Source organism: Indicator indicator, chromosome 8 (genome assembly GCF_027791375.1).
Source record: "Indicator indicator isolate 239-I01 chromosome 8, UM_Iind_1.1, whole genome shotgun sequence".
NCBI lineage: Eukaryota > Metazoa > Chordata > Aves > Piciformes > Indicatoridae > Indicator > Indicator indicator.
The window spans coordinates 36,142,462-36,214,550 of NC_072017.1; the positions used below are offsets into that span (position 1 = coordinate 36,142,462).

Consider the following 72,089-nt stretch of genomic DNA (forward strand, 5'->3'; position numbering starts at 1 on the left):
GTTCTTTTATTCTCAAACAGATGTATATTCCCCCCAAAATATTAACCAAATGGCTTCTAAAAGAATCAAACTTCAGTGTTGCAAAACTGCTTGCATGCTATTCAGTTCAGCTATGCTGCTCAGTGTTTGTGGTGTGCAATGGACCCCGCCTGTGCCTATTGTTTTTGCTCCCAGATTCAATCTCTGACAGCTTTGGCAGTCTCAAGCTCTACTGCTGTCCTTGGGCTCTGAAGATGCTCGCAACTTTATTATGTTTTTATGTTGTGTTACTATGGTTTGAAGGCCTATCCACCAAATATTGCAAGTAACAGTAGCAAAACCTTTTCCTTTCTGTACAAAAGCTAGTGCGACTTGGAGACTGTTCCATCCTGCAACTGCACATCTGTTTGAGCAAAGGGCTACCAGAAACAAGCAACAAGGATATTGAGACCATTGCTCAATAACCACAGCCATTCTTTTGCAATATTTATTGAGCTCTGTGGGGGTTTTCCTGGGATCAGAACTTGGCAGCCAGTAGTAGCAATATTTTCAGCTGTGCCATATGGAGTGCTTCATGTTATTAGAGCTCATGCTGGTATCTGCTAGTTGGAGACCTTGCACAAGTGTGTTTCTGTGCTGCAACTTTAGGCAAAATGCTGTGTGATCTCCACACCAGCTTTACTCACCCTGAGCCTCTATGGTACGTATCACTGTCCCGGGAGCGTGTGTCTGGCCACCTCTTCTGTTTAACCTGGTTGGTTGAACAGTATGCATCCAGCTGCATTGTTTTCAAAACTTACTCTTTAATTTTTATGGGTAAATTGTCCCAAGAGAAGCTCTTTAAACTAGTAGAAGTGAAACATGGGGATTTTAAGATGACCTTTATATGTTTTACCAAAACTCAGCTTACGTAGTACCTTGAGACACAAGTACAGTCCAATCAGATCTTTTTTCTTGTACAGCTAAAATATGTAGTTGTTTTTTCAATAGATTGTTTCCAGAAAGAACTACTCTTCTTAAGCAGCAGGTAAGGAAAAGAATATAGGTAAAATACTGGGGAGGAATAGGAAAGGATATTTAATATATTTAATCTTATAATACATTTTTCTACATTAAAGTCAACAGGCTGCAAATATATTCTGCTACAAAGCTTTTTGTAAGAAATATCTCTATAAGAAAATAATCTCATTAAACATTTCCTGTAAATAAATTATCCCAAATAACTATGTTCTGTAAGAGGAAAAAGGATGACAGGCCAACAATAGAATTGTTGAGAGCCCATTCCTGCAGCCCCCCTTCCTCACACTGGGTATCATTTTCTTTTACCTGTAGCCACAATAGAGTTCTTTGGCTGAGTATGTGCTGTGTCATGGTAAATAACACCTGCAACTTTGGTTTCTGTACTTTTTTAATATCTTGAAATTATGCTATTTCTGAGCCTTATTCCTGTTTCAGTTGTGCTGGAAGAACTCTGAAAGACAGCATTGCAATTATAGGACTGCAAGATAAAACTCTGAGACTATTAGAAGACTCTGTGAGCAGTCCTTCAAGGTTAGTAAAAACTAGCCCCAGTAGGGAAAGAGGCATGTGAAATGCTCTTCCTATTTAGACTCTCATTTAGACCTAGCTGAGGTCTGCGTTCTAGTTAGTAAGTCTGATTCAGGCGGTGTAGTTAAGCTATAGCATTAAATAAACCATCGGTCAAAAAAGTGTCAGGTATGGGTGACATGGCCTTCAGCATTTCAATTTACCAGCATACATACTGTTCTACCTGTGTTGCTAAGGATGGATTAAACATAAAAGTCCCTTGTGTTACAAAACATGAAAATGGGTAATTATTTATGGGCAGTTACAATTTAGCAGTAGATCAGTTCTAGAATCAAACTTCCGGTCTCTTAATCAAATTCTATACAAAGGAATATTTGCAAATAAGTAAAATGGAAAAAGTTTGAAAAGACCTGGGAGACAAGTAAAGCTGTAGAGAGTGTCCTTTTTTAACCAGTAAGCAAACAATGTAGACATGTCAGCTGTTTCCACAGTCCATGTACTTCCATCATTCCTGGCAGGACAGTCCAGACTGAGGACATAAAGTTCAGGATGAATACCTGCTGGAGGCTGGTATGCTGTGACATCACAAGAACTTTAATGAGTCATTGCAGTTATGCCATCTTCTAACATCCTTTTCTTTTCACAAGAGCCAACTCCTTTTTCTGTGCTGCCTATAAGAAATAAATCTGTTGTACTTCTCCAGAGTGCCATCAATAGCCTGTTGGTACTAATGAAATGTAAAAAAAATGTTTGTGGCAGTATGCTCTAAACGCTTCAACAACCATCTACATCTACATCATCTGTTATAGCAGAAAAAGTAAAACAACTTCATGGCTCTTTGAGTTTAGGCACTTCCAGACTGATATTTCTTTTGGAAACGTCTATAATGCAAGTATGTGTAGGCAAGGAAAGTATATTTAAGACTAATGAGCAACTGTCTGTATATAATTCTGGATTCAGCATGCATGTATTTGCTTCATCTGTTCAACCCAATGTATACTAGCAGTAAACTGAGGCAAACACAAGCTCTTAAGTGCCATACTATGACATTGAACTACATAAAGCATTTCAATTTACCAGCGTACAGGAAACAAACCCCTGTTTAAATGCCTCTTCTTAGACAAACTGCTGTGAGAGGGCGAGTTTTTGCCTCTTTCATTTGGGTCTCCAAAACAGAGCACTCTTGTCCTGCAGGAGTGCTTGCTTTGCTGAATGACAAGGTTGTGTAGACATTCACAGTAACTTTATTTCCATTTTGCACAGCTGCAATGAGGCAAATAACTTGCTGACAGATGAGTCTTCTTGGAGTGCACTGCTTCCTATGTACAATGTATACAATTTCCTTAGCAGTCATTACCAGGCTGGAAACCCACAAACAGCCCTGAAACATCAAGGAACACAGCAAGGTAAGTGACCTTCATGCCCGCTGTACTGGTTTGCAGACTTGCATTTCCCACAAAATGTAGAAGTTATTTACAGGAGAGATGACCAGTAGGAGAACTCCAGCTGCACCTTGTGTTTATCACCAGCTCAAAAAGAAATGCATTTGGTATGACTTCTACTCCTACCCTAACTGTTACTTTAGCCATTTTGCTTTCATTTGCAGTCCTTGTTTATCGCTGTAATGCATTAAATACACAAAGCCACAGTCACTCAATACTGCCTTCTCAATTCTCATTCAGATCTTCTGGCACACATGAAGTCTTGATTTAGAGGAGGAGGTTGCATCTTTCCATACTTTGCAAGATAACCCCTTGGCACAGTCACATCGTTGGAAAATCTCCAGTCCATGGGAGCCTTTCTTGCGCTGTTTGGTGCACACCTCCCCCTGATGCAAAACAGGCTTGCAAATTTTGGTCCAGAAATGGCGAGCGCAGCAGTGCCCCTCGATACAGTCTGATGACCGTAGGCAGGGATCGCCTTCATGCCCTAAAAAGAACAAACAAACTATTTTACCTCATGGGAAAATGTGATAGTAGAGAGTCAGTCCTGAGTCAAATGAAGCTCAGGAAAAGCAGAGATGATATTTCCAGCTGTAGCTATTTGAAAGGTGTAAATACAAAGGAAGATATGAATTAGGAAGGTTCAAGGGGGTAACTGATGGTACCTGCCACAGGACTTAGGAAAAATTCAGCTCCAGCATTGTAAGTAGAACTGCAAGTGCTTAATTACATGACATTACAGGAGGAGGATGGGTGCAGTCTTGCACACCTGAAAATGGATTGTCAGCCTGCCTCTGACAGAGAAGAAAGTAGCTGTTATTTCAATGGTAAGAACTGTTGCTTGATGTTACATCACTTTCTGAGTTATGCTGTGAGTTCTCACAATAGAGGTTCAGCCCCTGTGAAATTACTGCCTGTTTCTGGTTACAGCACTAACATGCTTTGTAACCTGAAGGAGCAAAGCTGTGTAGTACAAATGTGATCTTACCTTTTATATGTGACAGCTTGGAGCGTGGCCTCCCTAGGTTTTGCCATCCCAAATCCTTGCTGGCATAGTGACCATTCTTCTTGCTGCGTGGCCCTTCCAGAGCAGGGATGTGAGGTGTAAGGATGCTTTCAGTGACTGGTATGCAAATCCCTGTGAGGAAAAACAGTAGGTCAAAGATTTGAACAAGAGACACATAGAGGCCAGGAACAGGAAGGGGCTAGGGCTTGGTCTCAGTGACACTCAGTTCTAAGTCACACCTCTATCCCTGATACCTGGAACTTAACCTTCTAGCAGCTCTGCTTCACACACTGTCAGACAGTCTCACTGTCATTCTGACTTATGGTCTGAGCACTTGGGGAATGCCTTAAGGATGTCTCTCTCCAGTCTTCAGAGGAGAGTAGGGGAATGCAAACAGTACAGTTATCCTTCTCAGGGATGGTAGATCAAGGATTCATTAAGTTTCTTTTCCTTCCTTTAAAATATGGTTTCTGTGTAGTCTTCCAGTGAATCAAACCACATTGAATATAGTGCAGTGATTTCAGTCAGCAGCAGCAGCATTTTGGGTTTCCCCACCCCAAAATAGGAAAATATCTGGTAGTACACATGCCCTAAAAATAGAAATTCTATAAAAGAAAATGGAGTGGAAAGAAGTAGAAAATTAAATTTTCTTGGTTTAGAAAAAGAAGCACAGTCACTTGGAAAAAATTACTCTTGCTGGAAAGGCTTGGAGAAATAGATGCTATGGAACTGCTGCTGCTCTGGAGGAGAATGAAGGAATGAGCAAGGTACCGTTGTTGCAGCGGTTCCCAGGGCAGCACATGCCGTCTCTGTGGCAACGCTTCTTCTTCCTCCGGCACACCATGCACGCAGAGGTGGCTTGATGAGGACTGTGACAGTACCGCCCAACCTCGCATTCCTTATCGTTGGTGCAGGGATAGGCCTGGGAGGGGGAAAGAAAGGTTTACACTGACACACTCCTTTGTGCAAGGCCTGGGTGCAGCCCACTTAAAACAAACCAACAAACCCACCCCCTAACAAAGAGAGACAGCTGAGATGCAGGTAGGGGTGCTTCACTGCAGCCATCTAGCAGTCTTGAAAGTCATGCCACTGGTGAGGAAGTATGGACTTAAAGGATCAGGGAGATACAACCAGGTCCCTTGTGATTTCATCTTTTGTTGCCTCAAACATGTCTGCACAACAGAACTCGTGGTTTTGTGGGTTCAGGTCTCATGTTCATAAATGAGAGCTTAAAACACCACAGTAAAGGGTAAACAGAGCCACAAATATCCTCTCAGTCAGTAAAAAGTCCTGAAACAGACCCTCCAACAGGTAACACTGAAATTTCAACTCCAAGGAGGCATTTTCCTTTGATAGGAATACCCACTAATGGATAATGAGTTAACTGTTCTCACAGCAAACACGTATACCACATTGGTACAAGCTCCTTTGCAATTGCAGCTCTCCCCACTAGTCCACACCAGTTGGACTTCTTAGAAGACAACAACCATCACTGGTCAGCATTTCATTTAGATGATAAACTTCACCTCAGTTATGGGCTTAGTATATTCCTGAAACCTGTCACCTGCTAAACAACATCCCAGCATGGAATACATTACAGAGCACAAACTGTCTCGCACATGTAATTACCTGCAAGCAGAGACACACAAATACAATTCAATTCTCCTATGTTCATCAAAACTAGCATTATCTTAAAGGAAAAATGCCAGGGGTTTGTTTTGTTTGCTTAAAAAAAAAAATAAAAAGCTTGAAAGCTTTTTATGCTCCTGTAAATAGAAAGAAGTTCATTCCTACAAAAGCAAAAGGCATGAAGCTTTAAGGAGACACAACAACACACACTGCCACATTCCACTATCTTTTCTGTTGACTCCCACACAACTACAACCGTGTTGTCTGTCTGCATCTAATTCTACTGCATATTAATCATAGATTTATTAATTTCTTTTTCATTCCTCAAAGTCATGCTTGAGAAATTTTTTTAGATAAAAAATATGAGAATAAATTTGGGGCAGTTTATGGAAAATTATTTTCTCCATCATTTTAAATAGATCAAAGTATTGCTTTTACTGTTTTCAAAATGACTCTTTCAATTAACTATTTTCCACAAACAAAAAGGTCAGTTAACTGATTTTCAGTGTAGGCTGATTACTGTCTTAATGGCATTTTTAATCAATGCTTGATTATATTGTTCACAAGAAATGAAAACCTGAGGGCCATTGAGAATTTGCTCTGAAAATTGATTTTTAAGATGGGCAGCTTCTTGTTTTTCTGTCTTTATGCCATTCTGTTGAGAATAGCAGAAGAAAAATGAAGTCCAATGCTAAAACCAGGCAAGTTTCTCTAGCACCATTAATGGCAGGAGGACCATGCCATTTCCCATATGATTTCATTCCTTGTTGCTTCTGTCAAAATATACTTTACATTACCAAAAGTGCTGTCTGGATATTTCCCAAGTGCTGCTGCCCCATTATTTCTGCCCTCTGAATATGCGTCTTTGAAGATAATTCCGGAGCGCAGCTGTTGGAGTAACCTGGCGTATGTGTCTTTCTCCCCTAAGAATAAACATTTCCTCTTGAGTTCTTCCTCCAGAAGATGAACATCAAAGAAGGCCATATCTTTTAGATAGGAGAAGCAGTAAGAGACAAATGCAATCCCTTGCCTGTTTGGTACTCTTAAAGCATAAGTGGGTTCTACCAATTCCAGCAAAGCAGAACTAAAGTGCTCTCCCCTCAATCCCATTACTCCTTTCCTCATTTTTCCAGGAAGAACTCAGTAACCTTGATGTACCATGTATGAAACAGTTACTACAAAATTAAAGCTTCCCTGACTTAAATGAGACCTTACAAAACTAAGGGTCTTACAATGCAGAAAAATTATTTTATACAGACCTGTGAATGGTTATACTGTGTGGAAAATACTCATACTGACGGATGGGGGAAATGCAAATAAAAAGCAGATGAACTAGCCAAAACCTGGAGATGAAGGCATTTTAGACCCTTGTCTGTCATCAAGACCTTCATAACCGCATCTTTTTTCCAATATGGGCATGTGGTATACACCTGCAACTTGTCAGCAAGAAGCCTACTTGCAGTTTTCTTTTGGTTCCTCAAATAGCTTTTAAAATAAAAGAGTTCCCTGATGCTCAGCAGTGCTAATGAACACTCTCGCATACCATATCTGGGGACTGTTTCACTTTTGGCTTTTAGGCTGAGTGACATGTAAAAGATACTTTAAGGTATGCATCTAACTGCCAACTCTGAGCTCTGTCTTTCAGAATGCTAAAAGTAACAGAAGACCATTCTAACAAAAAATCGCCAAGGCAAATGAAATAACTTAAGCATCAGTTTCACTCTCGAGCCCATCCTAAATAAAGATGCCAGTTTTGAAATGAAAAAAACAAGCCAAAATATTGACCTACCTAAGGTAAGTGGACTGCAGCACACATCAAAAAATAATTGTTACATATAGCTCAGACAACAATTGGCAAATCCATTCAAAAGACCCAAAGACCAGCTGCCAGCCACCTATATGAAAAACCCTCTTGCAAATGCCTGATGCCATCTACCGACTTGATGTTTCTTCCAAAACCACCATTAATTTGGTATCCTAGCTATCAGTCACGAGGAGCTTGAAACAAAAGTGCCTACACAGCCTTACAACTGTCTCGTAGTCACTAGATATTCATTGTATTAACTCCTGATCCCAGAAAAGTAATTTCTACCACTGTGCAGCATTCAGTATTGACACAAACACACACAAAAACACCAACTAAATAATGCTTTGTGTAGATTACCTTGGCTAACAGGAGGGGAAACGTACTCCCAATTGTCCTATTGTTGGCAGTATCAGAGCCAATCTAGGTATAAATAAGTATTATTTTTAAAAAAACCCAACCCCAAAAAAGCATAGGATAAAGAAAACACACTTGTAAAAATGTACATGCTAGCAATTGTCTTTGCATCAGTCAAGGTTTTCAAAATCTACACCACAGAGCTTGAAACAGTCTTTATGTTTAAAGAATTGCAGAGAACATTTCCTATACACAACACAAAGACACAGATCAGTCCCAGATGGAGAGAGGAAAAGCAAGCCATAAACCAGATCTGCTTCCCCAGCACTGATCACTAACTCTACAAGGCACATCATCTCTTCACATTCTTCAGTTATACATATAATTTTCTGGTCGTAAATCTCCATCCCCTAAACACAGCTTTGATATTATGGGAAACCAGATGAAACAGAGATAAAATATGTAGCACTCCCTGAAGCTGCATTTAAACAATCTAATTTAATTTTTTTTAGCCCAGATTACAGGCGATCAAGTCACCCATAGCACAACATAACCAAGATTTGCCTGTGATAATGAGTCACATTTTCAGAATATGTTGTCTGATTAAGAACGTTCCTTGCTGGGATGTTTTCTCCCCCATTGTTCCAATTACTTTTGCATCCTTGTGTGAAAGACAGATACTGTGGAATGTGCGTCCAAGAAAGCACAGCAAAGATGTGCTGGATTTTTTGCAATGCTGGAAGATTTGGCCTAGATAAATAAATAGGTGCTGCTCATGCTGTGCCAGGATGTCCCCTGCATCAGTACACAAAGACTAACCTTTGCCAGCCAGGTCATAGCAACATGTAAATATTAACCTTTTGGGGAAAGAGAATATGAATTTTCATTCCCATCCTTCCTGAACTTACATTCAAAATGCCAAGAATGCATAATAGAAGTATTCAAGGAAAGCAATGCAGATGATAAAGGAGAAAAGGGGGTTGGGGGGAGTTTATAGCTGAGTAAGTCCTCCCAGGAGTTCCACCAAGTCCCTTTCCTTTGTATTAACTTTACAGCAAGGCTGAGGAAAGGACTGGCTATCTAATTTCTGTGACTAAGTGGCTGGTGTTATTCCCTTGATCTGAGGAACATGTAGGAGTGAGGTTTATTTCTACCTTTATCTTTCCCTTTTGGCAGAGGAGATCTAGCTCAGCCTCTTTTTTCAGTGCAATGATTTTTTTCTTGATAATTTTGCTGGAACCATTTACTACCCTGCACTTTTTATTTGGCCATTCTAAACCACAGAGTTTCACTGCAGGCTGGAGCAATACTAAGTGGTGGGACTGTTGTTCTATGGAGTCAGTCAGTCCAAGTGTCTCTGTCTGGCACTATAAAACACAATGGACAAGCACTCCAGGGGAGAGTAAGACAGATGCTGCAATGTGCTGAAGAGTGGCGAGTAGACTGATAGCAGACACGCTTCCTTGAGCTTTGGGAGATAAGGGCTTGCATTTCATCATGGCCTTCAAATATTTGAAGACAGTATTTCCAGCCAGTGGCTTAGTCACCAGGCTCTCATTGCTCAGATTATGGTATCTTTGTTTCTATGCTGAAGCTACTCCATGCTGTACTATCTGTGTCACAGAAAGGCAGGAAGAGCCACTGGCATTGGTACCTAGGCTGTGCCATCACTTACCCAATACAAGGAGTTCTAGACACTGCTAGCTTCAAACTTTCCTTCAACACTGAGAGGAGCTATGCCCTAAACAAGTGATTTTGCAGAATAGATATCAGTAGTGATTCTCCCCAGAAGTAGTTAGTTAGTTAATTTTTTAAAAACTAATTATAAAGTTCATGTGCAATCTGTGTTGATGGGACGTCATAGTTACTACCACTCCAAACAGAAGAAACAGCATGGAGATTATTCATTACTGTGGACACTGAGCAGCACTCAAGAACTAAAGTTTCACGTACCACATAATTGACAATATTACTGCACTTGCTGTACTGGACACTTGGCCAGCTTCTGTCCTATACGGTTATCTTGGGATGGTAGTGGGGACTGAGCTGGGGAACAGGAGGAAAGCACAGCTAGTAAGAACACTGTACAACTACCAGGGCTATCCTTCATCGCTCTCTCCCACCTGGCAAAGAGGCAGTAGCTACCGCCAAGGTGAGACAGAGGCTCAAGAAAATGGACACATACATTATCCTAGGACAGATCTTGCCCCCTAGGTGCCAATGTGTTAGAAATCAAATTTAGGATGCTACTCAGTCTTGTACATGCAGAATCCCTAATTATGAATACATTATGCAAATACCTGTGCAACTAGATTATGCCATCACATCTAGCAGAAATGCCTTTTTCTGCTGTCAAAACACATCTTCTTTTATCACACCAACATAACCATTTGTATTTATACCATGCCTATGAGCCAGCTTACCACAAATAAACTGGGACTGCAACTAGGTCTATTACTTAAGGGAAAAATGGTTATTTTCTCTATTCGCATTGATTATACCTATATAAGTTTTAAAATAATATCTGTAAAGGAGGTGGAAGCTGACCTCTCTCCAACCAGTGTGCTTACTAGGTTTTTAAACTAGCCTCAACTATAGGCAAGAGGACAGAGTTTCCAGCCTCCACATAAGAGATGAACAATAGAGCTTGTTTGCTCTTTGGTCCTGGGTCTGTGCCTATTGCTTAATATTCCACAGCCATCAGGCACGATGAAGCAACTAACTGGCCCAATCATGGTGAGAGCCTCTCCTTCCTGTCCTGCTTTGGGACAGGGCAAAACTATCTTTCTGAGCAAGGACTTTGTCCCCATAGAGCAAACATACGAAATAGCCACAGGGGTGCAGGTCTGGTTTTGCTTTTCTCTCTCTGAGACATTAGTTGATCTCAAGTAAAAGCAGGCTAATAAATGAGGAAATGCAAACATGTGCCTCGACCGAAGCGCCTGCTGTCACGTCTGATTACAGAGAGTGTGCGTCACTGAGCAGCTCCTTGCCTGGGCCTGATTCTGAGACAGGATCTCACATTTGATTTGGCTGTTAGCAGATCAACATTGGTGGGACAGTTGCACGTGACATGTGGCCTATAGAGCTAGATGAATACATCACACATGGAATTTGTCCTACTCACCTCTTCAGAGAGAGAATGAAGATCCTCTCTATGAAAGTCAAGAAGACCTAACACAATCTCACAGGATACAAACCTTCACAACAGTGGAAATATGATAAAGCAAAAACAGGGGGAAAGGAATAGGTCAAAGGTTTTTAACAAACAAACTCCCAACTCTTCGTGAGCTGTTTTTCTCCCTGCAAGGCAATTAAACTGCTTTCTGATACCTTCTCAAGTGCATTCAGACAAATCCATGTCTAAAGGACAAACTTCAGCCTAGCTTTCTCTTAGCTGCTAAGCAAATATATACATTAAGATGAGGATGGGAAATGAGCATCATTTACTACTATTTTGGTTTTAATCCCAAATGAGAAAAGAGTTTATCAGCAGCCATCTGGAGCAATGGAGTTTTCCCACAGCAGTGCTGATGTTGCTTTTTTCTATTCTTAGCTCAACACAAGCATAGATGATAGCGAGGGACCTCACTGTGCACAAGTAGAAAGCCATGGTTAATTTATCCCATAGAGGAAATCATGCTGTGCTCTCAGACAGTTCCAGACATGGATCCTGTCTCAGACTGATCTCACCAAAAACTCTCAACTGTCAGTGACTGCTGTGGCACAGACCATTCCTGAAAGCAAAACTCACAATAGTTGCAATAAAACTATTTCAGTTGCCATTATGAGTTCAACAATTCACTTTTTCTCATCGAACCTTCTTCTTGATAAAATAACACAACTCTGAGCCACTTTGTTGCCAGACCCAGAGAAAAGCACCATCTTCTGCCCTTTATAGCAACAACTTACTTTTAACTCTTCAACTTCAAACACCACAGACCCAGAGAAAAGCACCATCCTCTGCCCTTTATAGCAACAACATATTTTTAACTCTTCAACCTCAAACAACACTACTGTTCAGGAGGTCTGATTCACAGAGTGGTACCTTGTAGATACATACACTGCAGCCTCCAAAGATTGTTCCCTCAAACTGTGTGGCTAATGGTCCCAGAAGCCTGTGCTATTAATGCAATAAATATTCATGTTTCAAAGTAATAATCCACTCCTAGACCACCAGGGGAAGAACATTTCTAAAGCATGCAGTAGTCCAGCTCTCATGATTTGCTAGAGCCAAAGAAAACTCATATCTTAACAACCAAAAAAAAAACCTCACTGAGGTCCCTCTGAACCAACAAGGCTGCAGGACACACGTGAGCCCTGACTCAGGCTTTCCTCGTCCCAGCAAAAATGTCATGAGAAACAATTTCCCACTCTTCGAGCAGTTGTGTGGGGAGCTGTGGCTTGGGGGGAGGGCATAGCTGTTCCTGGTGGAAAGAGAGTCAAACCCCTCAAAACAAACACAGGAGCTGTGTTGCCCTGTTGCATGCAGAGCCAGCCGGTGCTGATGGTACCTCTTGTACTGCAGACAGAAAACCAATTTTCCCTTCAGAAACCTCATTCACACTCTGACCCTATGTGACCTCCTGACCCACTTGGTTGATTTCAGCAAGCATTTTAGGACTACAGCAGAACATCTTATTCAACACCTTAAAATGCAACACCTTTTCTTACAGAACTACCTACATTTTGTGTCCTGCTGGGAAGAGGCAGTGTCTCCTTAAAGCTCTCCTTGGCACCAGGAAGACACACAGAAAATGTCATCTGAAAGACTGCAAGTGGATCAATTACATTCCTGAGTAGTTACTATTTCTGAACCACATTGGCTTTAATTAGTACATTTTACATGTGTTATGAAAGTATAAACCCAAAGATTAAAGGAACTTAAAGTGATCTACTTTACAAGTTTGTTCAACTTGATCCACCTTCCATTCCTCATATAGGTAAGTTATACGAAATAAGTTATATTCCCAAATGACTCAAAGGGCAGCACAAAAATGCCCAAAATACGCATAGATGTGTGTTGTTTATATTACGGAACAACAAAGAACTACCCCCAGGACACAGCATGTACATTGTAGTTCCCAAGGCTGCACAGCTATGAGTCTTCCTGTTCTACCACATCCTTAAGGCAAACTATCAGCCTTAGATCCACCTTGGTGTTTGTCTGCTGACTCCTGCCATTTCAGGGGAAGTGTATTATGTTTCCTGCTCCACACAGAGTGTGCATATACACAGGGCCTCACGTTTTCCCTCCCTATCTCATATCACTACCATGGAATTATATAGCAGTGTTTCCTTCTAAACATTTGGAGATAGCATGAAAATGCCATACCCTGCTTTATTTTGAAGGAGGCTTCCTGATCCATAGAACTGGTACCTTACAAAAGACATGATTAAAGAAGGTTCAGAATCACAGAATTATTGAGGCTGGAATAGACCTCTAAGATCATCAAGTCCAGCATATGACCTAATACCACCACACTGACCAGACCATGTTACTAAGTGCCACATCCAATCTTTCCTTAAACACCTCCAGGGACAGTGACTTCACCTCCCTGGGCAGTCCATTCCAGTGTCTAATTACCCTTTCTGTGAGGAAGTGCTTCCTAACATCCAACCTAAACCTCCTCTGGAGCAGCTTCAGGCCGCGCCCTCTCGTCTTGTCACGACTAGTTGGGGAACAGTCAGTTTAACCTCACATTGTATGGATTTTGTCTCAGTGCTGTATGACTGATATTGTCTGGTGAACTACCAGTAGCAGGAATACAAAAGAGAGCATCAAAACAACGTCAGGTAATCTTTGAGGTCAGCAAAGCAGCACTAAATCAATGTGACAGGAAGCCTCCAGGCCTTGATTTTGTGTAATTTGAATGCAGCGCCAAAGACTGCTTGAAGAATAAAGATTTGTTAACACATACTTTGTTCTATGTCCAGCCTTTTCAGCAGACTGTTCTGTTCTTGCCCTTTTATCTCTGCCTTTTCCCCACCCCTTTTCTGATGGTTTTGCTTTTTAGTTTTATGTCTAATTGGCTATTTAACATCTGTTCCAGAGTGAGATTCTTCTGGCTTTTTGATCAATATGTTTACTGTGATGGATGAACAGCGGGTTGCCAAACCAGTTTTCCCTTTGGATCTATTAACTCTATCAGTATGGAGGGTTTTTTGTTAATTTAAGAATACTATCCAGCTGGAAAGAGCTGGCAGTTCCTGTGGTTCACAAAGCATTAAACTACAGGTAGGTACTCAGATTAGTGTCTGGGAGTAGAATAACTCTGCTGGGAACAGAAAGTAAATTACTGTTGTGAACACCGTCAAATCACAATACACTTTCAAGGTGGATCTTTTATTGGGAACCATCTCTGCAAACACATTCACAGCAAGAAAAGTGAGTTCATAGCTCTACCTTCTATAGGATAAGGAAATATACTTCCTTTGCTTTTAAATAATCATGAAAACTAGACAAAGCAAGGGGAAAACCCTGTCTGACTGAAGTCAGTGCAAAAGCTCCCTTAGTCTGGAGAGAAAACGCTTCAAGGTTATAAATAATTGTGCAGCGTTTGCGGTCCTCACCCTGGCAATGACTCTTAGGTATTCCTTGCAGAATATGGTTTGCGCTGCAGAATACAAAGCATTTTAGGCACCAGTGTTCAAAATGAAGTTTCTCTGGCCCTTTTCTTTAAAAGGACAGCTATGAAAACCTGAGTTCGTGTCATCTGGAGAGACAGTCAGCTGCCATATGCCTGAGAAGGAGGAAGTGCAGTCTCCACCTCAGCAGGCTACTGACTGCATCTAACATTGTTACTAAATGTCAGCATTATTGTCTCCCTCCCTGATGGTCGTTTGTGTGAGATCACCTGGCTCATATGACTCTCTCAGTCCTCGGTTATTTCTCTATGCATCAGAAACCACCACTGTCTTCTGAGATGCAAAGTGCCTTCCCTCTTTTTCATGCACTGCACAAGTCACGCTAAAACATGATGGCTGTGACTCCATTATGAGGGGAACTGAGAGTGACCAAGTTCTTTGAATTCCACCTACAGAGAATTGAAATCATACACCAAAAATCAGTCAGCCTAACTTCAATATCCAAGCAAAGAAAAAATGCTGGGGCACCTACACCAGCTCCTACTCTCCAGTCTCATCCACCACAGAGAATTCAGAGATTTGTTTACAGAAGTTCATGAGTTTTAAGGGCAAGGAAAGAACTGGGGAGGAAAAAAAAAAAAAGGAGGTATTTCTTCAAGTCTTATATTTGGTCTGCATGAGTGAGTCTGAGAAACGGGACAAGTCAACAATGCACCTTGGGGCTTTCCCCTTCATAACAGAAAGAATTCCAATACAAGAACATGGATCCTCATCCTGACTCATTCTAGCAGCAGTTATGCTTGTACAAGTGGTCAGCAGTGCTCATCCAGTCAAACTACCTGCAAAAGCGTAGCCGCCCTGGGAACGGGCTTGGTCATAGTCCCCTGAGGGTTCAGGTGAAGTGGTTAGACTCATACTGCAGTTCAGCTGACCCCTCAGTAAAAGCAAAAATTATTATACCAGGCTATTAAGGCAAATAATTACACTTCACTCAAAGGAGGCCAAAGACGACAGAAAAGGAAAGGACCCCTAACAACATTATTAATAGAATCACTGTACTCATATGATTGACTTAGAGCTGCCTATTCAGTTTTAGCCTGTGGTGAATAATGTACCAATCAAGGTTTCAACACTATTTACCCTTTTTTCTCTTTGCTTTTAAAGTGCTCCTGGTTAATTTTGCACAAACAAGAAAACAGGAACAACACAGCAAGGCAAGAATAACTTGTGAGTAAAACCAGATGAACACTAACATATTTACATAGTGTAATGACTTCACTATTAATTCAAACAAACCCGGGCCCCAATTCTCAGAGGAGACTGCTGAGCACATGCAGTCCAAGAAGCAAGAACAGGGTGGCTTGAGACTACATTTATGTCTGCAGCCCCCGAGTTAGTAGGGGCTGCTCATAGTTTCAGCCTGCAATAGCCACAGAGGGATCATCTTTCATTCCAGACATTGTACTCTGACTACACCCTCTTCTCAATCTTATGACCCCTTTCCATTTTCTAGCAAGACTTGCTTCAGTGCTAGGGGTCATAATACAGAAAAGGCAGAATAATAGAATTTAAAAGACTACCTAATTCATTTAAAAAAAAAAAAAAGCATCAAGAGGCAGAATAAAAAAAAAAAATCCATACTCAGGCCCACTACCTACAGGGAAGAATAATTTCTTGATAAAGGAACACACCTCCCTTCCTCTTCCCTCCCCAGAAAAAAGGTCCAGAGAAATATGAATAATCCTATGCGATTTCTAAATCACGCCAAAACGGACGTTGTCCTATTCTAGTCGTTGTCAGCATGCAATTACCTAGGATTCTGGCATTTAACAACGAAATAGCTATAAATCTGTTCTCCACCCTCAAAATAAGATGTTATGCAGCTGAGACTTGTATTCATCTTCTTCCCTGCTATGTTTTACTGTATCTTCTGAACTTATGTTTTCAAGTACTCTCTTATCTGAAACTAATATTCTTTATGTGGAGTTATGGAATCTCTTCATTGTTCCTAGATGTCTTGGAAGTTGATAACAAACAGTCATTAAAATTTTAATCCTCTGTGCTTGGCACTACATCAGACTGAGAGCAGTTTCTTTGTAACAGTCTGTGGAATAAATATCCAATAAAGGGTTTTTTTTTCCTTATACTGGTCAGCCACACTGTACAGTGGGTGGCCCTCTCGTTTATCCTGTTGCTATATTTCCATTTCTAAAGCCAAGCCAGATGCAGCAACCTGATACTACTTTTCAGTCCACACACCTTCCACCTGTATCCAATACTTGTTAGAATAGCCAAAGAAACAGGAACCATTGCACCACCTTCTTGACAACTTTTATTCTGCATGAGTTGGATTCTCCAGGGTGCTGCATGCCTCATTAGCAAGCATTTTTCACATTTAGATGCCCCAGAGTGCCAACACAGAGTCAACCTTTATCTGACCTCTTCCTGCTGTTATTCGCATTGGACGCATGACCAGAGGCAGCATCCATGCGTTCTTATAATTCTATATGATCAGTTCTGTAACTGCTAGGTAGCCTACAGAAGCAAGACGAAACGAGGGCAGAAAAGATTTTTGAAGGGTTGGCTGGTTCTATTTACCTTTTTTTATTATTATTTTTTGCTTTATCCTTGTAAACACATCGACCTAAGGTAGTGTAGATTAAATGGCTTGGCTGTGCCAAGGCCACGTACGTCAAGTCCACAGTACGCAAGTAGTTTTCTTCAACCCTCATCCATATAATTGTATGATTCTTTCCTCCTTCTGAACTTGTGCCCTTCCTTTCAGTTGTGCTAAATAGAAGTGGCTGTGTCTTTACAGAGGTACAAACACAAATGAGGGTGGCTGCATTTAGCAGCCAAGTATGAAAACATGGCCTACTTTTTAGTGATTCCCATGGAATACATTGATTGTCTGAAGGATATCTTACAGATGAACTTACTCAGACTGTTTAACCACTGCCAGACATTTTTTTTTGAGCATGTATATGTACAGAGATCTCCTTAAACTCCATGCTGAAACCAACCATTGACCATAGCTATGTGACTATAGCAAAGGAAGATATCCTTCCTTTTTGCTAGAGAGTTGCTGGAAGATGTAAAGGAAATGTGATTTCTTGTTTTCCCTGTGCATCCAGGGGGAAAAAAAAACCCAAACAAAAACAGACAAATAAAACAGCAACAACATAAACCACAAAATAAAAGGATGTTTTGATTAGACAGATAAAAATATTTCAAGATAATTCTTGGGTATTTCAGCTAGCAGCAGTGCAATTATTCAAGTGTTTGATGTTATTATATGTTTATACTTGTGAGAACATAAGCATATTTGTAATACTTTACACAAAGTATGATTCACCTCTTAGGCAACAAATTTTCCCAATCACATAGCAAGGAGGCAGAAAAGCAGACTAGACTGACATGAATGAAAAGAGCTTCATCAAAGAAAAGTAATAAAGTAACACTAGATGGGTTTCCTCAGTCATGTGAAGGCTATTTCCCAGATCAGCCAATTCCCTTTCATTCTCCTGCTCTTCTAGTTTTCCAGGAGACAGGACGACTGCACAGGATATTTCACACTCAAAGCAAATGAGACAGGCACGTTTGCCTGCTGAAGTGCCCTTTCAATCGTATCTTTAGCACTGGATTCTGACCAGCAATCAGGCTTGAGGATTTCTCTCTGCCTGCTCTGAACCAAGTCTCACATCAGTGGTGGTTACAGACCTAACCTGCTAAAAGAGCTACAAAAGCCACTCTTGCGCAACAGCAATTTGCGTATCCAAGTGTCTAACTTCAGCTGATGTTTGCATGTAATTGTGAAAACATACAGAAAATAAAGCAGAAAAATATGCCCTTTCCCACAGACCACTTGGTCCCAAAATAAGCAAAGCTCCCACTGCCTTCAGAAGTTTGTCCCAAGTAGGAAAATCAGTTCATGAAGTAACAAAGTATCAGTGTCTCCCAAATTTGGTGCATTTTCCTCCAAGACAGTTCAAGACTCATGTGGAGTAGAAGCAAACTGCACGTTGTCTACTAGGAGGATCTCTCAAAACTGAGGCAGTGGGATACAGTCTTGCAGCTTACTGCCTCAGTAAGTCAGGAATTTAGCTCCCTGTGAGCCATGCAAAATGTTCACCAGAACACAGCAGAGAAGGGCTAAACACCAGGTTTTGCAAAGACCTCTGTAGTGCTTTGCTGCTACAGCTTTGCATTTTGACCCTTGTCCAGACATGAATGAGTAGAAATGCCCCTTCCTGGAAATGAAGAAATGCCATTTTCCCTGCTATCCCTTTTCCCTGGTATCAGTGGCACAGAAAACCATCAGCTTCTACTGCAGCCTGCTTTATTGGTGCTAATGCTTTCACATACTGAATGCAAATGCAAAGACTAAAAAAAGGAGGAATAACTCCAACCACCCGTAATACCTGCAGGTGAAGGAAGAGCTCTACAGAGTCCCAGTTCCTGCTGAGGGAAGTTGCTGCTCAAAACACTTCAATAAAGCCTGGACTCTCTGAGACCATGTTGGAGTTATGCTGTTACAATTTTTTTTTTTTTTTTTTTTTTTTTTTTACCTATGTAGATGCATAGCAAACACTAGGTTTATTCCTGAAAACCCATACTTGGTTCCTTCAGTGCACACTTCTCATTTTAATTAGCAGAACCTCATTTAAACATGACACTTCTCGGCCTGGCCCAAAGACAAGACAGTGCTCTACCCCAAAGAGTTACCAGTTAGGATACATACTGTAGCAAGGTAAGCTTTGTCACTGAAGCAAAACCACACATTTTCACCAGTATAATTAAGCAATCAGAATTCTTGATTTGAGGGCATCAAGCCGTCTTGAGCTGCCACGGTTTGGCATATCAATTACTTAATACTCATCTTAAGTTTTAGATAACATATAGCGTAATTACAAAGATTTAATCTGATCTGAATACCCTTTTCCAAGTTTATTCAATAGAGGAGAGCTTTTTTTTCCTCAGTTCAACTGATGCTACCATGCTGAAGCCTACAGGTTGAATGCATAAAAGGGCATTGGGATCACTGACATCAGTGTAGATCATACTCAGTAAGATGTATCCTACAAGTACTGCTCATCAGTTATGCCTCTCATTACTCCAGATTATTACTTCAAAATGCCAATACAGCTGCACCATTACTTTGACGTTTTCCTAGAACACTGAGACCACATTCTGTTCCAAAACATCCCTCTCCAAATCTTCTCTCATTTTTCCTCATCTTCCATTAACAAAACTTACCACATTTGATCACAATAGCTGTGAAAAATAAAAGCAGCAGCACATACTAATCCCATATTTCTTTAGAGGACAAAGTCTGTCTACACACACACCCCCCACCCTCCCACTCCCTTTATAATTCATTTACTTCCCTACTTCTCTCCTGTATTTTGAAGTCCTCATTATAAAACTCACTGAAGGAAACCTCTTCCAGCTACTTATACAAACCTTTTCCAACCTTCTTTGCTCATTTCTTTACAGTATCAGCTTCTTTCTACTCATGCCTAAGCCACAGTTGTTTACCATATTAAAAAAACCCAAAACTATTCAAGTAAATTACCTTGAAGTCTTTAAGTCAAAGTACATCTGGAAATAAGACTGTGTCTTAGGCCTGCCTTTCATGTAAATACACCACACATCTGAATGGAAGAAAGCCTGCGTGTTACAGATTTGCTGGGGAACCTTCAGTAGGACCCTTATCATCCCTATCGGGTGTAACTCAAGAATGACTTTTGGAAAGTTCAAAAGCAAAGCATAAAATTGTTGCTTTAATGAGACTCCATTAGGCAGAGCTCTGTTCATGACTTTCCCAGATCACTGTTTTCATTAGCAAGCTACATGAGTAACAGCAAAGCTATTTGTAAGGGCGCTCGCTGCTCGCGTGCAGGCTCCCACTCTGCCAGAGTGCTGGTTGTTAGATGTTCAGTCCAGCACTGCTCTTATCTGCTCTTTGAGAAAATAAACTGATGCAAACTAATGGAAACGTTGTGGCTGGCTAGCAAAGGGGCTTTCCCAGCCAAAATCAGAACAGAAGTTTTAATTTATTTAGGAAATCAAGAGGTTAAAAAGGCATCATCTGGTAACCTCTCCCTAATGTGAGTAGTCCTTGCTGTGATCTACAGTCCGATAGTTTCACTGGGCATCGCAAGGGATTTACTCATTGAAGACTTAGGCCATCAATATGAAGAGCAACTGAAGAGCAGGCCATCAATATATGGCAGCTGTGTGGCAATTTTTCTGAAACACCACATCCACTTACCTATGCACACAGTCATATCAGGACCTGACAATGTCCTCAAAAATCCATTTTGTACATCTGAAAGTAAACTCTTTCAAAGCTGAAACAATCTGATATTGTGGGCTAACCGAGTCTATAAATATTTAAGTCATTAGACACATTTGCAAATCGAAACAGACTTTAAAAACTATTACTGCATTTGGAAAAGGCAGCTGTAGAGCACTCCATAAATCTACTTTTTCTGTTTCCTCTGAACAAAATGCATTCCAATTTCAGAGTTTAAGACTCCAGCTGAGTACTACAGAACAAACATTTGAGAGAGACCAGATTACCTTTTGATCCCAAGTCTTTCTCCACTGTCAATTATGGTTAAGACAGCACTTACATTTAAGGCTAGTCCATGCAGTCACCAAACCTATGCTAGAAAATGACCCAAGTACCTAAAATGTGTCCATGGCCCCATTGATTCTCATGGGGTTACTGACCGAAGGTTTTGCCCTGAATGAGAGAATACAGGCAGCTCTGTATTGCTGCTTGTGGCAAAAATAGGAAAGACCTGTGAGTTTAGAGTCAAGCATCAGCTGAGAAGGGTGGTGGATCTCTACCATCAACTGTCAGCTGTAACTTCAGTGCATTGCTCCTTCACAGGTCACTGCTGGATGCCTTCCTATGGATCACACAGGAAATGTAGAACACAAACCTTTTAGTTCCCCAAATTCTGTCTGACTTTTGTCCAAAGAAAGGGACCTAAAATATCTGTCTTCGACCATTGTGTGATGAGAGTTAAACCTATCCTTGTCTCTTAGCAGTGTGCCTGCCACCAAGAAGTGGACACCAAGGCTACAGACATAGGGCTTGCACTGGCAGGTGGCACCTCCAGAGCACACACAGAGCAAACACACACCTCCTCTCCTCAGAAGCATGAAACTGTGGGTAAAGTACTTAATTTGCTGCCTTTCAATCAACTGCTAACTCTCATTTTCAAAATGCAAGAACTATCAATTCAGAAAATAAATGTTATTTCAGAAAACCCCTCCACTTTTTACTGAAGAGTTTGCAGAAGCAGTACTACTGAGAGGCTACCAACAGTCTGATGGACCACAAGCAGGAAAAACTTTCTTAAAAAAATCCAAACCAAACAAAACCCCTAAAAATCTGGTTTTTTTCTATGACAGCCTTGGAAATAGTATGTTGGCAAAAACGAAAAACAGCAACAAAAAGAGCTAAGAAGCAGATCTGGGTACCATTCAGAGACTGGTCTGTATCTATGACCAGGACTCGTGACTGCCATAAGCCAGGCTTTCACAGGTTCCATATGAATGTTATCATGCTCAGGATTTCAAGGGAAGGAAATCTGTATACCTGAGAAATGTACCACATGCACATAGTACAATCTAAACAGAAATGCACCGATGACCTCATTTTTAAAATTCCCTCACTTCTCCAGATAAATCTACAGCAGAGATACAATGTGGCACCATGCTGGCTATGGCAAACGTTAAGAGAGTCTAACAATCAACTGCAGAGTTGGCAAGTATCATTATAACGATGCTATATATGCTTATAATTTTTTTTTTCCTACTGAGAGGCAGCAAAGGAACCTGAACTGAGACAAGACCTGTGTTGTAAGCAAAGTAGAAAGAGGAATTCCAGTGTAAACGCTGAAAGGATTCAAATCGAGTTCTGTAGTGGATTTACAAAATGCTGAATGAGGTCCAAAGTATTTCAGGATATGTCAACAAATCCGATGGAAAATACAGCTATTTGAAGAAGGGATCTGTATGTACTTACACACTGCATGTTAGTATATCTGCCATATAAGAACTGGGTTTAGTTAACGTGGTTAGGAAACTCTTCATTTATGTTACATTTGCTTCTCTCTTTTGAAAACAGTTTACTGTTTTCTTTTTGTCTTTTATGGGCCACCAAATTACATGTGACCAAATGTACCTATTTAGTGAAAATGGGTTCCATTAGTATGTAATCTTATACTGGCATTGTTTTCTTCTGAAGGAAAATAATGGAGAACAGGTGGTGATGCTTAGTATCAGGCTCCCGTTTCTAGAATTACAATCTACTGGGAGCCACCAGCAACCTCTGAAAGCTGTCCTAAGTGCTCAGAAACCAGCCCGATCCAGAGCACACTCAATACATAAAAGCATCTTTTTGAACGTTTAAGTAGGTGTGACAGGAGAAAACTGGCTGAATTGTGTAGGGATTCTATTGTGTCCCTGCAAAGGGTCGTGATTTCCTTCTGCATCCCACAATAAATAACTCAAGCTGCTCTCCAATTCCACAGCAGAAATTAGACATTTAAAAAATTCAAATAGGTACCATATGCACTATAAACCTTTTTGGTTTAGCATTCAAATGCAGCCACATTCACATTGGTGGAAAACATGGGATTTACATTCTCCTAGAAGAACCTTAAAAAGCTGTTCCTTTTACACTCACTTGTTATTTCCTCAGTACCACAAAACCAGCAGGGCTGATAAATATCTCCTTTGAAAACTCACTGATGTCACACCACACAAATAATTTTACCCAGTGAGTCACAATGCTGCGTGTCAAACGGACATTGCTTCATTTTATCAATCCCATCCTTACCTTGCTGGGTAGGAAGTTGTTTAGAAATCATTACACATACAACTGACAGCTGCATCTCCTGACGTTCTCATGATGAACATGAGACAGAAACACCACCAGCTAATAGATCTGTGCAAGTAAACAGCCATTCTAGCCACATTTTAAAGTCTGGCTCTGAAGCAAAGGAGTAGAACAAAGCACACATTTGCAGAGCAACCTCAGATGACACACAGTTTTACAGAATCAGACTCAGAAAGCTGGCTAACGCCTGTACTGGGTCAGATGTGCCAAGATACACACTTACACGAGGGAAATGTTAATGCAGGGTTGGTTTGTGGCATTGTACTTTGGGTACTATAAGAACTAAAGGAAGATAAATTTACTTTCAAGGCCTGATTTTTCTGCTGGTAGAAATTGGCAGTCTCCCACTGATTTCCACAGGAGTGTGTCAAGTTGCACCAAGTAGTTACATTGTACTTCATCTTCTACATTTCTCGCACAGCTATAGAAGATCAATGTTTTATTTATAATAACTGTAGTTATTTCTTTTGGGAGACCTTAGTCAAAGTGGTCCTACAAGCTGAAATCAGTTGCCACTGGGCTAACTTTAATAAGCTTTGAGGCAGAGTGTGCGTGTGTATATATATATATACACATATGTATAAGAATATATATACATATACACATGTATATATATATATATACATACACATATATCAGCCATTTCAGTCTCACCTGTGTTAGGTTTCCTGTAAAATAGGAGGCAGTGTGATGATCTGCAGTTCTACAGAAATCATATTCTGATTCAACAGCACTCAGGAAATTCTTTCCTGTTTCTCCTTTTCCTCAAAGTCTTAACGCAAAGAGAATGCCCTGATCTCCAATGAGTCCTGTCTGAGTGTTCCTTCATTTGAAGCCCGATGGTTATGACAGCAGAAAATTAGAAGGTGTCCAACTGCTTTGAAGACACTACAGAAGGAACTCCATCTTACAGAAACAAGACAATTTTAGCCCACAAAACTGGGAGAGGTGCCGAAAAACAAAAGTATTAGGAGAAAGTGTATGGTAAATATTACTTTTTCTTCTTGCCATTGTGGTAACACCACAGGGTTTTTTCCTTTTAAACTTTGTTTTTCAAAACACAACCGTTGCCACAGTTTGGTTTATTTTTTTTTTTTTAACCAAAGAAACACTATTTTTTGCACTACAAAAATTCTTAATTAGCCTTTCCATCTGAAATCAGGTTGCCGAATAAGGGATTGTGTTAAATTGTCCCATCAGATCTGTATAGAATCCGATTATTTCTATAATAATTGGGATTTATTCTAGAGGTTGCATCACCACCAAAATTCTCGACCAAAAGGCAATCGCAGAATTATTATTACTGGTGATGAGTGAACCAGAAAGAGGAAAGGTTTAATAACCAACAGATAAAACCAGCCTCATCCTGTGTGTGAACTGACTGAATTTAAACACTGGAAAACAATACACATGGAAGTGCATCATGCTGTTTTAAAAGAAATCTGTTTTGGAACGATTGTACTTTAATTCTAAGCTTTGAATATCTTTAAAAGCTGTTTAGAAAATGAAATTTGCTGTGCTTACAGCAGTGAATAAACCTGAAAAATTAAATTTATGATCACAAATACTTTACTTTTGGAGACCTAATTTCTAGAAGGTTTTTTTACCCCTAACAAGACCTGAAGATTTTGTGTATTTATCAAAGCTTTTCAACAAAATATTCTCTTACGACTTTTTTTTTTTCTTTTATTGTTACTAGATATTGCAAAAGGAGTTCTAATAACATCAGAGTAATGGTCAAAAACAGTAAATAAATTATAACTTTCCTGCTTAATCTCCACACCATAAACATCCTCTGTGTGTGTGTGTGTGTATCTGTGTGCACATGCATATTTGAATAAGATATAACATAAAAATAACATACAAGTCAAGCTTGGATATGCTGTTAGAGTGGGAAACCCAGAGGCATTCTTCTTACAATACCATCCATAAAATTACATCCTTGGCTAAAATTCTAAAAGATAGGAATGCTTCAGTTACCTTCTGAAAATCTGTTTTTCCTTACCATTAATGATCACTTGCTCAGTCAATTGCAGCACAACTTCACGTTAGCCAGGGACGTAAAATTCATCTCTTACAAATATCGCAAACTTAAAAGTATTAGATTGCTGAAATTTCAATTCAGAGAACTTGCAGATGGGAAAAAAAGAAAATCAGTACAATTCAGGAAGATGTTCCACATTATAATAGCTTGCAGTAACTTATCTTTTCGGGGAGAAAAAAAAAAAAAGACCACTGGATTTCAAATTGAAAAAGCAGCAAAGCTCTGATGCTGCATTTTAATAGGAGAACTGACTATTAAGTCCCTACATTTCTTTCCTGTCCTCCATCCTTGATAAGACAACTCCTCAAGTCAGCTCCATGGGAGAAGCTTATTCTTTTCCTCACGAAAGGGGAATATAAAGTCAATAATCATGAATTTAACCCAGGAACATTAGAGGGAAAGATACACAGGGAATGACATGCTTGATTTCCCCAAAAGTCCCAATTTGTGCTCTATTTTGTTGTCATTTTGTTGCAGACATCATGATTTACTGTCCTTCAAAGAACATAAATCTTCATTTTCAAAAGACATGTTGCCAGATGAACCTGCCCTGAATTGTATCATTCTGAATTCGGTGGTAGATGGTACATATGCCTGAATTGTATAATTCATGAAGGATAGTGTTCATAGTACCATGATTTCCAAAACTTGTTGACAAACAAACTGTTTACACTTGTTGCCCAGATCCCCCTTCTTCACAAGCAGAACATTAGTATCTCATGGCAACATGCTGAGCAGACAAACTGCGTTGCCCTCTAGTTGTTCACCCTTCTCAGTTTGTACAATCTGGATCCAATTTTCAAATGAAAGATTCCTTTGCTGAACATTTATTTTTCTGGTGGAATTACTTGACCAATGCTTGGTGAATAAACTCTTTTCAGCCTTGGGAGTTATTTATTTAGATTTTTATTCTCTTTAAAATGTTGGTGGAAAATGTTTGTCTGCTGGAAGGGGCACTACATGCCTCTGATCTGAAGACTGGCTGACTTCTACTGACTAAAAGTCAGCAGCTACAAACTCAGAGGTTAAAGGATTGTTAATATCTAAATGAACTGGGAATTATAGCCCCAGTTTCAAAAGTCATATGAATTGAGTTCCAGTCTAATTCAGAGTCCTGGGAATGTGGATTTCTACACACTCAAGAGTTTGCTTAACTGAACAGTATAATGTGGGGAAGAGATGGATGAGTGAGCATGACAGCCAAGAAGGATGGAAAATGAATGCAGTAGTAACCTGCTGTTTCAAGAGCAAATGCAGGTTCCCAAAGCAAATACTTTCCCTATATGCAATAAGTTGTGATATTCTTCTGCTTAGAATCTGTACAAATTGTGAAAATTGCACTTTTTTTTTTCATTAGATGACTAAACCAAAACAAGCAGCTTTTTATTCCAAGAATTTTTAGGAGAAAATGGAGCAGTCCCACTGAAGTTTTGCAGTTTCCATTACATTTCTTTTTTTCCTCTTTCCTCTAAAGTACTAAAAGCACTCACTAAGTTTGGAAGTTTCCAGGAATTCTGGAACCAGATTATTTTTTCAAAAAATTGAGTTCCAAGAGTAGAAAATGTTAGGTACTGCATCTTTTAAAAGCAAACATTTCCAAGGCAAGTCTAGAAAAACCTCTGTTTAAAGGAATACTGATTTAGACAGTATCACTTTCAACCTGGGTGCTTCCTATTAAACTTTATGACATTTAACACCATTCTTCACTGATTTCATCTTTCTTCTCTGAAAATACTCTGCTTCCCATTGAATAAATGTTTGGAATGGTCATCTCAATTATCATCCTCCAAGTGTTTGGAGTTCCTTAAGGTAAATATCTGTTTCAAAGAGCAGCACTTTTGCATACTGGAGAAGCTCAGACGGCATATAATGACAAGCTTTTGGAATCAATGCCATACAAGTTTAGCATAACTGATGACTGAGTTGACCAAATATTGTGTTTAAAATCATAGGCTTCCTCTCAAGGGTGGTTGCTTTATGCTTTTGAATAAGATGGTCTGTTGAATACAGCTCTTAGAGCAAATCCTGCTGCATTCAATTTAATTAGCACTGACAGAATAGTGGACCACCTTGGGAAGGTAATTCCTTAGTGCACTTGGAGCTGTTTGAATGACTCAATTGCTCTGTTCCACAGACTCACAGAATGCCAGGTTAGAAGCAACTTCAAGGATCACCTGGTCCAACCTTCCTACGTGATAGTGCAGTTGAAATGAGATGCACCCTGTCAACCTGAGTCTTAAAACTGTCCAATGTGGGGGAAATCCACTACTTCCCTTGGGAGATTATTCCAATGTCTACCCGTTCTCATGGTGATTTTTTTTCTTCTGGAGTCCAATCAGAATCTCCCCAGGAGCAACTTGTGCCTGTTACCCCTTGTCTTTTCCACAGGGGTCCTCCATCCTCCTGGGTAGCCATTGTTTATGGGTGCTAATGCACCCTTTAATACTACTAATAAAATGCTTTGAAGGTATTACAACATTGATGTTAAAACTTCTTTTAGTAGAAAGTCTTGCTAAATCACAGAAGAGACTTAAGTTTGGATAGATGTCTTTGGGAAAAGGAGAGGTGAGACTCTGTTCCAAATTCAGGGAATTTTAGTGCCTGCTTATTTCATATTCTGTGTCATAAAAACGATCTCTAAATTATCTCCTTTGCTTAAGCACATCTATCAAAACCCATGTATAGCATTATAGAATCACAGAACAGTAGGGGGTCGGAAGGGACCTCTGAAGATCATCTCATCCAATCCTCCTGCTAGAGCAAGATCTGAATGTGATGTCATTCAGCTAGTCACAAGACATCACGTCTAGCTCTCAAGTGAAGTGGAGAGGCAGCAGCTCTACCAAGCACTTCACTGAATCTGGGTGGTTAGAATCCAGGTTTGAAAGCCAAATATTTTAAATATGTTAACCATGGCTCTTGAATGGTTAGGAGTTTGCAGGTGGAAGAAGGGATCAAAAGAGGGACTTAAAGTTATTTTTTAACAGTATCAATATTCATTAAGTCAGAGGACATAACCAGAGGCTGCAACTCAGCCACAGGTTCCAGTGGAGGTGAACACCATTTCTTTCAGACTGTACAAATTCCCACTTTTGCCTGATGCACAGGGAGATCTGCTGAAAGCAGGGAAAGACACCCCGCCAAGTCCTCCCTGCCAGCACTTTTAACACTGTGACTTTTAAAAATTTAGGCTCCCTAAAATCTCTGGTCAAATAGATCTGAAAGACAAAATAGGAGATTCTTCAGTAGATTGACTGAAATCCTGAGTTGTTTTTTGTCCTCAGTCGTCTGTATCTATTTGGAGATGGAGCCAACTAACCTTATACCTTCCTCGCACAAGAGTAGTTTTCATCAAAACTATCAACTTTGGAAACGTTAGACTTCTCAAAAAGCTTTAAGGTTGTTCTAACAACAGAAGTGATAAATACAATTCACACTAGTAAACTGTTCTATGAATACATCTCAGTTTTGTCTTCCAGAGTTACATATTTTCATCACCTTAGAATATACTTCACCAAGAGGCAGGAAAAAGTATTGACTGCTCCTGCCACATTGGGACCTATGGTGAATTCTGCCTTCAAAGACAACTGCACATACAGGAGAACTGAGCTCCTGATTTTCTGAAGGTAAATCTAAGTCAATTCACTGAGTTATACAGGGTTTACCATAGAAGCTCATGACAAAATTATAGGATTTATTTATTAAGTTCCTACGAAGTATGAAGATACTCAGTCCTATCTATAATGATAATGTGTGGAAAAAGAATCTACTTGTGAGTGAAAAAAGCTTGAAGAAGTAACAAAGGAAAGCAAAACTACCTCCAAAACCCAAAAAAACCCATCATTCTGAGTGATGAACTACTTGAAAATCTGATCCCTTTTTTAAGTATTTACTTCCATAGCTGACTAAATGATAGTAAAATTCTTTGCAATGTCTTCCCCAACTTGTGCATGCTACATACCTTGTAAATCTGTTCTAAGCCTCTCGGTCCTGTTCATCGTGTTTCCATTTCCTTTTCATTGTAGTCATGTTTTCCATTCACTGCAGCATTCTCCTTGGAATATTTAACATTTTGCCTAAAATCTCTCTGGATAACAAACCCACACTGATTTTTGTGGGAGTATTCACACTACTGCCCATGGGCACTGAAGAGGACATGAAAATCAGCACTCACTGTCACAGACCCAAAGATCAATTCCAGTAAAGCAGTTAAATATTTGCCTGATGATTATTTATATACACACATCCTGAGGTAAATACAACAACACAAATGCTTATACTGAACTACATATGCTTAAGCTTCCTGAAAAACTGGGGTAATGAGATGGGTTATTTATGATATTGATAAAATATAAATGGATACTGATATACTGACAAAAATAAATTATTGATAGACTCCATCAGTACATAGAGGTTGCTGCAACATATCAAAGTGGTCAGGCCAGTATCCTGCTAGCTGCAAATGCTCCAAGGAATAAGAACACAGGCAAGTATAAAAGGATTTCTCCCAGATGCACTCTCCTAGCTTCATCCAACAGCAACTTAGACACAGCTGAGGATAGAAGTTGAGCTACACAATATGAAAAAGTAGCTCCTGGCTGCCTGATAATTTCACACTGTCTGCTCTTGGCTCTTCTTTCAGAGCAAATACTGAGTGATGCTCCTCACTCTTCATTATTTCATACCTTTCTGTCCTATTCTGCCTTTTCCAAACTTTGGCATTGTGTCCCATTTAATTTCTCCTGTGTTAAAGCAGTTCTGTTGCTCTGATCATTCCTGCTGTCCTCCTCTTCACATCTAATCCTGACTGCTTTTAGCAGTTATTCAGCACCACAAACTTAGAAGAAGTATAAAATTGCCCTCTGTTTTATTCTCAGTTCCTGATATTCTGCTTGGCTTTTTTAGGTTTTTGGTTTTGTTGTCATTGTTGTTTGGGTTTCTTAATAACATATTTAATTTTTTCTCTCTCTCTGCTGCTTCATCATTAACTGATAGCTAAAGTTACTCTGATTTAAAAGCTATCACTGTATGTGCCTAACTGCGGTCGCATTATGCCACATGCATTGCTTGACACTTAGTGGAATTTTATCTATGGAGTTTATTGTTCAGAAACTCAGTATAGTGGCACTTACTGCAACTCTGTGGTCCATGTGAGTTTTTAATGAGATATATTCAAAACAGTAAGAACTTCTGTGTCTCATTTATCCCCTTTTTGCCAGACAAATTACCTATAAGTTGAACAGTCTCTGAAAGGGTTGTGTGAAGCTCTGCTTATGACTGCCCTGCATTGTGAAAGCTCCCCAGTTAGTCCTGCTTATTTTTTTCCTGTTTACTGCTCAGTTATTAGTTATCCTAACATGGGTTATCCCTGACAACTTAAGGTTTTAAAGGTTTTACTTGAGCTGTATCTCCCTTCACACAAGTATTAGAAGAGCTATGGTAAATTATTGGCCAGAAATGGCGTCCTTTGATTTAGATCTGTCATCAGCCTGGTAAGAGAGTGCTGTTTTGAGACATTAACCTTGATATTATCTTTATAAATACAATTAAAGCTGAGTAGTGAGAAAGTCTTTCATAAGGTAGGCTGGAAGCAAGAGGCAAGAGAATGTTTTATAAGGCAAGCTAGAAAGAAGAGGCAAGCCTCAGCCTCACACGTGTTATCAGGACAGTTTGTTCTGGAAAATATTCTAGTGAAACATACTGTGAAAATAAACTTTAGAAGAAGCAAATGTTCACAAATTAAAGCTACTGTTTAAATTAATTTCCTGCCAACAGGGGCATTTAGGACAGAAAGGATCGAAAGAGAAAGCAGCTTGGTACTACACTAACGAGTGGTCAAAGCAGACAAGCACAAAGAGTTGCAGTGACGTCAAGAGTACCAGGAGCAGCCGAGCCCCCTGCCCTGCAGTAAGTCAGACGCGCTGTACGATCAACACTGCACGAGCTGCACTCCTGGCTGGTCTTGTCTGCTCATGCCACTTCAGCAGCATCCATCGATTCAACCCTGCTCTACAGAAACAGCCTTTCAAGTCCTTCTGCTTGTATCTCACAGAAACTGCTCTGCCCTTTGGTCAAGGAATACAACTCTAATTTAAGGGCTACATCACAGAAGTTTTGCACTTGAAAAAATACAATGCCAAAATCACCACAAAACCCAACAATCCCCAAAAATCCAAACAAAAATCCCAGACACATGCAAACTCTACAACTGGAGACCTGAATACTGACCAACAGCCAGAAAGAGCACCGGAGGTCAAACCAGGGAAGGAGAGAAAATCAAATCCAGAAACTAAGTGTCAGTCTCTGTTGTGCAATCTCTTTTCACAGAATCAGCTAAATCTGAATTAGTGAATTCCACTGCAGCTCTCGCTCCTACCACTGCTGTATCCATGGTATCTGGGAAATGACTGAGACACATCTCTGGAGAACAGCATGGGTCTGGTGCTTCCAAGAGGCCAAAGTCAAGACATTCATGTGTCAGATATGTGCCAGTGTAGCTGTCACAGCTGCACAACACATGACCTGTCAACTCCTTTACATAGGGTGGGTCAGGAAAAGGCTCATTAAAGAGAAAAGCTACAGCTCTGCTTGCAACATCTCTGCATCCTTGTCCAGTTTTAAAAACGAAACAACTAAACACCACAAAGAAAACCCCACAAGGGCATTGCTTTAAGAAAAAGGTTACTTTAGGTGGGGATTGAAACCCACACAGAAAGGCCAGAGGAACTGTCTGGTACATTAGATATGGATCCGTCACTGACGTTTCATGTAATTCTTTCATCATCCAGGGAACAGGGTAAATTATTCTGTTTGATTTTTTTCTATAATAATAACTAATTATTCTGACTATTCTAATTATTTTATTTTTTTCTGTAATAATAGCTAATTATTCTGACTATTTTATATATAAGATATATATATATAATCAGATTATTTTATGTAAGTGATGAAAGACACCTACATCCTTGAGCATGGTTTGCAGTGAGGGAGTCTGAGCCAGATGGTCTCCTCTGTGCCAAGTTCCTCTCCTGCGTGGGAAGGGCCACCATCCCACTTCCTAAAGGTATGCAAAAGTTAATTGCAGTTGAAAGCATTCAGGGAGTCAGGTACATATACACCCTTCAGATTCACCCTATCTTTCAAAAGGGCCTAACCTTTCAGATGGCCTTCTTGTGGCACCTCTTGGATAAGGCAGGCAGTGAGACAGCACATTTTGCAGAGTAAGGAGTTGAAGTGTGGCATTTCCAAACAGCATGAACTTTGGTCTGTGGTCACATTTTTTTGGTGCATCTGCTGGGAAACAGTGCTGAAGGGGAGTGAGTTACATCACTTCTTTGGGTACTGAATTATTGCCACCCTTATGGATGCTCCCATGAGCGGACCTGAAAGCTGTTCCTGAGCAAGTGAAGATATCATCATGTGGCTGTTACACAAGGTAGGGGCTTTTCTCTTATTATGACCCTTCCATTCTGGCTCTTTAGCTACAAAAGAGACTTCAGACCCAGCAACTTTAACTGATAACTGCATCCCAGACCTGGAACTCATACATCACCATTGTATCTGTTTGCACAATGTATGCACTGGCTTCTATTCACCTAAACCCTCTAAAACAGAGTCAAGATGCTGCTATCCTACTCCACATCTGCTTGTTCCTATTAGAGGGGGATTTTGTGAGTAACTCACTGAGACAAGAGCCTGAAAGTGGATACCCTCTCCAGTGTCGAGTGCTGTCTCAGCTGTCCAAAGCCTGTCTGTGGTAGATGCCTGTTCAGAAAAATGAAGAAATTTCCCAGTGCTAATCCCCATTACACAGACAATCTGCAGCCCATTTGCTATTCTTTTTTGGCTTTATTTTTAACAGGGCCTTAAAACATATTTTTGCTTAAAACGACAACATTCTTTTCTGCCGTCTTTGTTCATGGGGCTTTGTGTGCTCATAAACAGTTTAAGAGTTCCCTTCACACCTGCGGAGCACATGTGTGCCTGTAATAAAGACCCTCTTATCTGTCCCTCACTGATAACTTAAGAGGGTAGCGTTTAAGAAAAGACACCTTCCTTGCTACTGTAATGAACAAAAGCAAACCCAAATCCCAAAACTACAGCAGTGACAGTAAGGCCAGCACGCCTGGGAAAAGAGGGAACCTGACCCACAAAGGTCATTCAAAATCTGCTTTCCAGGGACCAAGAAGTGTCTCTAGTTTTGCTGTCTGGTATTTAAATCCTCCATAACCTGAGTTCATTGAAGGGCACCAGCAACAGACATTGCATTTCAAGACAACGTCTTCTACCTGTGAGGCAACTCCATGCATAAAGGTCTTTAAACAGTTTACAAAGATTTTTTTAATAAAGACAACCAAAATCCCTGTCAAGCACTGGGTCAAATTTGTTCTTCCTTATTTGGCAAATCAGGAAAGCAAGTGAGGAAAAGCTAAACCTGAAACTCTGACTTTCTAATTATTCTTCCAATCACCCAAAAAACATCTCCCTTCAGTGCCAGCTGCTGCTTCTACACTTCCAGTGAAAAAAGCTAATTCATTTTCAATTGTAATTATAATTAATGCATTTTAATTTATTTATCTCTACCACAGTTGTTTAACTAATATTTAAACCAAGACTTATATATGTTTACAAAGACATAGGCTAAGAAAGCCTAAGTTCCTACTTCTGAAACCCTTAGAAAATTCTGCTCTCTCCAGTACATTTCACATATCTGTGCAATAATAAATTGTAGGGCCTCCTGTTTCTCATCTAATGAAAGATACAACTTCTTTCTCATTCTAGTCACTCCTCTAGAGAAACGGACAGTCTTCCTTTTCCTCCCTGCTGGCCCCAAAGCTGGAGCAGAGAGGCTGGGAGGAAGACAAGCAGACCTGCATCTCCTTTCCAGCTAATAAACCTTGCTCAAAGACACAAGGAAGCAGTCTGTAACATCGTACAGTTTTGGTCCGTCCTTCCTTGACCTCCCTGGACTCTGTGTTGCTCATTTAGGAAATCATTCCAAAAATGCTTCCCAATTACCATACTCTGAGCTATGCTAAAGCTATGCCGCTGCTCAAAAACAATGCGCTCAGAAAATGCCCCCTAGAGACTTGTTTACACAGCAGGGAGTGGATCAGCAGGCATGAGACTGCAGTGCTGTGACTTGACTTCTCAGCTGCCTTGTGCTGGTTACACTCCACTTGCTCTGACATCACTGGCCAGGCCCCAGCGCCAAGGTCTCGGTGGAAGGAAAACCCTAAGTCGGCCTAACCACAGGACACTGAGATCAGCAAGCACTGGTACAAAGTCTGAAAGAAATTTCCCTCTGCAGAGAAAACCTTAATCTTCTGGTTAGACAACACCACACATGACAATTTGATACTTAATAAATTGTCACAAAGCTCTAATACAAGTATTCATTTGGTCACTTATCCTTTTAGCAATAAAACGCAATTGGGATTGAAGTACAGTTGCAATTTGTTGCAGCTGCTGTGGCAGGGACCCCCTCAGAAAGCAATTTTCAGAGGATTCTTCTTGTTAAAAAGCCATTTCCCTGACAAGGAGTGGGATGTCTGGAAGATAACAACAGGAACAAAACCAAGCATAGAAGTTTACAAGCATTCCTGAAGAGAATTTTAAACCCCCTATACTTATTCAATCAGTTACAACATTTTATGTAACTAAGCAGTTTAGCCCCTCCACCAAAACATGAAATAGACTTTCAAACCTAACTTTGGATAGGCAGTTTTCCTCGTTACCCCTAAGATGACATACAAGGCAGCATCAACATTTGGCTCCGCCTTGGATAAGATATGCGGAGAGGATGGCAACCTGCTGGTTCCCCAGTCCTTCCATGGCTACCAGGGCTTCCATTCTTCAGTTCTGATCCCCTCTCTCTCCCTACCATAGGAACTGGTTGAACTGTTTAGTTATGAATTATACATTGCAAATTTAGCTTTGTGGGGAATAAAAAAAAAAAACTGAGGGGGTCTGAGAGAACAACTTCTTGCTGGGCAACCTCACAATGTCCATTTCACACATTACAGCATGTAGTTGGAATTTCAGAGAGACAGGTCTGTAAAACTTTCAGACTATGCTAAATACATCAAGCAATCTTGACACATTAGCTTGGTGGCTCCCATCATCCCAAGGATAATTCACCTGCAAAGACTGTTGATGCCAGGCTGTTTATCACAGAAGGCTCATTAATGTATCATCAGATACCACACCAGCCACACCATATTCTCTGCCAAATGATCACCCTGTTCCTTGGTGCAGACACAGGACAGTATTCAGCTTTTTCTTCCCTTCTACCTCTTCCATTACTACTATCCCTTCATGTTACTCACCAGATGGTCTCTCAATGTGAAAGCTATGTGTCAGCAATGTAATCACAATTTGCAGCTCTTTGGTAAGGATGCCATTATCCTGTCTACCTTTAAAAGAGGGAATGGTCATTTGACACCTCCTCTCCTTTCCTCCTGCCTGTAGGATGAAGTATCCACCCAGTATTCCTCCTACCAAAGAGAAGTAGGAAACTCACAACTCAGTCTCTGTGTCATGAACATTGTAATGGCCCACAAGACAGAGAGAAATACAAGCTTTTTTTTTTTTTTTTATGCTAAGAAACAGGATCCTGAGTCTCCCAGAAAATTCACAGTGAACTGGAGGTAGAAAAAAGCAAAGAAATATGGCAAGTTACGCAATCTGTACTTGCCTTGCCAGGTCAGGCCAAGAGAAGCTTCATTTGGCTATTTTTCACTTGACTGCTACTGAAGACACACTGCAAAGACAAGCTGTCTGCCAAGCCTTATAACACCATCTCTTGCTTGCAGCTCTGTCATGCTGGACAGAGATTTTTCTCCTTTTAAACCCATGCTCTATAAAACTTCACCATGAACAAACCCACAGCAAGCACAGGGCAAGCACTTGGGCACACCAGCAAATCTGGTCTGGGAGTGAGTGGCAGGTGAAGTCCTCCTTAGAACTTGCAGCATTAAGAAGCTCAAAAACTATTTTCAGTGATGAGATGGAAAACAACCAAAGCTATCCAAGATGGGACCCAAGCCCCAGTTAAACACAGGACCTAGATTTCCATGGCTGCTTCTGAGGTGACATGAGTACCTGACACTGGCCATCCAGAGTACTGTGGCTGTACTTCATGAAAGACAACGGTTTTGCTGAAAGAAAAACAAACAAACAAACAAAATATTCTCTTCTGGAAATGAATTGACAAAGTTAACACCAGCTAGATTAGTTCATCTTAGTATTTCACATTTCTGTTAGTGGCTTTACATGCAGTTCCCTCCCCCAGTTCCAAAGATGACGTTTTATGGCAAAATGATCAGGTTTTGAACCTTTGCAGGTTTGTTGGTTTGTGTCTGGAAGGGTTTTGGTCGTGAGAGAAGGGGCTTCTTGCTGGGGCTTCTCTAAGAAGCTCCTCTGGCTCCACATCAGACCCAGCTCCAGCCAAGCCAGAGCCTCTGCAATAATTTATTCAAGCAGGGGAAAAACTACCAGGCAAGCTCGTCTTGTCTGGGGCTTCTTTTGTTTAGCAGAGGAGTAGGATCTGAGAGAGACAACCGTGTGGACACTAAGGTCAGTAAGGAAGGTGCAGGGGAGACATCAGAACAGACATTCCCCATGGTCCTGTGGTGAGATGTATTAATTTCTCCAATGCTGGTCTAGTTAAGAATGAGATTCCAAAAACAAAAGTTTCCTCTGGCAACAGAGATATTTGTTTCCAGTTCCCTGTAAGAAGTCCCCGTGTTAGGCATTTCAGACTTTCAGGGAAAAGATTACACTGACAGCAAGTCTCTGCTTCACTCAGTGCAAGCTGCCAAAATGAGTAGAACTGAACCCTGATCTCTCATTCACAGGGCTGATAAATACGCTTTTAAAAGCATGCACAGCCTGGTTCACACTTACATGATGCAGAGAGAATGAGGCAGAGGGCTTGCAGAGTGAAGCAACACCTCATTGCTGAGCATGTGCAGAACAGCCCACCTTGGCTTGCTGCTGCAAACGCTACACCAGTGCCATTTGCACTGCATATGTAGGACACGCATGTCTCCGAGATTCATTACTGCACAGATGAAAATTCAATCATATCAAAGCTTAGCTTTAAGAAAGTCCCAAGTGGCTAAACCATGCACTTTTGCACTTTGAGGAGGGGAAAAAAAACCCCAACTATTTATTTTTTCCTTTTTTTGTAGTATTGCCCTGGTCTCTCCTTTGGTAAGAATAAAATAGCTGCTAAATGAGTGAACTCCACATTCCCACTATGTTTATGTCCATTCCTTTTCATAACTCAAGTTCTGGTTGTGTGAGCACAAACGTCTAAGGCACAGAGGGATTTAGGGCTGACCCCAAGAAAACTGTAACTAAGATGAACAGAACTCATTATTTTATTTGAAAACTGCCGTGCTTTCATCCTTTAGTGTGACCATATGGATCCTCTTGTGCCATCTCTCTAAAGTTACTTTCTGTAGCTCATTCTAGAGCACAGGATTCTGCAAAACGCCTGGAAGTATCATAAATTCACCCATTCACATTTCATTGCAGCTTGAAAATTGCTTTGTGTTCATGATATTTTCCATCAAAACCTGAGCTTCAGTCAAAAAGGGAAGAAATATACTGAGGGAAAGTGATGGCTCAGGGACACATATAGTCATTGCACATCCTGTACTTGATCAAAAAGCAAAGATGGAATGTTCATGGGCTGTGATGAAAAATAAAGACTTTTGCAGGAATAACTAATTTTCGAAAGTAGTGAAGCCAACCTTGTGATCTTCTTGGTCTTTGCATGGGCCTTTCACATCTATGGATATGAAGCTCATAGAAACTACCTTCAAACTGAAAGTACCAGAAATACAGCCTAGAACATTGCACTTAAAGACAAGTATTTCCAAAGAATTAGTCTCAGTTCTAAAAAGCAAATAAAATACACACTAAACCAAAACAAGACCACCAGGAAAACAAACATACATGCAAACAAACAAAAACCTTACAAAAATCCCCAAACAAACAAACAAGAAAACCCCCACAAACAAGAACAACAAAATATGTAAATAAACTTAGACCTTTACCAATGCAGGAAAAGCAGAGAGGTAGCTTTTGGGTTTCTTCCCCATAGAAACTTCAGCTCCTCAAATCTCCCATAAGTGTCTAATGACTGCAGTGCTGACCCTGACACAAAGCTCCCAAGCAACCTTCCAGGACATGGTTGCAAGCCACAAGCCGGGGTAGGGCCAGGGGGCTGCTGGCTCCATTGCACCCTGCCCTTTGCTGGCCACAACCAACATATGGTTATGGGGATAGCATGAACTTCACAGGGACTTTGACAAGGTCAAGCAGGAAGGGAAGGTCTTTGCTTTAAAGATGTTCTCCACATTAATATTTTTGTATGTATATATAAAACTTGGATATACATAAAAAAAGATACACAAAATCCAGAGGAAAGCAATGCTTGAGAAACAAACAAAAGCAGCAGCTTCATGGGACTCCTCCTTCACAGAGTTAAATTCCTCCTAAATGACTTTTTCAGGGTGAGGCATTTGTAAGTACAACTGTAAAAAGCCCAAAGGCCCAAGAGACAAACTGTAAGATATGAAGTGCTTGCAAGATACATATGTTGCTGAGATAATTAAAATCAAAATTAAACCTGTGCTGTATCTGCAGAGCATCACTTAATCAAACATAATGAGTTAATCGGATTCATTTTTCTGAGGGCAAAATGGAATCATGCTTCATCATCTTTTTTGGCATCTTTAGACTCTGACAGACTCTCCAGACAGAAGCTAACTCTTCTTCAGTATTTGCACACCCAATAGCACATCAGCATCCTAAGGAATAGTTGTAGTGAAGCCACTTTATAGTAGCTTTTGTTTTATGCCAAGAAATCCAGTAATAATAGCAAATTGAAGGGGACACCAAGCATCACCCAGGAAGGAGATAATGCTCGCTATCCCATTTGGCAATCAAAAGTCAAACCACTTGGCTATTTAGCAAGAGTGCTGCCAGTAAACCAGTACATCTCCCACGTTCCTTGCAGCAAACAGCAAGAGCAAAGAATATGTTCTCTGGTGACCTCTACAGATTTAGCAATTCTGTATTTACTTTTTTTTTAAATTTATTTTAAAAAGCAGCTGTTGCTGGATATAATTTCGAGGTATTGTAATTAATTTATTTTTAATCCTATGAAGAAATAATTTATACTGGCTTGGTTGCTAACTATTCAAGATATTGTGGTTACATTTTTGGTGTCTCTGGTACATTTTATTGTAACATTCTCAGGGCACTGCAGTCGATTACTACATCTCATGCTGTTTTACTTGCTACAAAGCATCGTCCAAGCATTTTCTAGCTAGTCCTTGTGGGTAGCTACATCCTGTTCAAGGAACACGTGGATGTCCATGCACTCATGAGATCAATATCAGCTTAGCCATTTTGATTAATGCCCTTTAGTTTTATTGTCTGTGGTCTCAAGCCTCTCTGCTCAAGTTGTGATGGAGTTTAAAAAACGTATATAAATAAATATAAAATACTAAACTGAGTACAGTGGAACAGAAAGGCTTATCTAATATCTGTCAATTATGTCTCTGCAGTATTACCCAGCTTTTGAGTCCTCTCTCCCTTTTCTAGACCTCATTATCTCTTTTTCAGTCCAACAGCTCTCCCCATTGTTGCTGCTGCTGCCATCATGTGTGTGGGGGGGAAGTGGCAGGAACAGCCCCAGTGGGAAGCACAAACACAAGGAGCTATGAAGCAACACAGGGAGCCAGAGACAAATCTTGCTGGGGAAAGAGCCGAAGCAATAGCTTGTGGCCACAACTTGGAACGGACAGAAGATAGTAGTGCCCATAAACTAAAGGAGTAAAACCACTGAAAATCAAGTTCATTAGGTCTCAGCCTACCAGATCATTAGAGGCAGTTGAATGCAAAGGTGTACAGACCCCAGCACTGAAAGAGGGAACAAAGCTCAGGAAAAGAAGGAATATAACCCAGAGACAAGGAGTCAAACAGATGATGAAATGAATTCAAGAGGCCACAGAGTCATCATCCCAAAATCTATGGAATGGTTTTGCCTTTCAGTTGTGGCTATGATACGCTGGGTTTCCCTTTCAAGTTGCATCTCTCTAGTTGGGAAAAAGCACTGATAAGGGAGAGCTTGCCCTAACATGGTGAAAGTTACAGCTAAGATGCAGAAAAATTAATCCACCATTGTTGCTAACCTGGCCTCTTTCATTTGTTACTCTCTTCACGATGGTATTTAGAGGATATATCCAGAACATTTTCCCAGGGAGGCTACAGTGCTGAGGTGATAGCTCTTCCTAGAAGACAGTTCTCTAAATCAGGTTTTGAAAGGAAATCGATGGCAGACAGCATATAGTGCTGAGCTCCCAAAAAAGTAACCTAGTGTAACCTGCACTGCAAAGTCCTGTTCCTAAGCATATTTTTCCCTTGTGCAAATGCTGTAGATACTTTCTGGTTCTCTGTGAAACTGGGAAAACATTAACAGTTTGCAGAAAGGGGAAAACAGGAGTGACAGTGAAGAACAGTAAAGACAGAGAAATCTCACCGATTTAGCACGTCAGTGCTTCTCATTTTCTGCTGATCCAAGGTAGTAAAGGGAATAAGAACAGAAAATAAATACTATTCCTCGGAAAGACATAAAAATGTAAGCCTCACTAAAATCCACGTTTGCTCCACCAGTCCCTCTAGCAAGGCAGATCAGCTTGCTTTGCTCATGTGAGTATTTTCGTTAATTTGAGATGGAACTTTGCCTGACAAGGGAGTGCTGGATCTAGCCTTTCTGGGCAGAAACACCGTGACTACCAGCTGAAAAACCTCAACACTCTGGATAAGCCATGAACTATTGCATCCCTTGATTTGTTGCTGATTAAAGCCTTTCAGGTTGCCTCTAGTCTTGAGAATCTCATATTAGAGAAAGTGCATTATTCTACCTGGCTAAGTCACCATGTTGCTGGCTGATGGGTCTTTAATCAATTTTGGTGAGAGCCCCACGATTTCCTTACATGTAGCTGCAAAGAGTCAATCACACAGCTCAGAGCTGTCACGACGACAAAATGGTATTAGTTTCCCCTTAAGCTGTATGTCTTTAGTCCTTACTAGCAATATTCCCTAGCTGTAAATGAGACGGCTCCATTTGATGTTAGCAAGATACAAAAGATACTGCTACTTTTGACACAGCATAAATTCCACTAATGCAGCAGATAATTTCAGAAAGAAAAGCACAGGCCTGCTCTTTAACAACATGTCAGTCAAAAACTTCAGCATAGATTCCCACAATCTAAAAAAAAAAAAATCAGGTACCAGCCTAAGAGACATGTCTTAAGTGGTTGAGATGTGTGATACCGCTGCTAAATAATGCCACAACTTACCAATGCTGAAACCTGAAGTATCACTGAAAACAAAGCATGATCACAAAAGTTACTACTTTTCTCTTTTCTGCCAATTCTGTGCTGTGTTGCTTCAGGTGCGTGGCGAAGTTATTGGCAGCAGAGTCTACAATTATTGGTAGCAAATCTGAGTCATTCACGTGGATTACACTGCATGGGACTGCACAAGAGCTGAGCAGGAGTCCCAGGAAGAGAGAGGATGAAATCAGCACCAACAGCCCTTGAGAGGACGTCAGGCTTTGCTCCCTGGGAGCCAGCGTCACTGATTCTCCAGGCTCTTTGCTTGTGCTACAGACAGAGTATCTTAACAGGCATGCCACCTCTTCTATCATTACAGATACTGGTAGTGTTTTGTCTGACTTGAAATACACTTTGGGAGTTCACGCCAGTAACAAGAAGTCCCCAGCAAACAATCCAGGTTGGCAAGCAAGGGGCGAATCTTGCCAAGGCATCTGTGGATGGGCAATGCAGCTTGTTTTCCAGGAGCTGGGTAAATTGTAATCAATCATTCCCAACACTGTGTTGAGCGTGCACTGAAGTGCCAAGGATGCTGTGCATAGGGAAAGATGGCAAGACTTCCCCAAAAGGCAAAAATTTGTATCATGTTTGGAGCTCATGAGCCTGCGATAACGCTCAGTGAGAAAACAGATCCTACGTATTGACTTTCTGTGAATATACAGAAAGTAAAACCCAGAGAGAACGTGTAAGGAAGCCTATCATGCTCCAGTATTTCCTCAAGGTGATTTAATGTAGTAATTACTGCAGCATGCACTAGGAAAGAGCACAGTACTTGAGTAATATGAAACTTCAGCACAGCATCTGTTACTAAACTTTGCTCAGAGGTAAGGAGAGGCAACCAAATTCTGGGTAAATTATAAAACAATTGAGTGGCTAGGAAGAGAAAGCTTTGGAGGAGTTTAAAAACAAATTTCTCACACACAAAAAGCAAAACTAGCACCACTGTTATTACGCCTGCACACAATACCAAATGGTAACAGCCAATTATTAGGAAGTTGATGTGAAACACTAACAAATTCAGTGGGCTGCTTGAATTTGCAGCTTCTCTGCTGCTTTAAGGAAAACGTAGGCAAAATACAGACCCTTCAGACAAAGAATATTTTGCCTTTTAGCACTGAATGCTGGCAGCTCCCTTGCTGCCGCACTGTTGCTTATGAAAAGCAGCTGTGTTTGGAGGCACTAATAATACCTGATAATATAAAATCTATATCTTCTGAAGAGTTATACCTCTTTCAACACCACAATGCACAATATACCAGCCAAGCTGAGACTAGAAAGGGAAGTAGGAGACTCATGGCTTAGAATGCTGCTTTATAGTTTACCACAAAGATACTTGAATGAAGATAATTTTTTATCAGACTGCCAAGTTTCCAAGCAGGATAGAGAGGAAAGAAGACTGTGAGAGTAAGTCAGGGTCCTTTCTTTCTTTCTTTTTTTTTTTTTTTTTTTTGCTTTTCTTAATTTCTTACACTCAAACTCCATACTCAGTTCTCCTACTCCCTGCTTATCTCAACTGAACATAAACAAAACTTCCACATCCACTAGAACATATTCTGGACAAGAAAACTAGAAATTGTTTTCTGTCATATTAAACAAATGAATGTGACTTAAACCATGGGACAGCATGCTCTTTTATTCTCACCGTATCAGAGACTGACTTGCTAGATGCAATTTTTAAACCCAAGATTATTTCACCACAGTTTTCACTTTGCGCTCAAATTTTCTTCACCCAAATTCCAGTCAGAGTATATGAATTAAGAAGAGATTTCTTCCTTTACTTCTAGCAGCCCTTTGAAGGATTTAAACAAAGAAATGCTGAACATTAGGGGATTTTTTAGATTACTTTTTTCCATCTGCTATTAGTCCTACCAAAAAGAATGAAAGGTTTGAAACCTTCCAGCTTCTACTTGCACAGTTCTTAACACCAACGAGGAGATGACGCTGTCCCAGATAATGCTGAAGAAGTAAATTAAACACAGTAAAGCTTTGAAAACAATCTTAGGGGAAGACAAGCAGTTTTTTTGCACACAACATGCAGACCAACAGACAGTTGAGTAATGAATGATGTCCTACCTCTCCTTGCCGGTGATAGTGCTTGGGAGGTTTTCCCATCTGCTCTAGCATTTTGCCTTTCTTACTGCTAGCAAGCATCAGTCCCTGGTGGATCCCTGCAGATCTGTTGGTTGCCCGAGTTGGAGCCTCCCCCATCAGGGTGGACTTGATGGAGTTCACCTTGGAGCTGGAGCTGTCTAGCTGGGAGCTCTCCACAATCAGGACCGCGGCTAGTAAGAGGAGACAGCAGGAGCACTTATTCCACATCAGCACGATCATCTCCCCTCCCCCCAAAAGGATTTTTATTTTTTTTTAAGGTAAAGAAAACAAAAGAGTAAAAAAAAAAGTTTTTAAAAATATCTCCCAAAGTTGTTAAAGCAACGGATTTCAATGCCACACACAAGGAACTGCTATTGAGAGATACAGGAGGAAAAGAAGCAAAAAAAGAATCCCCTAGGAAAAAAAAAAAAAAAAAGGTGTCAAGTCTATAAGCACTGAATAGCTATCAGGTCTGTGAAGTGATGGCTTTTTCCTCCAGGTCTTCAAGAAGTCCAGGCAATTCTTTAGTAACTGAGAGCAATAAGCTAGGAGGCAACTGCAGCCAGGGCAGCTCTCCACCAGTGCAGGCAGCAGCACGTTTGCTAGAGCTTCAGAGGAAGACTGAGCGAGTTACTTCCCCCCACTCCTCCTCTCTTGCTGCACAAGCCAGCAGAGAGGAAACTCAAACCAGATCCAATCCAAGCAGCACCGACAAAAGCTGGGCTTAGTTTTCTTTCACTCTCTCCCTCCTCTTTACTTTTTATACCCCTCCTCCTTTTTCAGTCTTTTGCCTCAGCCTCCGCAACCAGCAGGAGTGCAAGCTGCCAGTCTCCTCCTCCTCATCCTCCTCCTGCACCCCAGCCAGTGTGGGACAAGGAGCTCTGGGCATCCAGCAGCAGAGCGGGATGAGGTACTGTGGGGCTGGCCCCGACCCGTGGTGGAAGTGCCAGAACACAGTCAGAGGTGTTGATCTCCTGGGCGGCTTCCTGGGCTGTTCCCCCTCCCATTCGGGGATCTCTGGCAGCCTCTCACTGCCTCACTTATTAAAGCTGTCAGCAGTGGGTGTTCCTTCTCCTCTCCCCCAAAACCCAGAAGGGACATGCCAAGCTGTGACTCTCAAGCCCTTTGCACCCCCAAACCTCCCCAGCTCCCACCTTTCTGAAAGGCCACTTCTTCCCCAGCATGGAGCGTTCCCCCTCTCTCCAGACAGGGGTCTGCCTGGGGTCCCTGAATGGCCACACACAGACCTGGACACTTGTGCCATGTTCTTGGCTGCCCCTCACTGCCACCCAAGGATCCAGCCCTGAGGAAGAGAGATGCCAGCATGGGCTCCCCAAATTGCACTGCCAAACTGAAGCCTGTGTCAGGGTGCTCCAGCTCCTCAAAAGGCTCAGAAGTGGAAATTACATCAGTCCTGCAGTGCTGTGAAAGAGCAGGGCCGGCATGCAAATCCTGCCCAAGCCTGCACTCCCCTGCTGCCCAGGTAAAGAGCATGTCCAGCTACGAGTCTGCACTGCTCCTAAACATGACACTCGCAGTGTATTCATCTTCTCAGTTTCGTTGGCATGAGCACATGTCTGATTGCTGTGAAACAACCAGGTGCTAACAACACCTATCTGCTCCAGTGTCCTTGCACTTCCTTATCCCAGCACCAGACCACGTTTCAAACAAAAACAAAAATGAAAAAAAATAATAAAAAAGAAGGTAAACAGGGACACAGGGCATAAAAAAATCAGCAGAACTAGGGTAAATCTAGATCTTCTCTTTTCCCTGCTACCTGAAATGTCATTTCTTCTAAATTAACTGCTGTGTAGAAGGAGGTTACTAAGGCAAGAAATGTCAAAGAGGAATTAGTCATTTTTTGACCCCAGTACTTCTGTTCTCAGTGAGCAGAAGCCCTCCTGGGGGCTTAGGTGCTCTCTGCAGGGAATAAATACTCCATGAGCCTCCCTACTCGGGGTAAGATTTTTACAATGTTGTGTATCTACCAACATGTGATTGCTGGCAGTGTGTAGTACAGGGATTGTACTACATTAAACAGAGTACTGGTAAAGAATACACTCATTTACATCTTTTTCCACAGCTCACCTTTGGGAGGATTTAACCATCTTGGGGGACATTTTTTTTAATATTTCTTATCTCATTAGCTCTTATATTAAGGAATTGCTACTGATTTTTTTTTTTTTTTTTTTTTTTTTTTACTTTTTTTAAGTAACAACTGAAATGACACATAGGCCCCTATACTGGATTTTAAACTGCGCTACAGAGCATGGTGCTTACTCTGACTTGGGCTTCAGATGAGCTTGTGTGTTTACTGGATTTGAAGTTGGAAGCAACTTTATCAGCATTTGATTTCAGAAAACTAGGCTCAGAATTAGAAAGTCAACCTTTTTTTCTGTATTGGGCTTTGCAAGGAGTAAGAAATTGAAAAAAAAACACAGCCACAAGTTTTCCTTCATTATATTCCCTTTTTTCCGCCTTTGTGCAGCCTTAAATAAACTAAAATCATATTTCTGTCTTCATCCCACATTATTTGTAAGTAAATGTTTCTGAAAAAAAATCAGAAAATTACTTGAACTTTTACAATAACATGACAAAAGCCAGTCTTTTTTGCTTGTTTTTGACTTGTCTTGACACACTGTCATCCTGGTGTTTCACCCCTCGCAAGCCCAAAAGTAAACAGCTATCAGCGCCACGGGATAGTTTCAAAGACAGTTGGCAGAGGGCCATGTAAACACCACACAGACACAAAAGGGTAAAGTCACAGCCACGGAGCTGTGACACAGCTGCCCACTCGGACATGCACACCCAGTTCATACATGCAGGAGTAGGCAGCCCCACATGCAGACACAGGAAGGCTGATGTCCACCCCCCTGTTCGCATAGGATTGAACTGAGATGGAGAAACACAAACTGGAAGCAGCTCACTGATTTCTAGGAACAAGCCAGTCCTGCATTTTCTCTTCCTACTATCATGGATTACACATCTGTTTCTTGCTGGGGAGAGCATCTAAATTCAGTTCACATCTCTATTTCTGGTATTCTCCAGATATGCCAGCACGGAGCCTTCACCCTGATCTGTCCTACTTCACAGAGGGTAGCAAAGCTATAAAAATATCGAGTCACCAGATTTTGTGAGATTACCACAGAAACTGGACCAGCAAAATGTCATTTTCTCACCCCTAAGATAGTTGATAAAATTATAGGTAGGTCTAAATTATCGATCAAAATACTTGAAGGCTATGTTAATTCACACTTCAAACAGCCTCCTTATCCAAGATGCTGTGACACAACTCAGATTTTATGGCATATTCAACTGGGCTGTGAATCTATTCATTGACTTCTTTGTTAACTTTAGACACAACAGCAGCAACTCCCTCAAATTATAACTTTTTTGGATGTTATCTCACTTGTGTTTCCCTTACCTAGAAAGGAACAAAAATGTATGTCAGTGGTGGGTGGAGTATTCTTCACCAGAGATGCTTTAAATAAGGCAAGAAGATTACAAAGAGAACAAAATAAACTGATGAGACACACAAAAAGAATCCACTGCAACAAAAAACGCAATGTGATGATCTCATGCAAGTATCATTCAGATCTTCTGGAAATAAATGGACATGTGCAGTATTAAAGAGAGGTGCACAGCACCTAAAGGACCAGACTGGAAGCAGACGGTCTAAATTAAATATCTAATAATATCTTATTACAATTATTACTTAATAAATGTAAAAAGCAAGCCGCATTTCAAGTCCTTAAATGCAAATAACGAAGTCTCCATATGTTCAGAATCTCTAGAAGTTTGAAGAGCACTAAGAAAACTAGGGAGAACAGCCCAAAGCTTGTCAGATATTTAAGAACAGGTGCCCAAACTGATTTTTTTTTTTCAAATCTCTCCAGATTTCACTAAGTATGAAGTTCATCACTCAGCTGGATTCAACTAAGTTTCCAAACATTAGTTTAAATTTAGTGGGAATGGAAATGTCTTTCCTACAGGGTGAGATCTGTCTCATAACTCACTGCTCTGAAGATAGCTTGCAACATCTCTGAGGAAATGGAAATGGGTTTTGTTTTGCCTTGCTTCCCTGACAGACAGTTCCCTCCAGAGGAAGCAACAACCTACTTCACTGGCAACTGCTGCCAGACTAACATGCTGGTCCAGACCAAAGAAATTAGAAGTAGATGGACAGAACACTAAATCTGTGTTGGGGAGGAGGATCTATAGATGTGAGTATGATATAGAGCATGACATAGAGCATGACCTATAGATGTGTGTAGAGAAATAAACTATTTGGTATTTTGGGATTTTTTTCACTTTCAACCAGCATTCAGCCCCACTCCTTGCGTAGTTCAAACTGCTCAAATAGTTCCAAACCTAGGTGCACATTTCCTATACTCCTCATTGCAGCAACTCTTACATCCTTCGAAAAACAGATTTACTTCATGTCTACTCAAACAAGGTAATATGAAGGCAAAAATACTAAGAAGCACCTCCTATTTTCCTATTTATGACTGTGACACTACTACCTGGATTCTGAGAGCCACAAAGACCTTCTAAAACAATTAAGTGTCATGGAGATTTACCAGAGGAACCAGCAACAAGACACAATGCATGAAGTGCACTAAGCAGAGGCTGTAAAGCTACTGAAGATCAGACAGTTTACCACTCAGTGCATCAGAAAGTTTGAATGTCTTGTTTGGAGAAACTACGGCCCACACACAGTTGGTCAAACATTTCAGAGTAATCCAATCTTTTGCCCAAGACAACATTTTGCAGCTAAGCACACAGAAAAACAGAAGTAGTATTACCCCAAAACCCACAGTTAGCAGCAAATGCTTTGTAACATATGGGATGGTCACTGGAATGTCTCACAAAGTACTGTAGTGCAGAGACCAGACCTGCTGCTGACAGTTCTGTAGGTAAGCATGAATCTTTCTGGGTTCTTCCAAAGAGGGTAGTTTTGCCCTAACTGGAATGACAGATTGTTTGATGATCTGCATGCTCAGCTTTAACTGCCAAATCTTCCTGCAGATTGCCAATAGGCAGAAGGAGAAGCTATGCTGGTTACAACTCAGACACAGAAGCTCAACAGTCAAGAGGGCAAATGTTCATTAAACGTCAGTGAGACCTCCAGCTGCAAACACTGAGAACTATATTGCCGAGTCATAAGTACACAGTTCTCTTTCCATGTTAAATATAGATATGTATTTCAGTAAAGAAATAAGTATTTATATCTCTTTTGGGCCAAATCCGTAAAAGAATCTTTAGGCTTTTCCTGTAAAAGAAGCAGGTTTTTCTTTTGTCTTATTTACATCCATATAGAAGATAGACACCACAGAGTAAAGCTTGTATTTACTTCTAAATCAAGTATTCATACCCTGAACAAAGGATAGAGAGAATAAATGTTCCAGATACATTTTTCCTGCTTTACAAATTCTTTTTTTTCCTTGTAATTCCACCTGATGATAAATTTAACAAAATAGACTGAGTGGTTTAAAGGTTTTGCAGAATTTTACTAGTTTCACTAATTTTTCTTGCCAAAGTAAGTAGATATTTTAATTTTAAAATATCAAATTTTTGAATGCTTTTCTTCCATCTTTTTCTTTTCTTGTATGAACTCTTCCCTTCACATTCTGTGCCATTAGATTGTCTCCCCTTTCTCATTTCTCCTGGGGAAGAAGATATTAGGGGGTACAAAAGACACAGAAGAGTAACCTTTTCCCCCCCACTCTTACCTTTTTCCCCCCTTTTGTCACTGAAACATTTTAAAAGAGGAAATGTTTAGAAAATACAGAGTCTAGCAGAATTTAAGACAAAAGCAAAAAGGAGAGTAACATTAAAAAATAATATATTTCTTTTAAGGATAAAACCAGAATACAATGAAAATGGGAAGATCCTCTACCTGAGCTCCTCCAAAGGGCCAGATTACACACAGGAAATGCAAGATATTATAGGCCAGATTATAATGCTGTGTGTTTTACAACATCTCTGTTTAAGACACTTGACTTCAGTTGAATGGGTTTTGATTCACACCAGCTTTAGTTCAGTCTAATGTCCCATGTTTTCCTTACCTTTAAATAAACAAAATTACCTGTCCTTCAAGTTAAATCTGCTTTTAATTCTATGTAAAGGATTTTGGGATACATGTTGTATTAAAGACATCCTCTAACACAGAGGTGTATTGGGGTTTGTTATTGTTTTTTTAGGTTCACCAGCTGCGCTAAATTTCCATGCCCCTTTACAGCAACTGTCACAACTTGGATATGGCCAGATCTGTCTTAGCATTGCCCTTGGGGCCTAATCTGTCCTTAATTTCTGGCTAAAAACAATAATGTTAATACTAATTCTATAAATAATTTTTAAAAATTCAATCAGGGCCATCAAGTAATAGCTAGTTTTCCTAAGGCTGCAGCTCAACAATATATTTTCTTTTTGAAAAGCAAATTTAAGGAGCTCCTTCTTCCCTTCTGTCCTCCAGCTCTTTATAACGGCATGTTTAGAGTTCAAGTCTTTCTTTTTTCATCATTTTTATATTCACAGAATCACAGAACGTGATTCACCTCACAGTCAAACCCCCTCAATTTCCCCCCCTCAACAGAGAAGGCTTTGCATGGCGTTACAAATGCACGAGAGTGCAGGCAATAGTTGTAAGACAGAGACAAAGGGACAGCATTTTCTCAAAATGCTTCAAGTCCTGAGATTGTGGCCCCAGGAAAACACACAGAGGACAGGCTGAGGTGTGCTGTACGTGAAAGTATGACAAGCAGATAACAGCTCTAGAATTCCATACTAATACACTCTATGGCCACCACAAATCCCTTCTCCACGGGAAACATTTCTCTCTTAGCACCAGGAGAACCACTCATTAGAGCTCACGCTGTGTTTCTACCAGTACTGAAGCCTGCAGGTGTAACCGGTACCCGAGCGCCGGCCCACTCCTCCTCCTCTTTCACAGAATTACAGCGTGGTAGGGGTTGGAAAGGACTTCTGAAGATCATCTAGTTCAGCCTCCGTAAATCACACGGGAACACATCCAGGTGGGTTTGAAATACCTCCAGAGATGGAGGCTCCCGCTTGATAGAAGACGTGTGCAAGCCACAGCACACTCTGTGACCCAAAAGTGCCAGGGAGCCCCTTCTGCAGCCGCTGGGACAGGCTGCCATGCGGATGAAGCTTTCTCCTCCTCAGCCGTCACCCCTGACGGCTCCGTGCTGCGGGACTGCTAGCACCGCCAGCACTCGGTGTCAGCAAGGCAGCTCCCGCCGAGCTGCCGCCGCGGACATCCCTGTCAGGGATTTGACGCCGGCTGCAGAACATCCCCAGGCTGACGTCGCGCCCGCCCAGCCAGGCCACATCAAGAAGTCTCAGTTCACCTCTCCCTCTAAAGGTTACCATCTCCCCAGAGCTGTCAGCAAGCGCCGCTGCCATTGTAATATTGCTGCCTGGTCCGCGCCGGCTGCCGCAGGCACGACCGCAGCCCGGAGACAGGCAGGCTCACAGCGGGCATCCCCGCTCACGGAAGCGGGAAAAGAAAGATCACATCCTTTGGTTGCTGTATTTTTGGTTCTAACTCCTAATGCCGTGCTCCTCGTGAACAGGAAGACAACTGGTGCAATAAAACTGTTTTGAAATCCGTATTTATGATTTTTCTCCTGCCGATTTTTTTTTTCTTGAAAGTACTGAATGTTACTGTTATTCTTCATAAATAACTCCTTCTGGAGATTAAAACAGTCCAAGGTGGTGTCACAGTTAGTCAGCCACAAACTGTGACTGGCTAGGTTGCTCACAGTTCAGAATTTGAATCACCCCCTCTGATAAACTATTAACCCTTTGGAGTGTGAATCACCAGTTTCTTAGGCGGGTAACAAAAGCAGTGGGAAACACATCCCTAGACCTGCAAGCCTTTGATAAACATCATCTCAACAGCCAACGCAACCAGTCAATTTAAATTATTTTAAGCCACTTCATTCTTTTCTCCAAAATACCTTTGTGTATAACTGACCTAAACTCTGCTTGACAATGCTCCCCCAAAAGTGTACATTTCAATAGTGATCAGAGAAAGAACTTTCCAAAAGGAAAGGTTTCAGCAAAATACAGTGAAGGTGACATGAGCTGCACACACAGATGTGAAGCAGCAATAGTCAGGAGGCATTTTCTCATCCTCCTCCCATCTCCATGAGAAGGACAACTGCTGACTCCACCAGAGATCTCCCCAGCACAAAGCACCACGAGGAAGATGTACATGAGCTATGCTGTATGTGCACAGCAAGTGGTATTCCAGAGGATAACAAACCAAAAAGTCAAACTCCCAGTAGCCCAGAAAGACATCTGACTTGGTAAGGAAATAGCTGAAATTTCAGCCTCCCTTCCCCAGCTGCATACATTGAAGAGCTGTTAAAAAAATAAAAATAATTAGCAAGTCTACATACACCCATTTTCTTTGCAATATTGGAGCCAAGTTACCCAAACTTTGCAAAGAAAAATATCTAAGGAAAATTCCCTTCTCAGGAATGAAAGCATCAGAAAATTATGAGGCTGAAAAGAGAGTCAAACTGGAAACCATTAATGGTGCAACCTTAGCTATAACAAGTACTGAAAAAGCTGATTGCTCTTTATTACATTTATCTCATGTTCTCTGATAAATGCAGTCACAAGTGAAGACTGTATAAAAGAGCAAATGTGAAAACATTTTCAATCATTTGCTTTGGTGTGCAAACCTACCTTAAAAAGATGGGTTTGGAGATAGGATGGTCTATCTAAGGTATAATAAATATCCTGCTCTCAGAGAGAGACTAAAGCCTCTGCTTTCAAAAAAGGCGAGGAGTTAAGAAGGTTTCTTCCTTCTCTGACTCTTCAATTTTACTCTGCATCTTTATTTAAGAAGTCAAAGATAAAGAGATAAACCTAGACCACTTTTTTTTTTCCCCACAAGTATATTGATGTAGCATTAGGAGATAATACGACACAGCAAAAATTCCTCATCTGCAACATAAAAATCAAAGCTGGTTAGTTCAACAGAGTTAAAAATCTGTCCTACCAACAGGTCAATAAGACTGCATTTGATAGACTAAAAATCAGGTATTAATTACTTATGAGCTTTCCCATTGCGTTGTGTACTAAAAAAAATAAATACATGCAGACTTCAGAAATAATTGGCTAAAAATGGGAACATTTAATTTTTCTTCTTAATGAAATGCAATGATAATATATAATTATAATAAATAATATATATAAAATGAAACATTTCTTTTTGCAAATGGATTTAATTTCTGGGATTTTTAAAACAATTTCAATTAGTTTCAATTGAGACACCCTTTCCATTGAAATATCAGCAGGTGTTCTCTGCAGGGCACACGATATTTGTTGTGCAAGAAGAAAAATAATATTTTGTATGTAAGTTTCAGCAAAGTGAGAAAAGAGTAACTTAGCATCCCACTCTTGCATAGCAGAGAAAGAGCCTCAAGCTAGCACTGAAGATACCCTGTCTCTTTGCTGTATCTCTTGCTTAAAGTAGACAGAAAAAAAAAAAAAACAACAACAACAAAGAGGTTTAATCCATACTGGTTTAAAGTCACTGCCTGTATGGCTGCTAACAAAGTAACAGCAAAATCCGATGTCATGGGACTCTTCTCACCACTCTGCCATTCAACAAACTATGGAGGCTGCATGCTTGGCTGGTTGCACAGGTGATGGAGAGCAACTGTGAAGCTCAATAGTTACAGGTAAGAACAAAACAAAAACGATCAGAACAGGGAGGAAGAGAAGCCTCTTCTCTATGGTGTTCAGCCCAGTGCAATAGAGAGAAGGGAGCCTGATTCACTGCACAAAACACACATACCCCAGGGAGCATCTAAATTTACTCCCATTCTGGAGTTAGGTACCTCAGCCCCACTCCAGGCTTTGACAATTCAAAGACAATGACCATGTAAACCTCAGCCTAAGCTTCCTTCCCAAAGCTTGACTCTTCCTAGCACTGTACTCCAGGGCCTGCTCTGTCACAGATTTTTCCAGCTGAAAGAGTTAATCAGATCTTTTTGACACCCTTATTCAGCATAACTTCCTGGGTCTTAGAACAAGGTAGGACTTGAACCTCAGGTGGTAGCTGAAAGAACCCTGCCAAATGAATTCCTGGTCTAAATCCATTGGACACCAATGGAGTTACAAGTAGAACAAAACCGGTCCTTTGCCTTTTTCACTATTATCCGCAATAGGCAGCTCTATTTTTCTTCATAACAAGTACCAGAATACTGAATGTATTGGCTGCCAAGAAATGCAGAACAAACAGACTTACATGTTTTTCCCTTTATTTCCATCATCTGACCTTTGCTTTTTAAGTCTTAGGAGCAAGCTGCAAGTTTATTTACATGTATAATCTAGCTGAAATGCTCGTTTGTGTGTAGAAAACTATGTGGACTTTGATGTTTGAATTTGATTTTTTTTCCCCCAAAGCAAAACATAATGAATTAATGGAAACATGGAAATGTTAAGTTTTAGAATGATTCTCATTTCATGTTTCTGATTCTTTCAGCCCAGACTAGATCTTTTAGGTTTCTCTAAAGGCTTGAAGCATTAGTTCATAGTCCAAAATACTAACTTGCATCTCAACATAGCAGATGACTGAAATCATTCATATTGCCCAGTTTGGTAAGGATAGATTTTGAATCCCCCCAGAAGTACTTGCATTACTGCAAAAGGTGCTACTGACCACCTCAAATTTGTACAAAATACTGGCAGTGAAAGAATGAAATATTAAATAGTGGAATTCAGATTATGAGAAAGAGAGCAAAAACTGATGGGGAAAGAGGGATCAAGTACTAAGAGTCTATAGGAAGTAAACCAGATATTAATCTAGAAACGTTTTGTGGTTATTTTTTTAAATAGGTTTTAACCCAAGGGTTCAAACCTGCAACCTTAATACACTGACTTTTTCATTCAGCAGTCTGATCAATTTTAGACATTTCATATATATTTCAGAATCTCAGGGGTGTTTTATTTCTGTGTATCCGCCTAGACTTGGCTCTGATTGCCAGCATGCAGAGAATACCTCACTCTACCCCATACTTTATATCCGGGCCATGCATTCTTCCTAATTTTACACACCAAATGAAAATAGTTTGTTACTTATACATGTTAAATCTTAAGTCTTTCTTGGTCAGGATTTTTTTCACAAAATAACAGTAAACAGTCTGCAGTATTGAAGGAGGGAATGAAAAAGAAAAACAAAGTCTTAACTTCTGGCTTCATATTAAAATAAAGCGTGGATTCTGACATTAACATCTAAATTCTGTATCAATTTACTGAAGAAATGTTTTATATCCACATGTCCATGCATCACAAGCACACTATTGTGATAAAACCACAATACCTTATCTGAAACTCTCAGTGAGAAACGTATCTTCAGAGGCATTCTATAAGTAATAAAAGGGAAATTAGTATGGGTTTACTGTTACAGTATCTGTTTTATTAACTATTTTTTTAGCATACACATTGTCTGATTACACATTTTTTTCTCTCTCTCTACCCCACTGGCTTATAGATGATCATAAACTCAATGTGACTGGGGCAGGAGCAGGGATTATTTTTGTGGATCTTCCCAAACTGCACGCTACTATTTTGTGACCCAGTTAGAGGCCAAGAGCGTATTATTTTTATTCGCTACCACATGCAACCCACAACAAACCATCCAGATAGTAGCTATCAGAGCTAGGTATTTTTCAGGAAGGGGAAAAAAAAAAAAAAGGAGGAAAGAAAAGGGAGAATCCAGGGCACTTTCCAAAGGACACCATCTACAACTCAAGTGTTTCTCATGGGAGCAACGGTGAAGTTAAATGTTATGTTAACTGAAGTGGTTGGGAAGGTAGAGCAAAAGCCACTGCCTGTTACCATTATCAAAGAGAGGAAATTCCCTCCTGGCAAAAAAATGCCAAGACGATTAAAAGCTCACACACACACTCTCACTCTAATATCATAAAAACTACTGCTCATTTCCTAAACATTGACTTTACAGATAACCTGCCAGTTACAGCAATGTTTGATATCATTTTGATTCTGCAGCATCATGGATGCCATGATCAATTTTGAACTCATGGCTACATAATTTTATTTCCTTGATTAAACTGAGAATATACTTCATCTAATTCTATACATATGATCATGGGAAACAGGACTATTTTGTCAATTCTGTGTTTAAAATTAGCTGTAGAGGACATACATTTCCATAAATGGATTTTTTTCCAAGGTGGGAAAGATGGTTAATGCTTCCAGAAGAGAAGCGCAGTAGCTGGGGATGTCATACAGCAAACTCAGTTAAACTCTGCAGTTCAGAGATGAATTTGTTTTTCAAAATGCTCCTGGGAGAAGGAGAGCAGTCTCAAAGAGCAGCTCCTTCTCAAAACTGAAGGAGAGGAGCATGTCTCACTGCATCTTTTAAAATTTCTCAGAATTGTTATGTAGATCTGTCATTCTATCAGATACTGAACTTCCCAAGGCAACTGAAATGTTCTCAGTTTCACAGGACTTGTCAAGCAAGAACGTATGCAACCTGCTTTCTCAAAACACACATGCTGCAAATAAAGATATCAAATGTACTGACATTTCTTCATTACAGCTTAAAATAATATCCTCTGTGATGCCTTTATGCTGTGCCGTTAGCTGAGTTTTGGATTTTCTAAACACTGGGTTTGCTTTCAAAGAACAAGGCTCGGGTTCCTGTACAATACATGAGCATACTGGCTCTTCAGCTGGGAAACAAAGTTAAGAATGTGTGGGCTTTGGCTTCAGAATTAACCATGCTTTAGTAATCTAGCACAATAAACTGTTTCTTATTAATGTATCATGCAAATACTCTCCAGTCCTCCCGCAAGTCTGACACTTTCCCAACATATCAATAGCAAATGTTCTGTGAAATGGAACTTTTCTGATGTAGGCCACCCTGACTTTCAGTGTGATCTCAACCCACCATCCAAATCTTCATGGCAGATGTAAGAACGGGGTGGTTCTTTAATAAAGGAAACAGTATTGAAAAAATACCCATTTCTTGCTATTTTGATATATTGAGTTTGTTTTCTTCAATAAAAACACCTTGCCTTTTTTTTTCTTCTCCTTTTTTTTTCCCTAATTATGGCTGAATAGAGGAAAGTTTATTGTGCTTACAGTCAGAATGTAAGGCAATGTAAGGGAATGGTTGCTATCAGTCCTTCATTAATGCAACTATTTGATTTTAAATACAATTTTGAGGTGGACAAGCTCAACCCCAGCTGTTTTCCGTCTTAATGCAGATGAGATGGAGAATGTACCCAGGGACTTTTGTTACATGGCAAATGAGCTTTGCAGAGGTTCTGCAATAACTGTCCCCATCTCCCAGAGCAGATTTGTATTTAATGTTGCTGTTGCTATGCCACCTGGTCGTGCCTGCAAGCTTCACATCCCTTCTCTGGGCAATGGACATGGCTAAGTGAACACACGGTAGCTTCCTACGCTACAAGAACTATTTTTCAGTGAGTTGGCTGGATGCTGGCTGCGGAAGACAGCAGGCTAACCCACCCTGCTCTTCAAGGGGTTTGCCCTAGGCTGACAGCTGCCCCACATAGATTGCTACCAGCACCAGGCTGGCGCTCATCCTTGTTTCAAAACCATCTCTGCACACTCGGCTTCAGCTTTCAGTGCAGATATCAGCACAGATTTTTTGCCCTAACAGAAGACTTTTAAACGATGTATGAAGGGTATGGGAGAAGTGTGCAGCTGTTGAAACTTAGTTGTCTTACACTTGTACCTATTTGCACTGTAATTAAAGCTATAGTTTTATCTAGTCTCCTCTGTGACTCAGCATATCATCTTTCAGATGCTTTTTATAGGCATTGTTATAAACAAGAACCTCAAGGAAGATTGAGGAGAACTTACTCTAATTTTTAGCTACTACATGTCCAAAGTGCATCTTTTTACCTCCCCTCTGGTTTCAACATTATTTGCACAGATACACTGTATTTTTTTTCTCCCCAAAAATGAAGTCACCAGTTCACAAGGGGAACAATAACAGCACAGGAGAGAAAAACCATGTGAGCTGTGGAAGGGCAGATGAGATGAGGAGCAAGCTCAGAGAAATGAGTGTGCATGGAAGGGGTAGAAGGCAGTGAAGAGCTTTTGAAGCTCAGGTGGGGCAGGATGCTGTCCAGACACTGGTACCCAGAGCACACAAATTAAAAACTCAGAGATAGCAACAACATGATCAGTGACATGAGTCAGGGAGGAAAATTTAGCAGATGTCTTTCAGCTGAACTGTATGCCGGAGAGGAGCTGTCAGGTTTCAGCAGCTGCTTATGGACCACACAAACATTTCACCTCTTGCCTCTTTGGACATAGATGGCAGATGGAAGAAGCAACCTCTGCAAACAGTGAAGTTACAGAGTCCTTCTGCAAGACTTGTCACTGCCAGGTCGAAAGAATTGCTGGACTTTTGTTTACTGTCCTTTAGCTGTAGCTCTTGGAGCTAGATGTTGAAGAATGATGCTTTGGGAAAATGAGCTGGCGTTCAATACAGGTTTGTTTGTACCAGTAACAGCTTAAACTAAAAACCAAAGTGAAAAAGTCCAGAATTTGGCCTAGAACTCCCTAAGCAATGTTTTCTGCCATATTTCATTCATTATCTATTCTTAACCAAGCAATACCATTACCATGTCCTCTCACTTCAGCAAATACAAAGTTGTTCAGCTGCAAATGGCACAAATGGCTTTGCACTTGGGCATAATATGAGACAACAGGAAAATGAGGGGGGAAAACAATTTTGCTAGACTTACTTAGATTATGCCTTTTTTAAACCCCAAAATGGAAAACAACTGGAAATACTTAGGAAATTCAGGAGATTTAGGGGTTGCTTGTACAGCAGATGAAAACAACTGACCCAAATACCTCTGTATTTTAAAGCTTCAAGGTAGAGGCATAGTTTACATATTAAAAATCACTAGGTCCTCTAGATTCTATTGCCTACAGAAAACTTAAATTGTTTTGTAAAACTGATTTCCTTTAACATGTGTACAAGATTAAGTGGTTACAAATAGAAATGCTAGCTGTTATGAAAAATTTTTAGTCAATATCTGAGTTGCTTATTCTGGCAGCTTCCAGAAGAAGGGATCAGTATGGTATCTCTCTCTTTTTTTTTTCCTTCCCAGAGAACCAGAGAAACATTAACAAAAAACAATAAGAAAAAATAAATGCGTAAAATGAATCCAGAGTAAATTGCAGAATATACCTTTGCCTCCATTTCCTGTTAAAGAAAAGGCACTATATGGAGTCTACAAGAGTTATCTAAGCTTCCTTTCCAAACAATGTACTTGAATGAGCAATTGAAATAAGTAGGCTACAAGTCTAACTTTTATACTTTTATATCTGATTTATACTTTTCATATTCTCACATGCCCAGCCCCCCCACTCCCCTGTTAAATCAGAATTTTCTTTATCTTGGAGCTTATTAGGTATGGTCACATGCCCTCTAGTGAGATACACAGCAAATGCATCCTGCTAGATGGAGTGTTGGCATCTCATTGAAGATCTTTTTTACAGTACTGTGCTATTTTTCATTCGAAGATATTAAATGTGTTTTGGGGTCAAGCCTTCTGAATGATGTTGTTCTCTCTGAGTTCCTCTTTTGATTACAGGAAACGAAAAGTCCTGAATTAAGGAACATAAATACTTAGTCTTGTAAGAAAATTTGAAAGCAAAGCTAAACTTGGTAACTACAGAAGTCCTGTTGCTCCAGCTAAGTATCAAAGGCTCATCATATCAAGACCACTTTCATATCACTGCAGGGGCAGGGTGGGGAAGTGAATCCTAACCCAAGAAATAAATGCACAGGCTGTCACTGGTCCAGAAGTTGTAATAATTGTACTGATACATGTAGCACTGTTATGGCTTGGAAGTACTTTGCTGTGTTTTAGAAATAAGCTCTCTCTACCTATGCACTACTGAGTGGACTGAGGCACGTCTCTGAACAAGACACGACAGCACAAGGCCCTGGCAAGGATCTTCTGTAACTTCCCTTTGGGACTGAACAGTCTCTTCAATTTTGGGGCAGCAGCCACTTGGAAACGGAGCCCTGCTCGTGCTGAAGATAGTGCTTACAGAAGCTTTAAACCGTGCTAATGTTTGGCTGGTGGATATTTAGCCTTCAGTGGATATTTAGCCTTCATCTTCAGGGACGCTCATTAAACACACAAAAACGTTTCACAGGTTGGCAGCTCCCACTTTAAAGGTGATGCTCATATTCTGGCCAAGATAATTCAGGTCTCAGTCAGAAGCTTCACTATTCACACAAGTTTAACATGTGCTTAAAAGTTTATAAGATTGGATTAAAACACAGGATTACCCCAAGCTTGCCACAGTTCCTTTTTACTTGTAATATTTGGCCTCATACTAATAAAGCCTGATTCATATGAGAAGAATAAGGTTTGGTGTTACTATTGCCAGTGGCAATAATGAAGTGCCCTAGTCATTTCATACAAGTTACAGATGCATGGAACATGGTCCCAATTTTAATGAGTATCATTCTCCATAATTAATAAAAATTGCACTATAATTATTCTGAAACCAATAACAACAACAACAGAGACATTTAGTACTAATCCTGTTTCTCTAGATACACTCAGAAAATTGCATAATACATCAGGAAAATTAGCTGCTGAAATACAGATTTAAAATTACATTTGGAATGTCAGTCTCATCTGAAAAGTATAAAATGCCTTTTGAAATGTTAATTGATTTTTTTTTTTGGTGACAAATGAGGAACTCTTTTATCCAAGTTATGCAGTACAAGTAACTGTCACTCACTCCTTTGCCACGTTACCAGCTTTATACCCAAAAGTATCATGGCAAATGTTTTTTCCAATTGTTAGGCTTTGGCATGTTTTCCAGTCATTAACTCTTGACTTGTACACTTGCATGAAGCTCTCCTTTGGCTATGCTAGGTTCACCTGTGTGCTTAGCTGGTGACTTAAGTGTAATTCAGACTGATTTTATGGGCTTACCTACCTAAAGGGACACATCAGTCCTAAAATCTCCTCTCCACAGGGAATAGTTGCAGATAATAAACATGTTTTTAAATATAAGACTATCTCCTTTACAGAGGAGTTTACGTAGGAGTTACTACTGCTGTCTGAAAACCTTGTAATTCCAGCTGGAGGAGTAGTAGTTGGAATTTCACCATGTTGGGCAACAATAAATGATCTTCATATGAAGATGGTTATCTGAAGGCAGTAAGATAGTTATTCCCAGGGAAATGATGACTGACACCATAACAGAGTCTGGTTAGTAATCCAAGCAACATCTTAGAATATGCAGAAGATTAAGTAATAATGCCTGGACTGGACCAGACCAAGACAAATCAGAGTCCAGTGGGATTTTTAGTGGCTGAAAAGTAATAAATAACCTCAAGAATCCATCTGAAGATTCATGACAAAAGCAACTCCATTCCTTTGCTTATATCCCTCGGTCTGTTGGTGGCAGACACTTCTCACTTTAGCCAATATCTAACCTGGCTTTTCAGCCAATACTTCTCTTGCAATAAAATATATTATTTATAGTAATAAAATTTGTTAGCAACAAAGTCCAATTCTTACCAAATATGGTATCCTTTCTGTGTGTAACCCATCCTGGGTCATAACCAAAGGAAAATGCCCACAAAATTTTAGTGTTTACATTAGAAGCATTCATAATGGATGAATGTTTATTTTCACCCAGAAGCGGAGATCAGAATGTATTCAGGGGGAGGTACAACTACATTTATACTTAAGAAGAATGAAGACCACCATCTTTTCTGTGTTAACAATGAACTGCTGAAGTTCCCTATCAGCCAAGTCTCTCCACCAAATTAGAAAGTTCATGATTTAAGTTAAGCTGGTGCATTCAGAAATCTTGCCAAGAGAGCCTTTACCTAGCACATGGCCACATTTTTACAAATACCTGTTTATTTTTAGTATCAGCCTTGCTGTCTCACCTTCCCACCTAAGTGAGAAGCAGAGGTTGGGAATTTGTCACTGTCTGTATTAACTCTGTGTGAAGACATTCTTCCCACACTCTTAAGGATATACTCAAGACAATAATGTCACCTAACCCTGCAAACTGTTGACAAATTATGGAAAAATTCTTAATTTACAAACCACTAAATAAAACAGCACAGCAACTACCATCCACAGAGTTGCTTTGGTTGGAAGAGACTGTCAAGATCATTAGGTTCAACCTTTAACCCAACACTGCCAGGTCACCACTAAATCGTGTCCCTCAGCATCACATCTACACATCCTTTAAATAACTCCAAGTATGGTGATTTCAACACCTCCCTGAGCAGCCTGTTCCAGTGCCTCACAACCCTTTTGGTGAGGAAATTTTTTCTAATATCCATCCTAAACTTCCCCTGGTACAGCTTGAGGCCATTTCCTCTTGTCCTATTATATATTTCTTTGGAGAGTAGACTGACCTCTACATATCTACAGTCTCCTTTCAGGTATTTATAGAGAGTGACAAGATCTCCTCCATCCTGGACCTTGTATCCCAGCCCTTCTCATTAATTTAATGTTCAGTAATCTGCTATCACTGTATCCTCACTGCTGTAAACACTTTTAGGGGTAGTTATCAAAATACCCTGACCCCAGTAAGCATAATCTTCTTGGTAACTAACACAACTTGGACTCCGCTTTCAAAAAAAAAAAATAAACAACCAAGCTAGACAGTTTTCTGTGATTGCGCTACTTTTTAATTCTTTTTGTTCATCCAAGCCACAACTTAAATAATTGTACATGTAAGCTTCAGAGTTACTGAGATCCTGCAGCTCACCAGGCCTTCAAGGAGAGAACAATAACAAGAGTGAGCAGCAGACACAACTTACAGCTCATTCTCTTCTGAGACAACTGAATTTTGTCACCCTCTGCATTAAAGTGTGTACATATTTTAACTGCTTGAAGGTAGATAGGAGTTTGGGGGTCTTATGGACTACCACCTGGCCCACAGAAGAGACATTCAGAGAAAGTAAGAACCGTGTTAACACCTTTATCCTCTCCATGAACTCTTTCAGGAACTGCTGTGCTGATTAGAGATGATACTGACACAGGATTTCATGCTTCCCTCAAGATAAGAGAGATCAAAAGGGTGCGGGTCCTGTGCATCTCAGCGTTCGGTCTCAATAAGCAGTCCTTCCTAAGTCCTATGGTATAGGACAGGAAAATCTCTGAAAACACCCTCCCAGGCAATAAACGATAATCAAACATGCTTCAAAAGAAGTTAAGCAGAGCTCTGAAGACAGAACAAGAAAGCAGCCTACATACATAAAACGTGTGCTATGCCATAAATCTAATCTATGTCTCTCATTCAGTATTAACTGCTGCACTCTTTTTCTAATGAAGTACAAGGCCAACATGTTCTACCCACCTTCACTGAAAGCCAGTAATAAAGCTGTACGTGTCTCTGTGCAGCATCAAAACAGATTTCACATGATTGTTTTAAATACCAAGAGCACTGCATGGAAAGATGTCTGTATTTTCTTAATAGCTGTAACCACACTACATAGCACATGTCACAATTCTGAAAACAGAACAGATTCTCCATGCTTTGTACAATGTATATAGTTTCCTTGCTTTGATGTCTCTGCTTCTTTATTGTATTAAATTATCTGGATTAAAAAGAAGAAAAAAAACGTTGTTTTTTGTCTTATTACTGAGCTGTCAAACATCATTCCAGCAAAAAGAACAGCCAGGGCCTCCAGAACAATTTGTAGAGCGGCAGAAGGAAGAAGGAAAGTTGCTAAGTCTCCTGCCTGTTTGTGCAGTTAGGCATTTCAAGTCACAGAGACTGCAGGGCAACCGCATTTTTCTAAAAGTTACTCTAAGTGACTTTTAAGACATACATAAAAATGGATCTGCCATATCACTTCTTAAGGGATTTCTGCATCCCTTTTCCTGCTGCCTTTTTCTGTAATTCTCCTACATGTCCTATGTTCCCCAGAGGAGCTTTTGCACTGCAGGATGGGGGTGAGATTTCTTGCATACTTTTTCTTCTAACAAACAAGCACGAGACAGGAAAAAAAAAAATCCATTTCTCTTATTTTAATATCTAGGGGGAAAATGCCTGCCAACAGGAATTATACTCCTTCCACGGCGTTTTTTCTTTACCTGGAGCATCTTTAAAATAAATACCAGCTGTTCTGGAGAAGGATTTTGGTGCCCTAAATAGAGATTTATGACTTTAGAAGAGGTAATAAGGAAGAGGAACACAGAAACCTCATAGAGAAAAGATTCTGCTTCCATGGCAGAGTGCTGTACATTAAATAGACCTGTCTCCACAGAGGAGCTGAAAAAGCACTCATTCAAATCACTCAGGCACTTGTAGACCCGGATGAAATGCACAGCCCTTTGAAGTCAAAGGCAAAACTCCAGATGACTTTAGCCTGGCCAGGGTTTTAGCTTTGGACTCAAATTTGAATGCAAATTCAACAAATCACCCGGCATAGTATGGTTCAGATTATTATAAAATAGGCATGGGAGAGAGAAATGACTGCCGGATCAGCATGTGTGCTGGCGCAGAGGCCTCCCTCGCCCTTCGCTCTGGTTTACTCCATGGGAGTTTCCAAATGCTCCGCTTGCTGCACAGCTCAAAAAAGGCACAAATTCCAGCCTGCACCTCCAGAAACAGAATCATCTTTCACTGATCTCAATGACCGCTTTTTGTAAATATAGCCCCTGAAGTTCACATCCAAGGATCTGGAAGGTCAGGATCTGCTGACCTAGCCTGAGATCATCTAGGTCCTGGACATTCACAAATCTCTGTCCATAACATCAGAAACACTAAAATAATACTAGCAGATTGTGACAAATTACCATTTTGAGGTCACAAGAGGGAGTATTAAGAGTTTAACTGGAAAAATGTTAGTGGAAGTGATGCGAACTTACAGGTCTGTAATTGATCGTGTTCAATAAATGTTCACATATTCCCTGTTCTAGAGCCAATGTCTAATACAAGCATGAAGAAAAGCAAGTTCCTCCACCCTCCATGTGCTGCTTCAGAGCCATAAACGAAACCTGACAAAGAGTGGAAATGGATAAGGCAAATATTTAGTCCTGTAGTACAAACTGAGCATGAAGTGTAGGCAGGAAAATTGCTTGGGGCAACTGAGTTGCTGGAGGGCTCCAAACAGCAATGGCCAGGGCACTTCTTATAGTTCAGGTACATTCTGCAGCTCTGTGTGCAAGCAACATGTACATTTGTTTTCTAGTTTCTTATGGAAAATCATTGGTATGGAAAATAAATAAATCTAGAAAGATGAGTGCTAGATACATAACCTAGAATTGAATTAATTGAACCTAGTCTTGAATTTAAAAAGCTTCATTTAAAACAGGGAATTGACATATCAAAAGCCATAAGATGTCTCCCGTTTTACATGCTCTACTCTGAAGTCCACAACCACAGTAGTAGTGTCACTACTAATGCTACAGAATAAGCTCAGGTCACAAATGAGATAGAAGAAGTCACTGAATTTTAGTGGGACAAAACAGAAAAAAGGAAATTGGCTTTGCCACCAAACCCAACATGTTATAGGCTTATAACTGCAGTTGCAGCCTTTCATTTGGTAGCATCAAGGCCAGCACAGGCCAACTCTGCTCATGTTTTGTTCTTCCCACACCACCTCTCAGCTGAGCAGGTTCATCCATCCATAGGACCACGTGGAAAACCCAGGGAAGGAATTAATCTTACACAAACACACACACAAATGTGTATTAGACCAATAGACCAATGCTACATTTTATCCATTACAAATAAAAAAAAATTATAATAAAGGCAGGAAAAAGGTTTAAATACATTTCTTAAGGTGTGGTAGACTTGCACCAGAACAGGCCATACCTGAATGCTGAATGCTGTTATTTACCAACTTGTCATTATGAACCTTTTTTGAGCCTGCTGCAGTACAATTTCACCAACAGTAAGCATGTTATTTTAATCCTGAGCATTAACCTTTTTACTTTTCTTTTACTTTTGTTTTTTAAGTTGATTGCTAAAATAGAATGACTTGATTTGATATCCTTTTAATGAGGTAAAGAACTATATCATTTCTCTTAGTAAGAAGCCTACTTAAAGGTTTGAAAAAGTTCAGGGTTTCCTAATCTTCTTTTAAATATTTTTGTCACCTTATACTTGAAAGAATTTGACACTAAAGCCTCTACAATGCAAAGCAAGAAGGTCACTTTCTATGTGAAGACTAAAGCCTGAGAGGTTTTGACTTCATTTGATATCAGAATAAAGTCACCAGCAAACTCATTCACACTAAGAAATCATGTAAACACTGCCTCCTAACTCCACACATAACTTTATTCTAACATAGGCATTTGTGGTTGAACAAGCATTTTATCTGCCATGAAAAATAAAATATCCCAGCTCAAAGAGTGTCTGAGTCTCCTGAAGATATATGTAACAAAAAAATCTCTTGGCAAAAACAAAGCAAGCAGTTGCTCAGCAATCAAATTGTGGTGCATCGCTTCATAGAATCAAGAAGGTTGGAAGAAACCTCGAAGATCATCGAGTCCAACCTGTCACCCTAAACCTCATGACTATCTAAACCATGGCACCAAGTGCCACGTCCAATCCCCTCTTGAACACCTCCAGGGATGGTGACTCCACCACCTCCCTGGGCAGCACATTCCAATGGCCAACCACTCTCTCTGGGAAGAACTTTCTCCTCACCTCCAGCCTAAACCTCCCCTGGCGCAGCTTGAGACTGTGTCCTCTTGTTCTGCTGCTGGTTGCCTGGGAGAAGAGACCAACCCCCACCTGGCTACAACCTCCCTTCAGGTAGTTGTAGACAGCAATGAGGTCTCCCCTGAGCCTCCTCTTCTCCAGGCTAAACAGTCCCAGCTCCCTCAGCCTCTCCTCATAGGGCTTGTGCTCAAGGCCTCTCACCAGCCTCGTTGCCCTTCTCTGGACATGCTCCAGCAATTCAACATCTTTCCTAAACTGAGGGGCCCAGAACTGGACACAGTACTCAAGGTGTGGCCTAACCAGTGCTGTGTACAGGGGCACAATGACCTCCCTGCTCCTGCTGGTCACACTATGCCTGATGCAGGCCAGGATGCCATTGGCTCTCTTGGCCACCTGGGCACACTGCTGGCTCATGTTCAGCTGCTGTCAACCAGTACCCCCAGGTCCCTTTCCACCTGGCTGCTCTCCAGCCACTCTGACCCCAGCCTGTAGCTCTGCATGGGGTTGTTGTGGCCAAAGTGCAGCACCTGGCACTTGGATTTGTTGAATGCCATGTCACAAGGCTGAGTTCACAGCAGCAGTGTTCACCATTTAAAAACAGCCCTCAACAAAAGCAATTGCTGATACAAACAATTTTTTTTCTGCTATTCTTAGGAGATGGACACAACAGCCATGGGGAAATTCCAAGCTGTAAAATCACCCTGGTGGTTTTGGCCTTAGCCACATCTTGCTCCAAGGTATAGGATGGCATCTAAGTGCTCTTGTAGAGTGGAGATCAGAAGACAGCTGGGAAACACACCATCTTTCCTAACAAGGAGAAGGAAAGCCAGGAGTGACACCACATGGCATGCTGTACCACGCATGTAAGTAAATGGATGGGGTTTTAATGTATAAACAAAAAAACAGCACAGCCACTACCTATGTAATTCCAAATATCAGAAAAGAAACATAACATGAATTATATTTGTCTCATGATTTGTGAAATTGCAACACCAGCAGTGCCAGTAATTTTGCCCAGAGCTTAGTTAGCCCCAGCTTATGACAGGATGTATGCAGCTGTGGGAACTTCTCTCTTCAGGAATTGGAGTAAAATGCATGAGCCATCTCTTTAACCAAGGCAACACATGGCATGTTCCCTTCCTACCATCCCCTCCCCAAACTCAGTAACCTTAAAATCTAACTCTTCAGCATAATGGGGAGAGAAACAAGGAACACATTTGTTTACTTTTTGAAACATTTTGGGTATCGAGAGATGTCTCACGCTTAGTGCCTGAGACAAGAGGATTACTGTCAGCTGTAGACTGGAGAACTGACAAGGGAAAATTTGAATTCCATGTACTGAAGCACTTAATTATAATCTTGTTAACTATTGAGTACTAACTCTCACCAAATCTGATGTCCATAGGAGTTCCCTCTTCCTGGCAGGTTTCAGTAATTAACACTTTCTGCCTACTTCAGTGACCTTTTAGGAGAGGATCTTTGCCTTTTTAACTCATTTTACTCCTGCTGCTTTGGTGATGAGTTCAGCATAGAAAATTATCACTGAGGTAACATTATTTAAAGCAACCTCTAGCTTACACCTCTTACATGAAATCTCCTTTCACAAGAGAAAACACATTGCCTGCACTGCAGTAAGTATATGAGTGTCCTATTATGGGTCAATCATTTCCACTCCCAGTACTTGTGTTCTGCTGTCCTTTTAAATAAATGCCTTCATCAGATATGCATAAAATTCATACATTCTTTTTTAAAGTGAAATAAGAACACAGATCATTGTATCTTCACACAATGCTTGCTGAAGTCTTTCCTACCTATTTTTCCCTGACTTTTTTTAATTTTATGCTTTGTTGCCTCTTACCTATTTGATTCCGCCTGCAACATACTCCATGAAACACTCTTAGTGTCCTGACTTGTTTGTATTCCTTCTATTCCATCACGTCTCATCTGCAAAACACATCTCTTTGGCTTAACTCTCATTCAGGGTACTCATAGAGCTACCTCATCCCCAACATTTTCCTATATCTGGCTCTGAGCTTCCATCTCTTATTGTGACTGTGTTTTCACACAACATGATGGAGAAATGCAACTTGAAATATGAGTTCCAAATATGAGTGACAAATTTTTCTACAGGAAAAAAAAAAAAAAAAGCAGACTTGGTTATGTCATGAAGATTAAACTCTAATTCTTGGGACTGTACACCCATTTAATGACAAGACCTTATAGAAGAGCTCATAGGATCTATGCCCACTAAAAAGGGCATGCATTGCTTGCACCAGACCCTGAATTGCATGGGTTTCTCACATTTATGTGGCAAGTTTTATTTGATTACAAAAATTCAAGTACACCAAATATACACCACAGGTCTACCTCCACACTCTTTCTGAAGTGCTTGGGAATGTCACATTCTGGAACAAAGGTATTTCTATAAAGTTAAGACTCAACAGCTGAGCATTGATAGGTCTGTTTTCAATTATAACATTAAGTCAAACAATTTAAAGCCAAGACTCCTAATTTACAACAGTACTTGTTAATTTACAACACTGAGCTTGTATAACATTTAAGTAAACACTGCACTTCTGGATGACAGAAAGCTAAACAATGAAATAAAACTTCAGAAACATATCTACTCCTGCAGTTTTCAAAGAGCTTCCAGTTCTTTAAAAACAAACAGCTCCCAGCTGCCCAACATTTATACTCATGCATCCTGTACTGCTAAACACTTAGAAAGGGACCAACAGCCTAAATATTCTTCATTCAGAAGATTTCTCCATCAAATCAGACTTTTAAGGTAAATTCTGCTTTCATCCACTGTATTTAATTTTGTTTTGTGAAGGGGGGAGAAATACAGAGAAAAAAATACTAAGGGATAAACATGAAACATACTTTGTTTTTACCACTGAAGAGCTAATGCAGTCCTCAAGTCTTTCTTCCTATTAAGCTATGCCTTAGTTTTTTTTAAGAAGTGTTCCAGCTGAAGACAGCTCCCTCACATTTCAGCCTTCTGTGGCTGAAACAAGTCAAATTGCAAGCTCTTCCTCCTAACTGTCCATTGCCTCACCTCCTTTACCCCTAAAAAAAAAAAAGTGACATCTACCCATTTTTTTTTCTCTAACATGCCAGTCTCTTGTTCTCACTCTTGCCAGTGAGTACTCTCAGTATTAGGCCTGATCAAATAAGTAGAATCTGTGCAGAATGGCAGCTATTCAGAAAAAATACCTTCAATGTATCTGTCTAAAAGCACAAAATAAAATGCAACTGGAAACATACTGTTTTACAAGAAATAATTGCAATTGTCACAAGAGGTATAAACTTCATTTAAAACAAACATTTAACTGAAAAAATCATAATAATAAAGCATCCCAAAAGCCTGCTGTTTTAAAATCTCTTGAGAGGACAATTCCCTTTAAGGTCCTGCTTGTTTTCCCTGAGTCTATAAAAATCAGAGCTTTCAGTCAGGACTTTTATGTTTTATACTCAAATAAAACAGTTTGGAGCACATTTCAATATGGAAGCCCATGAAGGGGCAAGAATGCAGAAAATGTGTTTCACAACAGTCTTCCATGGTACAGAGTATGAAGAAAGGACTTGGAGACTGGAAAAGATGAGACATGTTCAAAGAAGTTGAGAGCCCAAGGGCAGGTTTTGCAAAGCCTAAATAATGACTTGAATAACACTGGTGAGCCACGGAATAGGACCGAGAGCATCAAAGGCCTCTAAGGGAGAAATAGGATAGGACAGTGGCCTCACAACGGTTTTGTGAACATGTACTGTTCAGGATCTAAAATACCATAGCTAATTAAAAAGGGTTTAATAGACATTATTCTTTGGGGGTGGATGGAAGGGTGTGTCATGTTACCGACAACATTTAGTCCTTTGAGAATATCCTGCATATTTGTGAGCAAAATGTTGTGTAATAGCCTAGGAAAATGCCCTCCAGACTCTTTGCCAGGTCTCTGGGGCAATTCAGCTAGAAACATATACAGCCTAGCCCAGAGAAAGGCCAAGAGCACCAAGTTCCTCTCCAGTTACTTGAATTTTTGAGCATTCAGCATCCCAGAGTGAGCCAATCCCTTTATGCAGCAGCAACTGCAGAGAGTTCCCTGACTTGGGTGGCAAGAGAAACTAGGGGTTGACAATCTGAACAGCACTCTGCCGAAGTGCTTGTTCAGCTAATGTCTTAAGACAGAAGTCCTGACGTTAATTGCTTGTTCATTTTTGAAGGCAAAACTCTCGAGGACACCAATGGGATTCTGCCTATATTAGCAGGGGCTTCAGGCTTTGAATTATTACCAATAATTACTGCTAAAGACATAAAACCCCCCACCAAAAAGCCAACAACAAAAAGCAATCCAAAACCACAACCAACCAACCAACAAACCATCAGGGATATTCTCCAGCAAGTTCAAATACCACATGTACAGCTTAAAGTTTTGAGAGCTTTGTCCTTTTTCTCCCAGTCTAAAGAGAAGATAAAGTTATGTCTCATTGAAGTCACATCACAAAGAGCTGAAACACATATTCAAGCATAAATCTGCAAGTCACTCCCTAAAAAAAAAAAAAAAACAAACAAACAAACAAAAAAAACCACGTAACTAACCCCCTCCCCCCCAACCCAGAAACACAAAAACCTGCTTGCAATACTTGAACAGGAATGAAGAACAAGTGCTGAGAACTAAAGCAAATACTGAGAGATAGGAAATTTGAAGTAGAAGGCTTAACATGAACTGGAGAAAGGGGGTATAATGCTATTAAATGGAAAGGTTAATATTGCACAAACCAAACAAAACAAACAAACAACAAAAAAAAAAAATCAGACTACAAGATAAGTGCAACTCACATCACACCAATCCGCTCTCCTGTAACAAGATCCATGGAGAGTAGAGATATAATAAATGTCATGCAGTTTGAGCTGAGCAAGCGTCCCTTGACGTTTTCATATGCCACTGAGGGATAGATGAAACACTGCATTCAAGGAGTTCTTACTAATGGCTCACTAATTGGAAATATACATGTGTGTGTGTGTAGGTAGACACTCCCAAGGAGCTTGTCCTCAGTTATTTCCAGTATTCTTAATAATGACTTGAATTATAGCACTATCCAGGGAATTATATGCTCCAGGTGGAAAAGGGCTACAAGTACAACAAAGACAATAATTACTTTTTCCTAACAATAATAACAATAACATTTAAAAAACAAACAAACCAACAGCCACACAGGGTTTTGATTGAAGACTACAAAATGCATATTAACATGCACCATTACGGCCAAGAAGGCCAGTGGTATCCTGGGGTGTATTAAGAAGCATAGCCAGCAGGTCATGGGAGGTTCTCCTACCCCTCAACTCTGCCCTGGTGAGACTACATCTAGAATATTGCATTCAGTTCTGGGTGCCCCAGTTCAAGCAAAACAGGGTTATATGAATGTGTCTCCAATAGAGCACTACAAGGATGATTAAGGGATCAGAGTACTTGTTTTTTGAGGAAAGCCTGAGAGACCTGGGGCTGTTCAATCTGGAGAAGAGAAAGCAGAGAGGGGATC

At 40.4% G+C, this 72,089-nt stretch overlaps 1 protein-coding gene across 1 annotated transcript; it reads right to left on the reverse strand.

Moving 5' to 3' along the window:
• Window positions 1–3,205: 3,205 nt before the first annotated feature.
• DKK2 (dickkopf WNT signaling pathway inhibitor 2) lies at window positions 3,206–44,066 on the reverse strand. Its single transcript, XM_054383185.1, has 5 exons — window positions 43,858–44,066; window positions 26,166–26,175; window positions 4,747–4,897; window positions 3,958–4,107; window positions 3,206–3,456 (listed from the first exon to the last, which is right to left on the reverse strand). Exons 1-5 carry the CDS (start codon window positions 44,064–44,066, stop codon window positions 3,206–3,208), a joined length of 771 nt encoding a protein of 256 aa, XP_054239160.1.
• Window positions 44,067–72,089: the final 28,023 nt, after the last annotated feature.

Coding starts and splice junctions, on each gene's coding strand:
- DKK2 (XM_054383185.1), bottom strand. CDS start 44,066: ATGATCGTGCTGATGTGGAATAAGTGCTCCTGCTGTCTCCTCTTACTA. Junction 4,108..4,746: donor TGGGAACCGCTGCAACAACG/GTACCTTGCTCA, acceptor TTTTCCTCACAG/GGATTTGCATACCAGTCACT. Junction 3,457..3,957: donor CAAGCTGTCACATATAAAAG/GTAAGATCACAT, acceptor TGTTCTTTTTAG/GGCATGAAGGCGATCCCTGC.